Genomic DNA, 60,948 nt, shown 5'->3' on the forward strand with positions numbered 1-60,948 from the left:
GCGTGACGCAGGGCGGAGGGAAGGGACAAAAGGGGCCGGGGCGGCGGGGCGCCGCGCTCCACTTCTCCCTCCCTCCGCCTCCCGCGGCCGGCCCGGCTCTCCCCTCTCCGCTTTCTCCCGCGCCCTCCACCTCTGCTCCCTCGCCTTCTCGCCGCGGCCGCCGCCTCCTGCGCGGTGCATTCTCCTCCTGGTCTCTCGGTCTCTGTGTCTCTCCTCTTCCTCCTCCCGCCGCACCCCCCCCCTCCCGTCCCCAGCCGCAGCGGGGTCTGCTCCCCTCCTCGCTCTCCCCCTTCCTGCCCTCCCAGCCTCCTTCTCCTCCCTCCGCTTCGGTCCCCCCGCCCGCTCCCCGCACTAGGGCCCCAAAGGTGAATCAGACCCATATCTGCCCTTGCAGACGGAGCTCACAGTCTGATGGAGGAGACAGCCCCAGACGCAGACAGTTCCAATCCAGGGCGACCGGGGTATGACAGAGCCAGAGGCCAGCGGCTGCGGGAGCCCAGGGGCGGAAGGAATCCTTTCAGCTGGAGACAGCCGAAGGGACCTCCGAGAACCGGGAGAAGTTAGATCTGGATGGCCGAGAAGGGGGCTGGCCGCAGCAAGGGCGTTGCAGGCAGAGGCTCGAAGGCAGGGAGCCGGGGGCGATTCCGGGAGGACCGCAAAGCCGTCAAGTCGGCCTAGAGCCTTAGAGGACAGGAGCTGAGGAGCTCCGAGGATGCGGCTGAGGTGGTGGGCGGGGCCAGGCTCACGAGCGTTCTGAAGGCCAGGCTGGGAACTTTCTCCTGGGGGTGACCGGGAGCCATGGAGGGTTATGGTCAGATCTGGGCGTCCGAGAGTCCCCTCTGGGGCCCTGTGGGGGATGGATGCGGGGGGGCGGGGGGGATGCCCGAGCTGGGGCTGGGACCCTGCCGACATAAAGGACGGGGCGGGGCAGAGAATGTGAGGAGGCAGGAAGGACTGGGCACGGACAGACTGTGGGGGTGACGGGGAGGGAAGAGGTGAAGAAGATACACCAACCAGGAGTCTGGCCCAGGAACTGAGGGGACAGAAGTTGTGCCCAACTGGGAATCAGTAGGAAGAGGGGACAGGAGAGGATAGGTGATATGCGCAACTTGGAACTTCATGGACCTTTGGGCCAGGGGACATTTAGGGAAGACATTCAGACAGTGGTGGGTATACGGTTCTGGGGCTCCAACAGTGAAAAATGCATTTCCCTTCCACCCTGTCCCCCAGCCACCCGGCACTCGCTGGAGACAGCTTATGCTTACCAATTTCCTGTGTATCTTTTCAAACGAGTTCTGTACAGGTCTGCACATATATTATGCCACCCCCTTCTTTCTTTGGCCCCAGCTGGGATCACATTATCCCACACTTTGCTTTTTTAACACTCTATCTTGAAGATCCTTCTCTACCCACGCTTATCGAGCTAACTTTCGTTTTAGGGGCTGTATAGTATTCCATTGCATAAATTTATTTATCCATACTTACCCAATCAGTCAATTGGGAGATTTTTTTTTCTTGCATACAAAAACTAATACTGATGCATATGTAAATTACTTTTTTTTTTTTTTACTGACTTCTTCCAATGCTCTTAAGCCTCTGAACTCAGAGATTTGATAAATACTCATTTCAAGGTCTTCTAAATTTTGTTACTAATTATTAATGATAGGAACAATAATGATGACAACACATAATCTTTATTGAATGTCTAGTTTGGGACCCGCAGTGGGCTGGGTATTTGTTACACATTGGATCATTCAATCATCGCAGCGGTCTTACTATTGGAATTGTTTTATCTCCGTGTAAGGAGAAGGGAACTGAGGTCCTGCATAGTGAGTTAGCCAGACTCACAAAGTCAGGATTTGAACCCAGGCCTCTCTGACTCCAAGTTCCATGCCTTTTCTTTGGAGGTGAGCTGCCTCTGCAAAAATATGTACCTTACTTGAGATTAGTTACTTGGCTCATGTTAGGCTTACCATGCACACAAACTCACATAGGATAAAAAAGACCTTTTGTCAGACCCTGCACCTTGATTTAGTATCCAGAATTACTGTCACTCTACATTTACCACAGATGCCCTGTAGTCGGGACAGGACGGTAACTGCGCTACCCTGCTGTCTCCTTGTCCTGGCTCTGATCCTGTCATGTTGTGACTTTCGGTGTCTGGGTCTGGCTCTGGGAATTCACTGAGGGCACAATCTAGGTCTGAGTCATCTCTGTGTCCTCACTGTCACCCAGCAAAGGGTGTGGCTAAGAGCGGGGGCCTAGGAAAATGTTCGGTAATGAATGGAGGGATGGATGAATAACAAATGGCTTTATGGGTTAGGTTGGGACTTGCTTAAGCCTCTGGGATAAAAGAACCTAATTCCCATTAGTTCCCGAACCATAAGGCCCCCATTCCCATTGGTTAGTGAGTCACAGGAACCACTGTTTCCATCATTCTCTGATATACAGAGTTCACAAATCCCTTGGCACCTAAGACTCAGCTGATGCAATTCCCACCAATCGCTGAGACTCGGGACCCACTGTTGCCCTCAGCCCCCCCACCCCGGACTTGGGACCCATCAACCCTGGAGGCACAAGGGCCCCATTCTCATCAGACATCGGCACAGAAGTACCGTCATTCTTATTAATCCCTGATACCCAACATCCATAATTCCTATACCCCTAAAATACCGGGACCACCATTCCCATCAACTCCTGAGATACAAGTTTTGCCATTCTTATTATCCCTTGGAACAGTGCGCCAGTGGAAAATAGAAACATCCCACCCATCATCACAAAGTCCATCCCCAAGTTCCCAGAACAGGAACTGTTAGCCAGGAAGATACCTGCCTTGAAGTAGGTCTGAGTCAAGGACTCACTGATTATTACTATAGAAAAGAAGGCCTCGGGTCATGAAGAACATCAAAGTAGCAGAGAATCCTTCCACATGAAGGATCAATCCCAAACCGGAGATAATCCTGCAGTACCACCAGAAAATCCTTCCACATGGGGGTTAAACTCCAAACTCAAGATAATCCTAGAGTGCCACTTAATCTCCACAGGTGCAATAATCCTCAGACTGGCAGAACATCCAAAATACCAGATGATCCAAATGTAACACATGTTCCCGTTGCACCAGTAAATAATCCTAGATGGGCACTTGCCCCTTGTAGGAATTGGGGACAGGGGACCTTTTCTGTGTGTGTGTGTGTGTGTGTGTGTGTGTGTGTGTGTGTGGTGGGTGTGGAGAAGACAAAGCTTGGTCCCTTTATTAACCCTTTCCTGGACAGGGGGGTAGAAAAAATGGGTGTGAATTTTGGGGAGAGTTTCATCTGAATAGTGAAGGGCTTTCAGCTGCTCTGCTCTTTGCATTTCTGCAAAAGGTAGGGAAGGTGGTTCTGAGGCTCAAGGAGACAAGTGGATGGGTAGTTTTTTCAAGCCCCTCAGCTGCCATCCACTTCCCCTTCCTCAGGCAATAGAGCCTCTTTCCTGTGAGAAATCCATTCTACATGACTCTAATAAGAATGTTCGAGCACTAGGGGCGCCTGGGTGGCTCAGTCCTTGAGAGTCTGCCTTCAGCTCAGGTCATGATCCCAGGGTCCTGGGATCGAGCCCCGCATCGGGCTCCCTGCTCAATGGGAAGCCTGCTTCTCCCTCTCCCACTCCCCCTGCTTGTGTTCCCTCTCTTGCTGTGTCTCTTTCTGTCAAATAAATAAAATCTTAAAAAAAAAAGAAAAAGAATGTTCTAGCACTAATGCTTCCTCCCTCAAAACATGTGGTCTGGGCATGTGACCCAACACGGGCCAATCAGAACATTCATTCATTTGTGACCCCCACCCCCCCCAACAGAACTGATTAAAATCCAAGATTTTACGTTTTTATCCTTTTTAAGATTTTATTTTTAAGTAATCCCTACACCCAACGTGGAGCTCAAACTCACAACCCTGAGATCAAGTCTCACGCCCCACTGACTGAGCCAGCCAGGCGCTCCTTTACTTTTTTATCTTGACACCTTATTTTATGTCTTCTAAAATATACAAGCATTTGTACACACATATAGTGTTTTTGTTTTCCAAGAACAGAATTATATTGTGTATAGCAAGGTGTTTAAGAGCAGATTCTGAAGCCAGGCTGCCTGGGCTTGAATCCTGGCTCAGCCATTTTTCTAGCTGTGTCTCTTTATGCCTCAATTTTGTCAAAACCCTGAAATGGGTATGATAATTAATAGTACCTACATCACAAGGTATATGAAGATTAAAGGAGTTAATATATACAGAGTGCTTAAAACAATGTCTGGCACATAGTAAGCCCATAGAAGAATTATCTGTTATTCCTACAAAAAAATAGCTAGCTCTGTAATTTCTGCATACACATGCACAGCATTTTACATTAACAGAACAATTTATACTAATGGAAATATTTTTACTACATTCTTCCTCCTCCTCCCCTCCCCTTTCTTCTTTCTTTGCTTGCCTTTTCTTGACTTTTCCCTTCTTGTCCACTCCCCAGGTGCCTCTCCACTCTGAATCCCGTATGGTATGGTATCTGTTGTACATTGAATTATGCCCCCACCCACATATGTTGAAGTCCTAATGCCCAGTACCTGTGAATGTGACCTTATTTGGGAGTTTTTATAGATGCAATCAAATTAAGATGTGATCATATGGAATAGGGTGGGCCTTAAATCCAATGGCTGGTATCCTTATAAGGAGAAGAAGATTTGAAGATACAAAGGAGATACAGGGAAGAAAGCCATATGATGGGGGATGCAGAGATCAGGATGATGCATCTGCAAGCCAAGGAATGCCAAGGATTGCTGGCAACCACTGGAAGCTGGAAGAGGTCAGGAAGGAGCCTTCAGGGGCACCTGGGTGGCTCAGTCAGTTAAGCATCTGCCTTTGGCTCAGGTCATGATCTCAGGGTCCTGGGATTGAGCCCCACATTGGGCTCCCCGCTCCGCGGGGATTCTGTTTCTCCCTCTCCCTCTAACCCCCACTTGTGCTCTGCCTCTCTCTCAAATAAATAAATAAAATCTCTAAAAATAAATAAATAAAATAAAATTCTACCTCATTTATTAAAAAAAAAAAAAAGGACAGAGCCTTCAGAGGTAGCTGACACCTGATATCCAACTTCTGACCTCCGTAACCATGAGAGAATAAATTTCTCTTGTTTTAAGCCACCCAGTTTGAGGTAATTAGTTATGGAAATCCTAGGAAAGCAAATCATATCCATGTTAATCTGTCTTTCCACACCAGGTGTTCAAGTAAACACACACATGCCCATGCATGTGCGTATATGTGTATGTATATATTTGGTTTGTGTTAAAATTCCACTTTGGCCTCTGCATTTGTTCAAGTTTTTCTATTTGACTTCAGCCTTCCTTCAGTCTTTTGAAGGTTGAAGCACTGAATGCCAGATCGAAGGTTATGCCTCGTGTCTCTGAACTTGTGTGGATTCCATGAGTGTGTGATCCGCTGGGTTTACCATCACATCTAACCAGCGTAATAGCGTGAGGGATATTGAACAAGCCAGGTGGTTCCTGTCTAATTTAAGATTGTAAGAGTCACTTTCAAATTTGAGCCTCCTGGTGTAACGTGGAGTGAAAATCTTGTGTGTGCATTCAAGGTTAAAATTTTACCAGTCAGCTGAAGTGTGTGTGTGTTTGTGTGTGTGAGTAATTACATAATTACAGGAATAAGACGCTGAAATAATTAATGATGATTGTGAAAGCCTGTAGGCTGTAGGTTGGGTTTTCAGGAAAAGGACTCTGAAAAAGAAATTAGGGTTTAGGATATTAACTGGGACTGCTCTCAGGTTCAACAGCCTGAAGGGGGTGGGGGAGGGAGAAGCTGAACTATACTTCAGCGGGTCCCACAGGCAGTGCTAGAGCTGAATGCCCCCAGGCACGTGTCTCAAATGTGGGGCAAGGGGACCAGGCCTTTATATTACACACGGACCAGGTGATGGATGTGGGCTGCCTCCAGGAAGGGGCTGTGACTGTGGGTGAGGCAGCTCCTTTTCCCTGAGGACAATCTCCTGGGGAGCAGGGGTGGGGGAGGGGGGGAGAGGGGCAGGAAGACACACTCCGCTTCAAGACCTCAACACCCCCAGCAGCATCCTGAAATGGGAAATCTGTCCATTACACCATGCCTTTTACATGCCCAAAACAAATCTTGAGAACTTCCGTGTAATTATACAAATCAGGAAATAGAGTGAGTGTGAATATTAAAGGTGTTTTATTTAGATACCATTAGGAAGACAATTTTCTCCTCTTGGGACTGACAAATCTAAAATGTAAATAATAATAGAGGCAAAACAGCAAAGATCAGATTGGAAATTCAGAGACTTTTTTTTTTATCGCAGGCAGCCTTCTTTGTAGAATTGTTTTGTATTCTACCATTCATACTATTAAAAAAATCTTAACTATAGGGGCGCCTGGGTGGCTCAGATGGTTAAGCATCTGCTTTCGGCTCAGGTCATGATCCCAGGGTCCTGGGATCGAGCCCCACATCGGGCTCCTGGCTCAGCGGGGAGCCTGCTTCTCCTTCTCCCTCTGCCTCTCTCCCTGCTCATGCTCGCTCTCTCTCTGTATCTCTGTGTCTCAAATGAATAAATAAAATCTTAAAAAAAAAAATCTTAACTATAGTTGATTTTTTAAGTTATTTAATTGTATTTTAAAAAGTATACTTCACATTTGTGAAGATGAATTTTAAAGATTTTATTTATTTATTTATTTGACAGAGAGAGCTCGAGTGGAGGGAGGAACAGAGGAGGAGGGAGACAGACAGACAAGCGGACTCCATGCTGGGCCTGTCACAGGGGCTCCATCTCAGGACCCTGAGATATTGACCCTGAGATCTTGACCTGAGCTGAAACCAAGAGCAGAGGCTTAACCGACTGAGCCACCCAGGCACCCCATGAAGATGAATTTTAAAGTTTGAAACTTTGCTGAGTTAAATTTCTTGAGGTAGAAATAAAACTCCAAAATCATGTATAACAACTTTTATGATAAAACATCTTTGATCCAGACATAATAATGAATGCAAAGAGCACCGGAAAAATAGGAAAGTGTTAGAAATAAGATGCCTGAAATACATGTTGTTCTCACTAATCAAACTTCAAAACAACATATTTTATAAGAATACTTTTGAAAGATTTTGTATACGTATATTCCAAGCTGCTTTTGACCAATGAGCATTTGCTTACTCTAATTATGAAAACAGGCTCCTGGAATGAAGGGAACATAAACAAAGTGGTACCACATTAGTACCAGGGCAAATGGAAAAGCAAACTTAGACCCCCTCTGGAGGAAGGTACTTAAATCGCTAAAGGAAAATGATCCCAGAGCAAGAACACGGTAAAGGTATAGATGTACCAGTCAGAATCTCAGTAGGAAACTGATGCACTGTTAGGGGCCCAATTACACATAAACTAATAAAGGTATAACTAGTTACAGAGGTGTGGCAGGATTAAGAGGTCCAGTAAGGAATGGTGAGAGATCCAGTACAAGCAATATGGGGAGCTATTACCACCCCCAGACCATTCTAAATGAATTAACACATAAATATTTTGAAATTTTCTCCATTTTAATTTCTATTTATTTATTTACTTATTTTCTGAGAGAGAGAGAATGCAAGTGGGGGTGGGGAGGGGCAGAGGGAGAGGGAGAGAGAGAATGCTAAGCAGGCTTCACACGCAGCGTGGAGCCAGCCACAGGGCTCAATCTCATGACTCTGAGATCATGATGTGAGCCAAAATCAGGAGTGGGACACTGAACTGACTGAGCCACCTCTAGTAAGGCAAGTATTCATAGATACAACCTGCGTAAGCAAAAGCTCTTGGGGCTCGCGACACTTCTTTTTTCATAGTGTAAAGGAGTCCTGAAACTAAAAACTCTGGGAACTGCTTCCCTATAGATACTTTGCACAGTTACACCAGATGTACATGTAAGAATGTTCACAGCAACTTCATTTGTCATGGTACCAATCTGGAAGCAATCCAAATGTCCACTTAGAATCAGATGGATAAGCAAATGCAGCTAGGAAAAGAAATGAACTCCGTAGACAACTCTCACACACAAAATGTTGGAGAAAATAAGATAAAAAATATATATATAGTCTTGTTTCATGCAAATAAATATCTATACTTGAAAACGAGCAAAAGAAACCTACATAAGGGATAGCATTAAAAAGAAGAGTGAGGTGAAGATTATAAAAAAGAATGTTGTCAACTTCTGGAGGGATGGAGGAGTTATCATTGAGGAAAACACATGGAGGAGATTCTGAAATATTGTGTATATTTCATTTCTTGACCTATGTGAGAATAGGAATGTTTATTTTAAAATTACTCATGATATGTGTATGAATACATTTGTTTCATGCATTTTTAGGTTATACTTCACAAAAAATATAGCTGAGAGCAACAATCTTAAGTCTGCATCTGAAACTGTTGAGAAAGCAGCAAAGACTCAGTTTGTGGTTCACCTTTAATGAAATTACATCATCGCTTTTGACCAAATTTTCCTGAACAGGAAGTAATCCTTTATTTTAATCACTTTCTCTTAGTGAGGAAGGAAAGCTTAATAACTTGGTGGGGAGATCACTATCACGGGGATCTGTTACTGGCAAAGTGAGCATTTATTTAGTATCAGAACTGTGCAGTATAGTGAACAGAGAAAAAGAAATAACAGCTAAAAATGCTGAGAAATCATTGTTCCCATGCTCTAATGTTAAAATGTTAAAGTCAGGCCACCATGCAGTTTTAATTTTAACTCTTTATGTTGAACTAATTTTAGTGTTTTGAAAAGTTGTAAAAATAGTACCGAGAATTCCCACATACTCTTCTAACTTTCCCTAAAGTTGACTTCTTATATAACTGGCGCCAAGAATGCACAATGGAGAAAGAATAATCCCTTTAAAAATGGTGTTGGGAAAATTGAATATCCACATGCAAAATAATGAAATTGGACCCTTATCTCATGCCCCACACAAAAATCAATTCAAAATGGGTTGAAGACTTAAGCATAAGACCTGAAACTATAAAGCTCCTAGAAGAAAACATAGGGAAAAGCTTCATGACATTGGCCTTGGCAATCATTTCATGGATATGATCCCAAAAGCACAGGCAACAGGAACAAAAACAAACAAGTGGGACTACATCAAACTCAAAACTTCTGCATAGCAAAGGAAACAATCAACAGGGTGAAAGGACAACCTATGGAATGGGAGAAAATATTTACAAACCATATATCTGATAAGGAGTTAATCTCTAGAAAATATAAGGAACTCCTACAATTCAAGAGTAAAAAAACCGAAACAAACAAAAAACCCCCAAAAAACCACCTTAATAACTCAATTTTATTTGTTTATTTATTTACTTAGATTGTATTTATTTATTTGAGAGAGAGAGAACAAGCACGGAGAGGGGCAGAGGGAGAGGGAGAAGCAGACTCCTCACTGAGCAGGGAGCCTGATGCAGGGCTCAATCCCAGGACCCTGGGATCATGACCCAAGCCAAAGGCAGACGCTTAACCGACTGAGCCACCCAGGTGCCCCAATAACTCAATTTTAAAATAAGCTAAAGATTGAATAGACATTTCTCCAAAGAAGAAATACCAATGGCCAACAGATACATGAAAAAATGCTTAACATCACTAATCATCACAGAAATGCAAATCAAAACCACAGTGAGCTATTACTTCACACCTGTCAGGATGGCTATTATAAAAAAAAACAAAAAACCCAACAAGCGTTAACGAGGTTGTAGAGAAATTAGAACCTTTGCACACTGTTGGTAGGAATGCAAAATGGCACAGGTGTTATTAAAAACAGTATGGAGGGACACGTGTGGCTCAGACTCTTGATTTCAGCTCAAGTCATAATCCCAGGGTCCTGGGATTGAGCCCGATGTCACGCTCCATGCTCAGCGGGGAGTCTGCTTGAGATTCTCTCCCTCTGACCCTCCTCCTGCTTGGGCTCTCTCGCTCTCTCTCAAATAAAAAAATTTTTTTTAAAAAGGAAAACAGTATGGAGCTTTCTTGAAAATTTAAAAGTAGAATTATCTATTATCCAGCAATCTCACTTCTAGATATTTATCTAAAAATACTGAATTGGGATCTTGAAGAGTTACTCTCATGTTCACTGCAGCATTATTAACAATAGCCAAAACGTGGAAACAACCTAAATGTTCATTGACAGGTGGATAGATAAAGAAAAAACCTGTGGTATAGACATATGATGTGATATTATTCGGCTTTAAAGAAAGGAAATCCTGCAATATGCAACTAAATGGATGAACCTTGAGGACACGATGCTAACTGAAATAAGCCAGTCACAGAAAGACAAATACTGGATGATTCCACTTATGTGAGGTATCTGAAATAGTCAAATTCATAAAATCAAAGAATGGAATGATGGTTGCCAGGAGATGAGGAAGGAGGAAATAGAAAGCTATCAACGGACATAAAGTTCAGTTAAGCAAGATGAATGAGTTTTAGAGATCTGTGGTACAACCCTTAAAAATTCATTAAGAGGGTAGATCTCATGTTCAGTTTATTGCAATAAAATAAAAAAATTTCAAAACTCAGGAAATTAACATTGGTTCAGTACTATCAACATTACTATATATTTTTAAATAATAAATTTATTTATTTTTTTTAAAGATTTAGTTATTTATTTGAGAGAGAGTGTGCAAGCGGGGGGGGGAGGGGCTGAGGGAGAAGGAGAGAGAATCTCAAGCAGACTCCCCACTGAGGTGCGGAGCTGAGGCAGTTTCATATATCACAACTGTGAGGTCACAACGTGAGCCAAAACCAAGTCAGACGCATAACCAAGTGCACCGTCCAGGCGCCTCTCTAATTCTTTTTATTTTTAATTAAAATAAATGTTTTATGGGGCGCCTGGGTGGCTCAGTCGTTAAGCGTCTGCCTTCAGCTCAGGTCATGATCCCAGGGTCCTGGGATCCAGCCCCACATCGGGATCCCTGATCAGCGGGGAGCCTGCTTCTCCCTCTCCCACTCCCCCTGCTTGTGTTCCCTCTCTCGCTGTGTCTCTTTCTGTCAAATAAATAAATAAAATCTTTAAAAATTTTAAATTAAATTAAAAAATGTTTTATTCTCTTTTAGAGGGGGGAGGGGCAGATGGAGAGGGAGAATGTTAAGCAGGCCCCATGGGGCTCAATCTCAGGATCCTGAGATCATGACCTGAGCTGAAATCAAGCTTCCGATGCTCAACCGCTCAACTGACTGAGCCACCCAGGTGCCCCTCTAATTCTTTTTCTAATTAGGTTTGTAGTTTCTTTATAATCCTCATCCAATGAGAATCGTTGTCAAAACATTAATTTATTTAAAATAACAACGATAAATCCATACATGTTAGAACAGTTAATATATTTAATGAAAAACACTTACATTTTCAAAAACAAAAATCAATGTAAAGGGATATTGTTTTACATTTTTGCGAGTCTCTTTAATACCTGACTTAATGGGAGATAACTGAATTCTCATACCTGCTTCTTTACTCAGTTTGTTGTGATATGTTTTTTTATTTGCCTTGTATTCAGTGGTGTTAGTGTACCAGAATTTATTCAGCCATTATTCAGTTGATGAACATTCAGTTTGTTTCCAGTTTTGTGGGTTTGGTTTTGTTTTGTTTGCTACCGTAAATAATCCTTATGTGTTCCTACTTCTGTCTCTGTGGGATTGATTCTCTGGAATGGGATGGTTGAGATTAAGTGAAGGTGTAGATATAATGCTAATGGATGATTCTGTATTGTTTCCACATGTAAGGATAGTTTTTCCTTACATTCACACCAGCTGAGGGTGTTCAAATTGCTTGTATTTTGCCATCTAAAGTGACATCTTGTTTTTACTCAGATATGCACTTTTCAAACTCCTGGTTAATTTGAGCATTGTTTCATATTTAGCTTTTTGGATTTGCTTTTCTATGAATTCTCTATTCTCATTCTTTGCCCATTTTCTATTGGCTTGTCTTTTTTTTTTTTTTTTCATCTTGTAGGCATATAGATCTTGATTTTTTATCAGCCATCAGTATTGAAAAATTTACTATCCATGACCCTTAATACACTGATTATGGTTTTGGTACATTTTACCATTCAAAAGGTTTTATTTTTTTTTAAGTCTTAAGTTTTATTTCATTTCATTTTTTTAAAGTTTTTATTTAAATGCCAGTTAGTTAACATACAGTGTAATATTAGTTTCAGGTGTAGAATTTAGGATTCAACACTTCCATACAACACCTGGGGCTCATCACAAGTGCACTCCTTAATCCCCATCACTTATTTAACCCATCCCCCCAACCCCTCCCCCATGGTAACCATCAGTTTGTTGTCTATAGTTAAGAGTCTGTTTCTTGGGGCGCCTGGGTGGCTCAGTCGTTAAGCATCTGCCTTCAGCTCAGGTCGTGATCCCAGGGTCCTGGGATCGAGCCCCGCATCGAGCCCCGCATCGAGCCCCGCATCGAGCCCCGCATCGAGCCCCGCATCGAGCTGCCTGCTCAGTGGGAAGCCTGCTTCTCCCTCTCCCACTCCCCCTGCTTGTGTTCCCTCTCTCACTGTGTCTCTGTCAAATAAATAAATAAAATCTAAAAAAAAAAAAGAGCCTGTTTCTTGGCAAAAGTTTTTATATCCATATAGCCACATGATTATCCCTATTCCCCCCCACACACACAAGAGCTTTTGGGTTTCCTGCTTAAGAAAGTTACCTCCACAGCTCCATAATTGCCTTGATTTTCTTCTAATACTTTCACGACTTTTAAAAAATGTTTAATTCTGGCATGCCTCTTTGTATATGGTATGAGCTAAGATGGGAGTCCAGCTTTATTATATTTTCAGATAGGTCTGTTTAGCCGAGGCGTGTTTGTTAAATAAACTATTCTTTCTCATTTGAATAGGACTATCATAATTGTCATAGTTAAAATTCTCATGCAGACTTGAATCTACTGTGGATTCTTTTTTTTTTTTAAGATTTTATTTATCTATTTGACAGAGACACAGCGAGAGAGGGAACACAAGCAGGGGGAGAGGGAGAAGCAGGCTTGCGCCGAGCAGGGAGCCCGATGCGGGGCTCGATCCCAGAACCCTGGGATCATGACCTGAGCCGAAGGCAGACGCTTAACGACTGAGCCACCCAGGCGCCCCTAATCTACTGTGGATTCTTTACTGTCTTTGATCAATTTTTCTATTCTTATTCCAATATTATACTAATTTGATAACATTAGACTTATATTCTTATGCCATGTGAAAACAAACAAGCAAACACCCTTCATTACTTTTCTAAGAGATTTGATAAATGAATGACAGGAAAGAGAAAGGATCTTACTTGCTCTGTCATCGTAGACTGTAGGAACCATATACGCCTGGACCAGCCTGTGTCCACCTTCCTGAGCTTCAGCGGAGGAAACTGTCTCTAAACAGTAAATTGAAGATCATTTAAATAAATGTGGAGAACTACCTTCTTGCTAGGTGTGAACAGTTAAGGGGGCAGAGAACAGCTGGCAACCAGCCAAGTACCAGCCCCACTATAAAATAATGAACTTCAACCCAGTAAACATTAATCTACTTACCTGTTGGAGTAAGACAACGATGGGGATTGTTGTCACAGAACAAAAGTATTATAAGTCATTTGCCTTTAAGAATAATATACTGACAAAAATTGGGAAGAATGAAAGACGAAAAGTGGTAGAAGAACATAGATCTCCTAAGTTTTCACAGGTGGAGTAAAATAAAACATTAAAGTAGATCAAACAATAGGAGGATGAATATTTGAAGATATAAAAGTAAAACCCAGAAGAACTAAGAAAAACAGCAAAATCAAATAAAATTGGGTATGGAGGGGATAAGAGGAAGTGGAAAGATTCTAATTTTGTCATTGCTCACAGTGAAGAAAGACCACACACACACACACACACACCCCCCAATGCAAACAAAACACAGACCATATTGTGAAATATAATTTCAAAAGAAGCAATAAAAACAGAAAGCATAACATTAAAATGCTGATAAACTAAGGTCAAGGGGCGCCTGGGTGGCTCAGTCGTTAAGCGTCTGCCTTCGGCTCAGGTCATGATCCCAGGGTCCTGGGATCGAGCCCCACATTGGGCTCCCTGCTCGGCGGGAAGCCTGCTTCTCCCTCTCCCACTCCCCCTGCTTGTAATCCCTCTCTCGCTGTGTCTCTCTCTGTCAAATAAATAATAAAATCTTAAAAAAAAAAAACAACTAAGGTCAAATATATCTGTCATAGGAATTAATTTAAATGTACTTATTCTACATATTAAAAAAAAGCAATTATCACATCAGATCACACAGTAAAACCCAACTATTTTCTGGGAATATAAGAGACATGTTAAAACGAATTGACTCAGGGCGCCTGGGTGGCTCAGATGGTTAAGCGTCTGCCTTCAGCTCAGTGTTCTGGGATCGAGTCCCGCATCGGGCTCCCTGCTAGGCGGGGAGCCTGCTTCTCCCTCTGCCTCTTCCTCTCTCTCTCTGACTCTCATGAATAAATAAATAAAACATTTAAAAAACAAACAAACAAACAAAAAAACGAATTGACTCAGAAAGTTTGCAAATGAAAAGATGGGCCAAGGCGAATGAGACCAATGGAAAGAAAAAGCAGGGCTTCAATTTTAATATACAACCAAGTTGAATTTAGGACAAAAAGCCATAAACGGGTTAAAGAGAGATACTTTATAAGGATAAAAAAATGTATTACACAAGAATAATCTAAGAGCCACAATATTCTACATATCATATAATATCGCATCACAATTTAAACAGCAAAAACCACAGAACATGACGAGAAATACACAAATACTGACCTATACTAAGAGATTTTAATTCACCTCTCTCGGCCAGGGTAGAGTCAATGCATAAAAATATGTAAAATTTTAGAGCTGTCCTGTCTAATGTGGTAGCCAGTAGCCACATTCGGCTATGTACATTTAAAATAATTAAAGTGAGGGGCACCTGACAGGCTCAGTCGGGAGAGCATGAAACTCTTGATTTCGGGGTTGTAAGTTTAAGCCCCATGTTGGGTGTAGGGATTACTTAAAAATAAAAAAAATTTTTAATTAATTTTAAAGCGAAGTAAAATTGAATATTCAGTGAGTCACAACTAGCCATATTTCAAGTGCTGGATAGCCACATAGAGGATCTATTTCATATAATTAATGAGTCACTGTATCCATCACAAAATGGTAAAAATCACACATACACGCAGCAAAAATGGAAGAAAAACATTCTCTGACAGTAGGCCAAAGAGAAAAGTCAAAATCGCTATTACAGAATATCTAGAAAAGAATTATATCAAATCCAACAGAGTACAGCCATCCCAACTGCTAAGGAAACTTAAGAGTCATTAATGATAATGGTGAAATTCTAAAGTCTTCCCATTTATGCCAGGAACAAAGGCAGTCTCACTATTAACACAATCATAATTGCTTCTGAAGTGCTAGGAAAGGCAGCTAGACAGGAAATTGAAATAAACAGTGTAAACATGAGAAATGAAAAGACAAGATGGTTATCTTTTGCAAACGATATGATCCTTTACCTAGAAAACCCAAGAGAATTTACAGAGAAACAGAACTCATTATCAAGTTCTTTGACTTGGCAAGATATAAGATAAATATACTAATCAAGATCTTATGAAGAATCAACAAGTAAAATTAGGTCTATATCTCACACGATACACAATGTCATTCCAGCTGGATTTAATATGATTTTAAGGTAATTTATGTATGAACAAAAAGTATTTTCCCATTATAATTTTTGATTGGTTGTTTTTTAATGTAGGAAAGTTACTGATTTTTATAAATTAATTGTACAACCCGATCCAAGTGGGGACAATTTTGCTCTCCCACCTGGGGACATCTGGCAAGGTCTGGAGACATTTGTTTGTCCTGAGTGGGGGGAGAGGTATGCTACTGGCATCTAGTGAGTGGAAGACAGAGATCTGCTAAGCATGCTGCAGGGTGTCTTGTCTCTCCCCACAACAAGGGATTATCCAGTTCCAAATATAAATAATGCTGAAATTGAAAAACTGTGGTGTAACTTGACACCTTGATTGAGTTATCATATTGGTTCTAATAGTTCCTCCAGTTAATTTTGGATTTCCCAGGTACACAACCACACTAATTGCAAGAAATAAGGATATATCCTTTCCAGTTCTTATAGCTGTTGTTTGGTTCTGTTCTGTAACTACATTTGGCTGGCACCGTCAGACCCATGTTTGCACTGAGCAGCTGAACTCTATCTCTCTGTTTGGGAATTGTGAGGTCCCACTTCCTACCATTAAGGACCTGAAGGCCAGATAGTTGCTTTCCCTGAAACCTAGTGGTCAGCATGCAGGTGTTTAGCTGAACTCACACTGAGACTTTATAAAGACATTAAGAATGGGTCAGAGCTCATTTGGATGGCCTTGGCACTGAACCAGTCTGTCCCTAGGCAAACTTGGTGACCATTCTCCTTTCATTGTTTCCTTGGGTTCTGACCCATTTTAACTTGCTACTTTAGCTTTCTCATCCAAACTATCAGCTGCCCCATGTCCTATGAATGAATTCCTTTTGTTTTCTTTTTAGTTAACCCAAATTGGTTTCCTTTGCAACCAAGAACCCAACTATTAGAATGTTAAATAATAATTTTTTAAAAAAAATTTTATTTATTTGACAGAGAGAGAGAGACAGCAAGAGAGGGAACACAAGCAGGGGGAGTGGGAGAGGGAGAAGCAGGCTTCCCGCCAAGCAGGGAGCCCGATGCAGGACTCGATCCCAGCACCCTGGAATCATGACCTAAGCCAAAGGCAGACGCCTAACAACTGAGCCACCCAGGCGCCCCTAGAATGTTAAATAATAATTGTGATAGCAGGTGCCACTGTCTTTTTCTTGACTTCGTTGGAAATAGCCTTTTGTCTGCACACATTCATTAATTCATTTACAAAATAAATATTGAAATCCATGTGTTCAGTCCTTTACCTCCAGTTCCAATCCAATACCACATGGGTCATTCTAGTTTCTGCTTTCCTGTATGTGTAAATCCCTTCTCTGAAAATGAGAAACCTGTTTCCCATTATTCAAAACATATTTACTTATTTCATCAGACCCCCTGAGTGTATCTAGCTCTTCCTCTCAGCCACCATTCCTCCCCAGTGTGGTTGCCCTCCTTATCCCTCTTGGCTCTGCTTTCCCTGCTGGGATGTTCCCACCTACTCTACCTAGGACTCCCTCATCATCCTGCTGAGTCATTTCAGAGAGCAAACACATGTAAATGCCCTCCTCATCTTGCTCAGGTTCTGACATTCCTCTATGACATTCTTGAGTAGACCCCCTCCTCATTGTATTTGAGACACTCCATTCCCGGCCACCTCTCTGCACAGGTATCCGTCTAGCTCTGTCATACCTGAGCCCTACTGCTCAGGAGGGAAAGAGAAAAGAAGAGAAGGGAAGGAGAGGAGAAAAAAGGAGAAGATGAATTCTGCATATATTTTGAATGCAGAGCTGAGGGTATTTCCGACGGGATGTAGGGCGAATGAGAAGGAGGGGAGACAGGGATGACTCTGCGGTCTTTGACCTGTGCACCTGCAAAGTAGAGTTACCTTCTTCTGAGATGGGGAAGACTGTGGGAAGAGCAGGCATGGAGCAGAAATCTAGAGTAAGTCTTGGGCATGGTGAGTTAAAGGTGCATATTAGATACCCAAGCAGGCAATTAAATTGATGAATCTGGAGCTTTGGGGAGAGGACCAGAAGGAGGATACACATTTGGGAGTTATCAATATTTGATAGTGTTTAAAGACTTCGGACTGGAAGAAATTGCTTTGGGAATGAGTAAAGATGGCAGAGAGAAGTGGTCCAAGTGATGTGATTTTATGTGGTATCTGGGAGTGAATGGTCAAGAAAGAACTCTCGAGACATTTTGGTACAAAAAAGGTGGTTTTATTAAAGCACAGGGACAGGACCCGTGGGCAGATAAAGCTGCACCAAGGTTGTGAGGAGTGACTGATTATATACTTTTTTTTAAGATTTTATTTTTATTTTATTTTGAGAGAGAGAGAGAAAGAGAGCACGTGAGCGGGGCAGGGGCAGAGGGAGCGAGAATCTCAAGCAGGCTCCACACCCAGCGCGGGGCCTTATGCAGGGCTCGATTTCACAACTTTGAGATCATGACCTGAGCTGAAATCCAGCTGCCCAACCAGCTGAGCCACCCAGGTGCCCCTGATTATACACTTTTAAGTTGGAAGGGGCAGAGATAAAGCAAGTTTCCAAAAGGATTTTCATATGTTAAAGACTTACAGGATCCCGGAGGCCTAGCTATTGTCAAGCCAAGGTGGTTTTGTCTCTAGCAAAGTATTAACATTAAGACGGTTGGGAGTTCCTGGAGGGATGTCCTACTCTGCCTGCCTCAAGTGTTTGTCAATGGGCTGCAGGTTATTTATTTTTTTTAAGATTTTATTTATTTATTTTAGAGAGAGAGAGAGAGTGAGCATGAGTGGGAGGGGCAGAGAGAGAGAGAGAATCTCAAGCAGACTCCATGCTGAGCATGGAGTCCGACACAGGGCTCCATCCCAAGACCCTGAGATCATGACCTGAGCAGAAGGCAAACGCTTAACTGACTGAGCCACGCAGGTGCCCCTCTACATTTCCTTTTGCCTTTGTTCTCCTCACCTACAGGAGTAAGCCTTGGGATAGGCCAATGCAGTGTTTTGTAAGAAAGCAATTAACTTGTTTTTCTTTAATGTGACCTGACAGATAGGTAGGTAAATAGAATTCTAAAGATTTTTTTTAAGTTTACTTGTTATTTTTAGTAATCTCTATGCCCAATGTGGGGCTTGAACTCATGACCCTGAGATTAAGTCATGTGATCTTCCTTCTGAGCCAGCCAAGCCCCCCAAGTAGATTTCTAAATTAAGGAAATAATCTCATATAAGGGGATTTTTGTTGGGAAATGTACCTGAATTTTAGGAGATCCCTTTGGCCATGGTGTGTACATATATATATATTTTAAATGTACTGGAGGTTTCTACACTAGTTATCTATTTGGAATTTTTCCATCAATATTCATTAGGGAGATTTGTCTGTAGTTTTCCCTTTTTGTCTTACCATATTAGATTTATAGTGTTGGCTCTATACATACAATTGGGAAGTTTTAATTTTTATCTTTAGTTTACATCGAGTCAGAATCGCCTGTCTGTTGGTAGTTTAAAATAATTTAGTATGGGGCACCTGGCTGGCTCAGTTGGAAGAGTGAGCGACTCTTGATCTTGGGGTCGTGGGTTCGAGCCCCATGTTGGGTGTAGAGATTACTTAAAAATAAAATCTTTAAAAATAAAATAAAATTAATTAATCTGATTCTGTCAGTTTATTTCATAGTTACCAATCTATTTAACAAGTTCATCTCTTCCTAAGAAGAGTTTTTGCAACTTATGTTTCTGAAAAATCATTCATTTATCCCAACTTTTTTAGTTATTAGCAAGGAGTTGAATGAAGAATTCTCTAAGTAAAGTGGTTCTTCCAGAACTGTCACTTTCCCTTTCATTATTTTCACCTTTTGGTTCTTTCCTCGGCATCCTGTGTGATTTTCCTGAACTTAGAATCTATGCCACTAGTTTTTACTTCCTGTGTGCCAAGTATTGTACTTCTGCTTCTAAGTCCCATTTTAATTTTTCATTGTCATTGTTTTCCATTTAATAATTTCCCCTTGATTTACTAGCTCCATTTATATTGTTTTCTTATCATTGCTTATATAAGTTTTCTTTAATTTCCTTATAAGTGGGAAGCTGCTATAGCCTACGATTTTTTTTTTTGCTTCATGCAGTTAATAAATTAAAATACTCTTTTTTTTTTTTTTAAAGATTTTATTTATTTATTTGACAGAGAGAGAGACAGCAAGAGCAGGAACACAAGCAGGGGGAGTGGGAGAGGGAGAAGCAGGCTTCCCGCTGAGCAGGGAGCCCAATGTGGGACTCGATCCCAGGACCCTGGGATCATGACCTGAGCCGAAGGCAGACGCTTAACGACTGAGCCACCCAGGCGCCCTAAAATACTCTTTTTAAAAAAAAATATTTTAAGTAATTTCTACACCCAACGAGAGGCTCAAACTCACAACTCCAAGATCAAGAGTCGCATGCTCCACCGACTGAGCCAGCTGGTCACCTCTCTATAATTTTTTCATGCTCTTTTCTTTTTCTCCTTTATTATTTGTCAAAACTGTGTTGGAAGAGAGAGCTGGAGCATTATTAGGCATCTAAATTGGGAATCCTGTTCACCCCGTGATTTACCGGCCAAGCGTGCTGAGCGCACTTTTTCCAGCAGGGGGCGCACTTGGACTTTGATTGCCTCCCTGCCTCCGGTTGAACAGGATCCATTCCCCGGTTGAGAAATGAAGAGTAAACCTCTGGCTAGAGGAATTTTTTGCTTGATGGGAAAGTGCATCTATTTTCCCAGCAGATGCAAAATCAAACCCCTACAACAGAAAGGCAGGTATAGAAAATGAGCTAGGAGACGTGGGGTAAAGGACAATAATGGGGCAAGTATACTGAAAACCGGTACATGGCTTTGGCCTGAATTCCGGAGAGACCACAGCACTCGCTGGGAGAATGCCCCACAATAAAGCCGCGCAGATCCTGCTCAGCCCAACCTGGTTTCTGTCACATGGGCATGCCAGATCATCAACATTTTCAAGAGACGGTGGACATTCTGATTATTGTGAGAGATCTCCAAATGTTAAACTGTGACCAATGAGGTAAAACTGTTTTAGAAACCTGTGTGTAGGGGCGCCTGGGTGGCTCAGGTCATGATCACAGCGTCCTGGGATCGAGCCCCGCATCGGGCTCCCTGCTCAGTGGGAAGCCTGCTTCTGCCTCTCCCACTCCCCCTGCTTCTCCCTCTCTCACTCCCCCTGCTTGTGTTCCCTCTCTCGCTGTGTCTCTCTCTGTCAAATAAATAAATTAAATCTTTAAAAAAAAAAAAAAAAGAAAGAAAGAAAAAAAGAAACCTGTGTGTGAACTAAATGCAAACTATCATCTAGAATGTTGGTGGGTGGCACAGGATTCACTGTACTTATGCAGAATTGGCTTCAGTTGCGCTGAACAGTGAAATACTGAATTCTGTTCCCCTAAGGTCAAGAAAGAGACAAGGATATCTATTTTCACCACTTCTTCCTCTTCTCCCCCTCTTCCTTCTTCTTCTTTAAAATATATTTTTAAAAAAATTAAAAGTAATCTCCACACCCAACATGGGGCTTGAACTCACATCCCCAAGATCAAGAGTTGCACGTTCTTCTGACTGAGTCAGCCAGGGGTCTCTATTTTCACTACTTCTATTCAGTGTTGTGATGAAATGACTGGAGGCTTCAATGAAGCAGGGGGAAAAGGCAATGTAACTGGAAAGGACGCAGTAACATCATTGTTTCCAATGACAAGATCATTTACACAGAAAATCCAAAACAGACAAGCAAACTACTGGAATCAATATGTAATTCGGTAGAGTTACTGTATCCAAAGCCGACATATAGAAATGATTTCTATATCTGTATTAGCAAATATCAGAAAATTAAATAAAAAATACAATATCGTTTTATTTTTTAAAATTTTTTCCAATATCATTTTAAAAAGCACCCCAAATCACAATATTCTTAAAAGTAGAACTAACAGGGGCGCCTGGGTGGCTCAGTTGGTTAAGCGACTGCCTTCGGCTCAGGTCATGATCCTGGAGTCTCTGGATCGAGTCCCGCATCGGGCTCCCTGCTCGGTGGGGAGTCTGCTTCTCTCTCTGACCCTAACCCCTCTCATGTGCTCTCTCTCATTCTCTCTCTCTCAAATAAATAAATAAAAATCTTTAAAAAAAAAAAAAAGTAGAACTAACAAAATCGTTTCAAGACCTCTACACCCAAAACTGAAAATGTTGCTGAGAGAAATTAAAGAAGTCCTCAGTAAGAGATATGTCATGCTCATGAATTTGAATATTCAATATTTTAAGGATATCAGTACTTCCTCAAACCAGGACCACAGATGCTGAGGGCTTTTCTCCAAAATCAAATCCCTACACAGACAAGGCAGTATGGTAAATGAGTGGAGCAGACTAGCGTAAGCAAAGTACCTGACAAATGGTACCTGGAGTTGGCAAGTGTCTGATAAACGGTACCTGGATTTGGCTTTAGTGGAGGGATGCAATGGCGCATGGTGGGGAGTGCAATGGTATAAAGGCAGTCAATTCCTGTGCAGTCTCAGCTGATTGCTACCATGTGAGAATACCAGATCTTTTAATTTTTCAAGAAATATCTTGAGGGGCACCTGGGTGGCTCAGGTGGTTAAGTGGCTCTTTGATCTTGGCTCAGGTCTCCATCTCAGGGTCATGCGTTCAAGCCCCACGTTGGAAACCGTGCTGGGCATGGAGCCTACTTAAAAAAAAAAAAAATCTTGAAATATCTCCCAATATTTAAATGTTGTAAGTTTATTTGTTAAAATATTTCCAAACCAGTCCAACCAAACAAAATACAAATACGACTTAGACCTGGCCTGTTTGTTGGAAACCAAGTCAAGGGGAGAGAGGCTCTTCCCAGGTGCGTGGTTTTACCTTTAGTCCTGGAACCACTGCTGGTCAAATGTGGACTCTGTCCTTCCTGTGTTTGACACCTGTGCTAGGTGGAACCTCACAAAATTTCCTTCTTGTACCTCAACTTCATTGCATCAGACCACGTCCTAATGCAGGGGTTATACCTTTGTTCTCAGCTCCTTCTGTCACCTTCAATTATGTCCAAATTTTGTACACCAGATTGATATCTTCAGGGATTTTAGCCATCATGCATCCCCTGAATCCTGCAGCCCCCCAGGATTTTAACATCTAGAGAATATAACTGGAGCCCCCATGCCACAAAAGTACAGTATATACAAAATTGCACACTCTGCATATTATTTAGGAGGATTACCGGGAATGATGCCATTCTCCTAATTGTCACACACATTGTGATGTCCTTTCCGCCAATATGGGAACAAAACAAAACAAAACAAAACAAAACTTCTTTCTTGCATTCTCCAGCACTTTAATCCAATGGTATTATGCGTAACATACGAAACGTTCAGGGACAGCAGTGGGGAACAGCCCCACAGAAAAGGAAGCACCCTAAATGGGACATTAATCCGCACTGTCCATCTCTACCCCATGGGGCCTCATAGCAGCTGCATCTCCTATCACATCTCTCATAAGAAGTCCAGCTTCCGTCCCCACCACCTCCACTGCCACTGAGACCCAAGCCGCCCTCAGTCTTTCTCTCAGCCAGTCTTGGGATTCATATGATTTTATCAGGCGGAGACATACTAGCCTACTCTTTAGCCCAAGCTCCAGGCTAATCCTGGGCTTTCTGTTTAGACACCCAAAAAAGGTCATTGATTTGTTTTGAAAAGTAAGTATGTAGGTCTTCTCCCTGAGAAGAATTTTGTGGTCCTCTGTGAACGTGGACATTGCTTCACTATAGGGTGAGAGACTGAATATGCAAATGGAGGAAACTCAGACCATATGTAAAAATAGAACTCTGACCCACAATCTGCAGCCACCAGCCCAGGAAGCCAGCCTACTATCCACAAATCAGACTTGTGCGAAGTCAGACGGTATCTCTGATAACGGATTCAGGACGCCAAACATTAAACCCTGTAGCAAGCAGCCCCAAGTGTCCAGGACTCGATTAATAACTGATGGCTTCCCTGGTTTTTGTCCCAGTTTCCAATCTAGGACCAAACAGAGAAAGCCAGTGTGTACCCCTAACCAGTCACTTAGGGTGCCTCACTTCAGTTAACCCTCCTCCAGCTTCCCCAGGTCAACAGCCTCCAACCAGGACACACCTGAAGCCTTCTCTTTTCTCCTCAATGAAGCTTTCCCAATCTTCTGCCTGCCTTTGAGGCTCTGCCCCAAGTGCAAGTGATGGTGGCCGACTCCCTTACCATAGCAAGCTCTGAATAAATAGCTTCTTTTTAAAAATTTTTATTGTTATGTTAATCACCATACATTACATCATTAGTTTTTGATGTAGTGTTCCATGATTCATTGTTTGTGCATAACACCCAGTGCTCCATGCAGAACGTGCCCTCCTCAATACCCATCACCAGGCTAACCCATCCTCCCACCCCCCTCCCCTCTAGAACCCTCAGTTTGTTTTTCAGAGTCCATCGTCTCTCATGGTTCGTCTCGCCCTCCGATTTCCCCCCCTTCTGAATAAATAGCTTCTACCTGCTCTCATTTGGTTGGTTATTATGGACTAAATGTTTGTGCCCCCCCACCCCCATCCTAAATTCATATGTTGAAGCCCTAACCCCCCAATGTGATCAAATTTGGAGGTGGAGCCTCTGGGAGGTGATTAAGTTTAGATGAGGTCATGAGGGTGGAGCCCCCATGATGGGATAGATGTTCTTATAAGAGGAAAAACAGAGAGTGGCGTGCATGCTCACTCGGGGCTTGCTCGCTGGCTGCCTGTCTCTCCCTCCCCCCTCCCCCTTCCCTCCTTCCATTTTGTTGAAGTGGCCAGTCTGTGGTATTTTGTTATGGAAGCGCAAGCTAAGATTGGTCTTTATTTCTACGACTGGTTTTGGTCATGTTCTTCTTATACTGATGGGCATCAGAGATGGGCTTATTAAAAAGCATGACCGTATGTCATTGTCTTTCTCGAAAGTCCATGGAAGGCTTATGAGCTGTGAAATTGAGTTTCACAGGGAGGTTTGGGCAGCTTCAGGGGCTGAGGCAGAGTAGGTAAGGGGGTGTGGGCACGGTGGTTAGGGGGGAGGTTGTGTTAGAACTTTTTCAGGTACGTGTAACATCAGTCCAGTTCAAACTGGCCTAATGGAGGGGAAAAAAGTATTAACTCACCACAATTCTACTCCCAATTTCCAACATGTAGGTCTTCTCTTCACACATTCAGGAAATTCTCTGACACTAGCTAGGTGTCCTGCAATTCAGACACTAGCTACTGGAGACAGCCTCAGATCCCACAGGTTAAGGGCTCAGTCCCACAAGACTGCCCCCTTCCCCTACTTCAGATGCCAATCATAGGTCTCAGGTTGTCACCTGCGCTTCTGAGCCACTGGTTCTAGATCAGAGGCTCCCAGCAGCCTCTCCTTGGGTTTAGTTAATTTGCTAGAGCAGCTCACATATTCAGGAAACCTGTTTACTCACTAGATTACCAATATATTACAAAGGATATTGAAGGATACAAATCGACAGCTGGATCAAAGGTACATAGGGTGAGGTCCTGAACAAAGGAGCTTTTCTGTCCCTGTGGACAGAAAACGTGTCCCACATGGATGTGTTCTGGTTCACTCATCAGAAAGCTCTCTCTGGGGGCGCCTGGGTGGCTCAGATGGTTGAGCCTCTGCCTTCGGCTCAGGTCATGATCCCGGGGTCCTGGGATCGAGCCCCGCATCGGGCTCCCTGCTCCGCGGGAAGCCTGCTTCTCCCCCTCCTTCCTGCTCGAGCTCTCTCTCACTATCTCTGTCTCTCTCAAATAAATAAATAAAATATTTAAAAAAAAAAAAAAAAAGAAAGCTCTCTCTGGACCTTGTCCTTTGGGTTTATATGGAGGCTTCATCATATGGGCTTGAGTGCTTAAATCATTGGCCATTGGCATTTGAACTCAACCTCCAGCTCCTCTCCCCTCCCTGGAAGTCAGGGGTTAGGACTGAAAGTCCCAACATTCTAATTGCATGGTTGTTTCCCCTGGCAACCATCCCCCACCCTTAGGTGCTTTCCAAGTCACCTCGTTAGCAGAGCAAAAGGCACCTTTATCCCCTCTCATTGCTTAGGAAATTCCAAGGGTTTTAGGACGTTGTGCCAGGAACTGGGACAATGACCAAATGTATATTTCTTATTATAAAACCACAGTATCATACTCTGTGAGCTAAAAAGTTTTAAAATATGCTGGCTTCTGGCACAGAGGGTTCTAGAGTTTGGTCAATGTCACCGAAATCCTTTTTAAAAATTTGTTACCCCTGCAGCTCTGCTTTCCTCTGTGGGCTTTGTTCTCAGGCAGGCTCGAGCCCAGTATTTGGCTCTGATAGCTCCAGGCTTGAAACTTCCCCATTCAAAGACCCCAGGGGAAAGAGAACAGCTATTTTTCCCAAAGGTGTAGCAAAAGTCCTGGAAACTCTTTAGACGAACACGGATATAGGCTCATCCAGGTGTTGATGAATTGACTACAGGTGTTATCAGTGATGAAATATGCCAACTGGTCAGTGTTGGTTCACAGATTCACCCCTGGAGTACGGAATGGGCTTGATGGTGGGAGGATGGCCGTCCTCCAAAAGGAAATCAAGATGCTGCTTTTATTTTTATTTTTTAAAGATTTATTTATTTATTTTAGAGAGATGCTCAATGCCATGACCCTGAGATCATGACTGGAGCCAAAACCAAGAATCGGATGCCCAACCAACTGAGTCATCCAGGCACCCCAAGATACTGCTTCTATTTTTTTAAATTAATTTATTTTTATTTAAATTCAGTTAACGTATAATGTATTACTGGTTTCAGAGGTAGAGGTCAGTGTTCCATCAGTCTTATATAATACCCAGCGCTCATTACATATCACACCCTCCTTAATGTCCATCATCCAGTTACCCCACCCTCTCACCCCCCTCCCCTCCAGCAGCCCTCACTTTGTTTCCTATAGATTAAGAGTCTCTTAGGGTTTGTCTCCCTCTCTGATTTCTTCTTCTTTTATTTTTTCCTCTCTTCCCCTATGATCTTCTGTTTTGTTTCTTAAATTCTACATATCAGCAAGATCATATGATAATTGTCTTTCTCTGATTGACTTATTTCACTTAGCATAACACCCTCTAGTTCTATCCACGTCATTGCAAATGGCAAGATTCCATTTGTTTGATGGCTGAGTAGTATTCCATTGTATACAGATACCACATCTTCTTTATCCATTCATCTGTCGATGGACATCTGGGCTCTTTCCATAGTTGGGCTATTGTGGACATTGCTGCTATAAACATTGGGGTGCAAGTGCCCCTTCAGATCACCACATTTCTATCTCTGGGGTAAATACCCAGTAGTGCAATTGCTGGGTCATAGGGTAGCTCTATTTTCAACTCTTTGAGGATCCTCCGTACTGTTTTCCAGAGTGGCTGTACCAGCTTGCATTCCCACCAACAGTGTAGGAGGGTCCCCCTTTCTTCGCATCCTTGCCAACATCTGTTGTTTCCTGAGTGGTTAATTTTAGCCATTCTGACTGGTGTGAGGTGGTATCTCATTGTGGTTTTGCTTTATATTTCCCTGATGCCGAGTGATGTTGAGCATTTTTTCATGTGGCTGTTGGCCATTTGTATGTCTTCTTTGGAGAAATGTCTGTTCATGTCTGATGCCCATTTCTTGATTGGCTTCTTTGTTCTTTGGGTGTTGAGTTTGATAAGTTCTTTTTTTTTTTTTAAGATTTTATTTATTTATTTATTTGATAGAGATAGACACAGTGAGAGAGGGAACACAAGCAGGGGGAGTGGGAGAGGGAGAAGCAGGCTTCCTGTTGAGCAGGGGCTCGATCCCAGAATCCTGGGGTCATGACCTGAGCTGAAGGCAGACACTTAACGACTGAGCCACCCAGGCACCCAGAGTTTGATAAGTACTTTATAGATTTAGGATACTAGCCCTTTATCTGATACGTCATTTGCAAATATCTTCTCCCATTCTGTCGGTTGTCTTTGGTTTTGTCGACTGTTTCCTTTGCTGTGCAAAAGCTTTTTATCTTGGTTAAGTCCCAATAGTTCATTTTTGCCTTTGTTTCCCTTGCCTTTGGAGACTAGCAAGAAGTTGCTGTGGCCAAGGTCACAGAGGTTGCTGCCTGTGTTTTCCTCTAGGATTTTGATGGATTCCTGTCTCCCATTTAGGTCTTTTATCCATTTTGAGTCTATTTTTGTGTATGGTATAAGGAAATGGTCCAGTTTCATTCTTCTGCATGTGGCTGTTCAATTTTCCCAATACCATTTGTTGAAGAGACTGTCTTTTTTCCATTGGGTATTCTTTCTTGCTTTGTTGAAGATTAGTGGACCATAGAGTTGAGGGTCCATTTCTGGGTTTTCTATTCGGTTCCATTGATCTATGTGTCTGTTTTTATGCCACTGTCTTGATGATGACAGCTTTGTGATAGAGCTTGAAGTCTGGAATTGTGATGCCCCCCAGCTTTGGTTTTCTTTTTCAACATTCCTTGGCTATTTGGGGTCTTTTCCGGTTCCATACAAATTTTTGGATTATTTGTTCCAGCTCTGTGAAAAAAGTTGATGGTATTTTGATAGGGATTTCATTGAATGTGTAGATTGCTCTAGGTAGCATAGACATTTTAACAATATTTGTCCTTCCATTCTATGAGCATGGAACATTTTTCCATTTCTTTGTGTCTTCCTCAATTTCTTTCGTGAGTGTTCTATAGTTTTCTGAGTACAGATCCGTTGCCTCTTTGGTTAGGTTTATTCCTAGGTATCTTATGGTTTTTGGTGCAGTTGTAAATGGGGTTGACTCCTAAATTTCTCTTTCTTCTGTCTCATTGTTAGTGTATAGAATTGCAACTGATTTCTGTGCATTGATTTTATATCCTGCCACTTCGCTAATTTCCTGTATGAATTCTAGCAATTTTGGGGTGAAGTCTTTTGGGTTTTCCACATAGAGTAAGATGCCGCTTTCAGATAGAAACCAGGATCTGGACAGTCAAAAACCAACCAACCAACCAACAATAAAACAACAGCATAGGAAGACAGAGCCATGAGGGAGCCCTAGGGAACCCAGGAATGTAGGGGAGGCAGTGGAGGTGAGGACAGGCTTTCCCAGGGCTATAAGATATATGGGTTGGATTGAGGCTTGGAACTGCAGATCTGACCCTGAGAACTTGTTGTATTAGTGTTTCCACACCCATCCAGGTGCCCTCAGAGGGCTGCTGGACCCTCAGGCTGGGACAGAGTCTTCTCCCTCAGTCCTCCTCCTGTGGGACCAAAGGTTGTCCCATCTGGCTTCTCCCTTCCTTGGAAAAGCTATGGGGAAACTTCCTTTTCTGTTCAAGTAGGGCCCTTATCTCTACATGTTGTGGCTTCTGCAGGTCCTGAGCCTTCCCCACCTGACATACAGTCTGACTTGAATCCTTAGGGATGGTCCAGTCCCAAATCCACATTCAAAATTCCCTCAGCTAAAGTGTGGCTTTGGTGTCTCCCTTCTCTGTCTGGGTTTCTACCCTGTCCTCGATTTCACGCTGAAAATTCTGTCAGCCCTTCAGTGTTTTTCAGATTTGCCATGATTTTCCCTTTGTGTTTGTGGTTGTTTTCAGCAGGAAGGTGGGTCTGATGCCCACTGGAGATGGTCCTCACCTCCTTTCTGTTTTATCTCGTGCCCTGTGTGATCACACTCAGGCCCACTGTTAAATATAGTCTGTGTGGTGACACTCCAAGTTCATGGGTCCGGCTGGAACTTTTTCTAAACTACAGACCCACAGATCAAGCACCCTCTATTGATTTTTCCACTTGTGTCTGACATGCATCTCTTACCCAACATGTCCGAAATTGAGCTCCCGAATTTCTTCTTTAAAAATCTTAAAAATCTTTCCCTTTTCCAGCAATGGCAACCACTCAGGAGAAACACATTGGTGTTGTTGATTTTTCTCTTTTTCTCTCAATATGCATCTGATGCACCAACAAATACTGCTAGCCATCAGCTTCCCACCAACCCACCATGTCCACCCAGACCTGGGCGCCCCCATCTCACAAGCAGGGCAACATAACAACCCCAGAGGAGTCTGAGCTCAGTCCAGCAAGCAGGGGCTCAGGGGAAAAGCAAAGCACATCCCGTCCCTTTTCTGTTCAAGGCCTGCACTGCCCTTCATACCGGTAATACTGTGATTTATAATCAGAAACATGTACGTTTGGTCTTCCCATCCCGGTTTCTGGCACAGAGCTCCTAAAACCTTTGGAATTTACTAAGTGATGAAAGCAATTAAGGTGTCTTTTGTTATATTAATGAGGTGACTTTTGGATAGCAGCTAAGGATGTGGGCTGGTTGCTAAGGGAAACTTTGAGTGAAGGGTTGGGACTTTGACCTCCAGGGAGGGGAGAGGGGCTGGAAGTTGAATAAATCACCAATGGCCAATGATTTAAATCCGTGGATTGAGTAAAGCAGATTGTCCTTCCCAGTGTGGGTGGGCCCGGTCCAATTAGGGGCCTGCATAGAAGGAAAGGGTTGACCCTTCCATAAGTAAGTGGAACTCTCTCTCCTTCACTGCCTTCGAGCTAGGACATCATTTTTTCTGTGCCTTTGGACTTGAGCTGAAACATCGGCTTTTCCTGGATCTTAAACCAGCTGGTCTCTGGACTGGAACTCACCATCAGATGTCCTGGGTCTCCAACTTGCCAACTGCACATCTTGGGACTTCTGAACCTCCATAATCACAGGAGCCAAATCCTTACAATAGATCTCTTTATATATGCATAGAATGTGATCCTATGGGTTCTGTTTGGAGAACCCTGGCTAATACACCCTGAGTACAAGTCAAGTTCTCTCAGCAGCCTCCAGAGCTCTTCAGAAGCTGACCTAGGGTACCTCCCAGACCTCCTCTCCTCCCACGTTCCCCATGGCTCACTCTGCTACGCTGTTATCCAGCTGTCTGCCAACACACCTCTTCCCACTTAGGACTTCTGAGTGCACTAGTCCTTCACAATGGGTTCCTTTTGTGTGGGTGCCCACAGGATCTCTCACTTTGTCCATGTCTTCACTCAGATGTCAACTTCTCCATGAGGCTTGCCGCAGGCACGGACTTTTTTTTTTTTTTTTTTTTTTTTAATTTCAGCAGTTTTCAAAAATTCCTCGTATGTTTTTCTGTTTTGGGTTTTTTTTCCCTAACATATATCACTCTCTAAGGGATAGCACGTTTTAATTTTTTTATTAACTGTTTGTCTTCTAACTAGAGTTTCTGACTCATCTTTTCCATCCTCAGCTCTTAGGAGCTGACCCTTTGCTGTATCTCCAGCCCTAAAACAGGGCCTGGCACATGGGGGGTGTCCAGGAAACATCATTTGGATGAACAAATGCTCAGTGCCAGGCATAGTCCTAAGTATCTGACATGCATGAACTCATTTAATGTGATGCACACAGCATTAGTAGTAGTGTCCCCATTTTGTAGATGAGCAAACTGAGGCACAGAGAGGTTAACTAATTTTAGTAAAGTTGAGCAGGTGGTAGCTGAGGTGGTAAGTAGGTAGGTATCTGGGTTCCAACCCAGTCACTCCATGCCCTCAACTTCCACATTCCAAATGCCCAGCTCTCAGGTCAGTTCTGCACCAACAGCAAGACCAGAGTCTGAGGTGGCCTGGGATGAGGACTGTGGTGGGACTGGGGACCCAAATCCAAGGGGTCAGGAGGCCCCAGGGTCACTGATGGGAGCCACATCTCTTGTGACTACTGTGGACCAAGTCATGTCTACTTGACGTATTTGTCCCTGACAACTTCTCTCCTGACAGAGGGACAGACCCTGCCACCTGGCCCCTCAGCCTCGGAGCCTCTCCTTAGAGCTCCATCATGTGCTAATGCATTTGCTCCGGATCTCTTCTAGCGCCCAGAGGCACTGTTCTCAGGAAACTGGCAAGGTGGTGTTCTCTTCCCTGTGCAAACATGGTGCATGAGGAGGGACGCCTGGGTGGCTCAATCAGTGAAGTGTCTGATCTTGGGGTCCTGGGATGGAGCCCCGTGTGGAACCCCATGTCGGGCTCCATACTCACCAGGGAGTCTGCTTCTCCTTCTCCCTCTGCCCCTCCCCCTGCTCATGCTGTCTCTCTCAAAAAAAAATAAAAAATAAAAAATAAAAACCATGTTGCCCTAGGAAAGGGCCATAGTTCTGGGGCCTTGTCCCCCTAGACAAGCCTCTCACCATCTGCAAATGGCAGGGAGGCAAGACGGGATGATTTCTCAGCCCCCACTTCACCTCCCATGGCCCGTGCTGACTAAGTTCCCCTTCTGTGGTGACCACAGCTCGGTGACACACGGCTTCCTGTTGGGGCTTCCTTGGCCTCACCCTCCATTCGGGCCATTTCCTTCCCTGACAGAGGGACCCGAACCCAGGCTCCTGCCCTGGCCGGTGCAGACATGGTGCCCCTGCTGCTACTGCCCCTGCTGTGGGGGGGTAAGTGGGCCAAGGGAGGGGGGCTGGCTGGGCACAGGTGGGAGTGGGCTGGAGCCGCAGCTGAGCCTCCGTGTCCCCCCAGGGTCCCTGCAGGAGGATCCAGGGTTTGAGCTCCGAGTGCAGGAATTGGTGACGGTGCAGGAGGGTCTGTGTGTCCACGTGCCCTGCTCCTTCTCCTACCCCCGGAGCTCGTGGTCTTCCCGTGAGAAGCCCTACATGTACTGGTTCCGGAGTGAGGACAACCGTTATCCTGTGGCTACAAATGACCGAATGAAAGTGAAGATAGAGGCCCAGGGCCGATTCCACCTCATCGGGAACCCCTGGGACAACAACTGCTCCCTGAGAATCACAGAGGCCAGGAAGAGTGACCAGGGAGTCTACAAGTTCCAAATGGAGAGAGACTACGTGAAATATAGTTACAGAGATAAGAAGTTGACGGTGCAGGTGGCAGGTCCGGCAGGGGCCCCAGAAGAGGGCTCTGGGACGTGGAGACCCCCCTCATAGAACAGGAACCGGACACTGGAACATTCCTTGCTCCAGGTCTTGGGGCTGGGCTGGTGGGAAGAGGTATGGGGGCCCGGGGTCAGCTTGTGCCCTGAGGCCCTGGTCCCTCTCAGGGTCACACTCTGGGTCCCCACCTCCCTGGGGCCCAAGCACCTCCCTCTCTCCTCCTCAGCCCTGACACAGAAACCCGACATCCACTTTCCGGAGCCCCTGAAGTCTGGCTATCCCACAAACCTGACCTGCAGTTTGCTGGGATCCTGCGAAGAGGGAAGACCTCTCACCTTCTCCTGGGTGGGGGATGCTCTTGACTCGCTGGACCCCCAGACCCTCCACTCCTCAGTGCTGACCCTCACCCCGAGGCTGCAGGACCATGGCAGCAACCTCACCTGTCAGGTGCACCTGCCAGGAGGTCAGGACACCGTGGAAAGAACCATCAGGCTCAATGTCTCCTGTGAGTGCTGGAGGGATGGCTGGGTCYCTCAGGGCAGTGGGGATTGTGTGTGCGCGCACATGCGCGCCCTGGGARTGTAGGTGGGGAGTGGACAAGGACAGCAATCCCCACCTTCCCRGTTCCCCTACCCCTCCTTGGGTGCTGGGTCAACTTCCATCCCAATCTTCACGTCTGAAGCAGGGCCATATCTTTCCATCCCAGACGCTCCCCAGAAACTCAACATCAGCATCTTCTTCAGCGATGTTGCAGGTAGGAAAGAACCTGTCTTCTTGGGGGCTGGGACCTGGCCCTGGGGTGGGGGTAGCGGGTCAGCTCCCAGCAAGGCAGTGGGGATCATAGCCTTAATGGGATCAGATATGGGAAAAGCAAGGATAAAAATCACCACCCTCCCTCCTCTACCTCCCATGGGTGTACGCACCTGCACTCCTACACGCTCACACATGCGCACAAACTGTGCAAAGCCCATTTCACCTCACCAGTTCACTCCTCTGGTTTCCCACCTACCCCTCCATCCCAGCCTCCTCCATCCTATTTCCTGCTGTGTTCACTGAGTGAAGCCACCAAACAGTCCAGGCATGTCCCAGTGGGACACTGAGCCTCCTCTGAAGATATGAGGCCCAGACACTTGAGGTCAACCTCTTTTGGGTGTAAAGCCCAGGCTTTCAACCCTGATGGAACCAAATCAGTGGGTCAAGAAAAGAGAGGGAGATGCCAACCAGCTCCTGGAAAGGAGGGAGGGATGGAGACTGCCAGCCTCCCACAGCTGGTGCCCTCTCTCTGCGTCTCTCTCCCAAAGTCCCGAAGATTCTGCAAAACACCTCATTGGTTCTCATCCTGGAGGGCCAGGCTCTGCGTCTGCTCTGTGCTGCTGACAGCAGCCCCCCTGCCGAGCTGAGCTGGTTCCGGGGGTCCAGCCCCTGGAATGCCACCCCCATCTACGGGAGTGCAAACCTGGACCTGCCTCAAGTAGGGGCTGCAGAGGAAGGAGACCTCACCTGCCAAGCTCAGAACCCGCTGGGCTCCCAGCACATCTCCCTGCATCTCTCTGTGGTCTGTGAGTGTGGGGACCCCTGGGGGCAGGCTGCCGGGGGCCTGGGCAGGAGAGACACCGCTGACCCCTCTCCTCCCTCCCGCAGACCCCCCACGGCTGCTCAGCCCCTCCTGCTCCTGGGAGGGCAAGGGGCTGCACTGCAGCTGTTCCTCCCGAGCCCAGCCGGCCCCCACCCTGCGCTGGCGGCTGGGGGAGGGGCTGCTGGAAGGGAACCACAGCAATGCCTCCTGGACCATCACCTCCAGCTCTGCGGGGCCCTGGGCCAACAGCTCCCTGAGCCTCAGCGGGCCGCTGGGCTCCGGCCTCAGACTCAGCTGCGAGGCCCGGAATGCCCACGGGGAACAGAGCGCCGTCTTCCTGCTGCTGCCAGGTCCGGGGGCTGTCGGGGGCCAAGGTGTAGGGGAAGGGAGTCCTAGAGAAGCCTGCGGCTGGCTGGGGCTGGGGCCTGCACAGAGGGCGATTGGTGGGCTAGGGTGCTGCTCCATCTCTGGCCTAAGCTGGCCCTTCAGCAAGTTCTGCAAGGAGGTAGGAAAGCAAGAGACTGAGTCCTGGAAGTGAGTCTTGACACACCTCTTCTCTGCAGGGAAATCGGTGTTCCTGGCAGGAGCCTTGCCTGCCGCTCTTGGAGGTGCTTGTGCTGTGGCCCTGCTGTCCCTAAGTCTGTGCCTCCTCTTCTTTTGCATGTAAGTCTTTGTCCGGGGAGGTACAGGGAGTGCGGAGAGAGGTCACCCAATCCCAGAAATGCAGAGCGGAGTAGAGTAGATCCAGAGGGCATCTCTTTTGGGCGGTGGGGGGATAACAGCTGTACTAGATATACTTCCCGTACATTTACAGTGTACAATTCAATGGCTTTTAGTGTATTCCGAGTTGTGCATCCATTACCACAATTATAGGACTTTTGCATCAGCCCCCAAATGAAAGAGAAACAAACCAAAGAAACCCTCCACTCCTTAATTTTCATCCTGTCCCCATCCTCCCCCAGCCCTAGGCAACCGCCAATCTGTTTTCTGTCTCCCTACATTTGCCTATTCCGAACATTGTGTGTAAGCGGAATCATACAACACGCGGTCCTTTGTGACTGACCTCATTCACTTAGCATGACATTTTCAAGGTTCATGCGTGTTGTGGCATGCATCAGTCCTTGATCCTTTTTTTAAAAAGATTTTTATTTATTTATTTGAGAGAGAGTGAGCACAAGTGGGGAGGAGAGGCAGAGGCAGAGGGAGAAGCAGGTTCCCTGCTGAGCAGGGAGCCCAAGTGGGGCTCGATCCCAGGACCCCGGGGTCATGACCTGAGCTGAAGGCAGACGCTTAACTGACTGAGCTGCCCAGGCGCCCGATACTGCATCCTTTTTTTATTTCCATATACCGTTCCATTGCATGGGTGGAGCACATTTTGTTTGTCATTCATCTACTGACAGACATTTGGGCTGTTTCTACTTTTTGGCTATCACGAATAACACTGCTATGACCACTCGGGCACAAGTTGTTAATGTGTTAGAGGGATCTTTAGTGATGGAGGTTTGGTCTGGCCGAGCCTCTGCTCATCCAGGGGGATGGAGTGCTTACTTGCAGGTCAGGAAGGTCTGAGGTTACTTCTGGGGTCTGGATGCCCTTTCACCAGAGAACGGGCAGGCTGCCCATGGGTGCCTGAGCCATCCTGGCTGCAGTGTGTTCGTTTCTCCCCTTAGAGTGAAAGCCCGCAGGAAGCAAGCATCCGGGAGTCGAGAGGGCCCGGGTAATGAAGATCCTGTCATGGGTACAGTTGCCTGGGTGAGTGATGCTGGCGTCCTCTCATGCAGTTGCGGGGCCCCGGGCTTGTCCTTTCAGAGTCCAGATGGAGCTCCTAGCATTTCCCCATCCCCTGCTCCACCCTGGTCACCTGGGTGGACACCTGGGAGTTGACGTCCCTTCTGTTCTTCGCCTTCATCTCCCAGACCCAGTGGCCCTCTGGTCACCTCTTGTCCCACCCCTGCTGATCACTCTTTGCTGGACATAGCCTGACAGAACCTCTCCCGAAATCTATTGCTTTCCAGCCATTTGGGAGTTTCAATTATGTTGTTTGCTCCCGTTGTTTAGAGAATCGAGTCACATTTCTTGGTCTGATATTTAAAGTACTTCTAGAAGTCTCCCCTGATGGCCACTCCAGCTCTGGTCTGGCTATGGTCCAGCCACACTGGCCTTCTCATGGTCTCCATACACACCTGCTCCCCTATGACTTGGGGCCTTTGCATGTACAGTTCCTCCCACCTGGAATGCTCTCCTGTCTCGACTTCCACCAGACCACCTTGTGTGATCATACTTCTAGCTCCAGTACCAGCATCTTCTGCTCTGGGAAACCTTTGCCATCTCCCTCCCTGCCAGGGTCCACGCCTCTCTCCCCTATGTGCCCAGAGCTCTGTGTCCATCCCTGTCTTGAGGGGCACCTCACACAACATCACCGCCTTTGCCTTATCTCCGCCCTCTCATATTTGTGATGTCTTTGAGGGCAGGGGGCTGCAATTGTCTCTCACTCTACCTGTATGCAACATGTCCCCTCTCCCCTATAAAATTACATCCATATTACCCTAAATGGTGTTATCCAAAATGCTTTATTTGTGACCAACCTCTTATCGCAGGAACAAGCATTGTTCATTAGTACTTACTCATTTTGTTCACAATATGATAAGCAACTGTGAGCCTACCATCCAACCCGAGACCTCAAACACTGACCCTAACTTCCATCTGCTCAGGTTGCTCTGTGACGCATCCCCAGTAACCATTGCTCTGAATCTTTTGTTGCTAGCATTATCCCATATACGTATGCCTGAAATAGATGCTGATTAGTTTAATTACTTCTGAACCTACAAAGGTTGGTCACATTCTGTGCACTCTTCTTGGACTTGCTTTTGTAGACCCAACACTGTAAGTTATGTCATGGAGATTCATCCATGTTGCATGAAGTTGCAGTTGTCTGTTTCATTTTATGATTTTGTCTATTGCCTAAGCTCCTGTTGCTGGACATTTGAGTTGTTCCAGATGTTCTTGTTCATATCTCATTGCATTCACATGCAAGAGTTTTTCTTCAGCATTATGTAAGAATTTAATTACTAGATCAGAGGGTGTGTGAATATTCCGATTTACAAGGTTTTCCAGAGCAAATGCATCCATTTATACATCCATCTGTGCCTTTCGTATCCTGTTGATCTATAATCTCTGCAGCACTTGGTTTTCTGAAATTTTTTTGTCATCTCACTATCTCACTATGGTATTGATTTGCATTTCATTGGTTGCCAGTGAGGATGAAAATCTCTCTGTCTTACTGGCATATGAACACCTCCTCTCTAAAATGCCCGGTCCCATCTGCAGCCCAATGCCGTATTGGGTGTTTGACTTTCTTATTGAATTTATTGGAGAGCTTTATACATTTTCATACTTTTTTCCCAGTTATATACATTGTAAATATCTTCTCCCAGTGATTAACTTGTCTTCACTTTTTAAAGGTGACCTTGATGAATGTTAGTTCTTAATTGTAATATAACCATATTCACCAATCTCCTCTTCTCTGTTGAGTGACTTTTGGGTCTCATTTAAGAAAATCTTTCTTATCCTAAGATTAGAAGGATATTCAAGTATAATTTCTTTTTTTTTAAGATTTTATTTATTTATTTGAGAGGAAGAGAGTGAGAGAGAGCACAAGCAGGGGGAGTGGCAGGCAGAATGAGAGGGAGAAGCAGACTCCCTGCTGATGTGGGGTTCAATCCCAGGACCCTGAGATCATGACCTGAGCCGAAGGCAGACGCTTAAACCACTGAGCCACCCAGGTGCGCCTTTTCTTCGTTTTTTTTTTTTTAATAGACTCCATGCCTAATATGGAGCTCAAAATCACAACCCCGAGATCAAGAGTCACATATGCTGACTGAGCCATCTAGGTGCCCCCATCATACATCAAAATGTATTCTATTCCAGTGGTCAATTTAACTGTCCCTGAGTCAGCACTGTCTCTAGAGGCAAGGCAATAATTCAAGACCAAGTCCTGATATCTGATAGAGCAGGAGCACCTCCTTAATTTTCTTTAATAGCATCTTGGCTATTCTTGGCCTTTTGCTGTTCTATATAAACATTAGAATCAGTTTGTCTAGTTCCAAAAAACACTCCTGTTGGTTTTTTACTGGAATTACATTGAACCTGTGTATCAACTCGGGAAGAATTTACTTATTTATAAATTCAAGTCTTCTTGTGCACAAGAACAGGTATCTATTAGTTAAAGTTTTTCCAAGAAAGATGTAGAATTCCTTCAGACAGGTCTTGCAAACCTTTTGTTATTTTACTTCCTTAATAACTAGTTTTGTTACTATTATAAATGCTATCTTTTTATTTATTGTTTTTAAAGATTTTATTTATTTGTCAGAGAGAGAGAGAGCACAAGCAAGGGGAGTTACAGGCAGAGGAACCCGACGTGGGGCTCTATCCCAGGCCCCTAGGATCATGACCTGAGCCAAAGGCAGATGCTTAACCAACTGAGCCACCCAAGCATCCCTTAAATGCTATCTTTTTAAAGGTGCATTTTCTGATCACTCATCAATGATATGCAGGATGAAGACATTTGTTAAAAAATTTATGAAGAGTTGGGGTGCCTGGATGGCTCAGTTTGTTGAGCGGCCGGCTCTTGATTTTGGATCAGGTCATGATCTCAGGGTGGTGAGATTGAGCCCTGCACCAAGCTCTGTGCTCAGTGTGAGTCTGCTCATAACTCTGTCTCTCTCTCCCCTTACCCCCCGCCCCTACTCGTGCACACGTGCACACACACTCACTCTCTCTCAAATAAATAAATAAATCTTTAAGAAAAAATTATGAAAGGTTGGGACACCTGGCTGGATCAGTGGGAGGAGCATGCAACTTTTGATCTCAGGGTCATGGGTTCAAGCCCCATGCTGGGTGTAGAGATTACTAAAAATAATAATAATAATAAACTTTAAAAAATGTATAAAGTGTTTTAGAATTTAAAAAAATTACAAATTGGTCTTAGGTGTCATTTAGATTCCTGTTGGTTTGGTAGCTGGAGCATTCTTAGATCTACTCATAAGCCTCCTGCACCATGCTTTTACAGAGAGATACCGTCTGAAAATTTTGTGATAGTCTTGTTTTTAACTGTCATGGCTAGCTGAATCAAAGCAGCTGAATTTGATGCAAATATAATGTCATTTTGTTCAAGAATCAACTCATCCTTTTGGACTTCAGATACTGCACAAGAAATCTGGCCTCATGCATCCTCTGCAGATGTATTTTTCTTCTAAGAGATTTCGTATTTCAATAAATAACTCACTCTCCTGAATCAGTGATGGGGAAATGAGCACATTCAGACTCCATTCTTTGGTCACAGAGGTCTGTGTCACACGGAGTGTTGGTAGTAGGTGGCAAAAGATTGAACAGTAGCCAGTTCCTTAATTTGTCCAAACAGCTTCTCCTTCTACTTTCTACTTTGGTGGGACTGAACACCCCTGCAGAGTTCTTCTGGGGCTCCACTATAAATGTTCATCTCTTCACAGTGACACCCAGCTCTTTGGGGTGCTGGTCTGGATGCTGAGGATTGTCTTCATTCTCTCAGTAGATGCAACAATGTGTGAAAAGCAATTACATATTTATTGATCTTGTATTCTTCCAGCTTGTTAAGCTCTTGTGTTAGTTATTTTTTTTTTTTTTTTTTTAAAGATTTTATTTATTTATTTGACAGAGAGAGACACAGCGAGAGAGGGAACACAAGCAGAGGGAGTGGGAGAGGGAGAAGCAGGCTTCCCGCAGAGCAGGGAGCCCGATGTGGGACTCGATCCCAGGACCCTGGGATCATGACCTGAGCCGAAGGCAGACGCTTAACGACTGAGCCACCCAGGCGCCCGTGTTAGTTATTTTTTAATATTTTATTTTTAAGTAATCTCTACACCCAACGTGGGGCTCAAACTTACCCTGAAATCAAGAGTCGCATGCTCCACTGACTGAGCCAGCCAGGCGCCCCTAAGCTCCCTTGTTAGTTCTAATAATTTGTATATAGACATTGAAGTATTTTAACAGTTTTTTTTTTCATTTTTTAAAAATTAACATATAATGTATTACTGGTTTCATAGATACAGGTCTGTGATTCAACAGTCTTATATAATACCCAGTGCTCATTACATCACGTGCCCTCCTTAATGTCCATCAGCCAGTTACTCCATCCCCATCCACCTCTCCTCCAGCAACCCTCAGTTTGTTTCCTATGATTAAGAGTCTCTTATGGTTTGTCTCCCTCTCTGATTTCTTCTTGTTTTATTTTTTCCTCTCTTCCCCTATGAATCTCTGTTTTGTTTCTTAAATTCCACATATCAGCAAGATCATATGATAATTGTCTTTCTCTGATTGACTTATATCACTTAGCATAACACCCTCTAGTTCCAGGGTGCCTGGGTGGCTCAGTTGGTTAAGCGACTGCCTTCGCCTCAGGTCATGATCCTGGAGTCCCGGGATCGAGTCCTTCATTGAGCTCCCTGCTCAGTGGGGAGTCTGCTTCTCCCTCTGACCCTTCCCCCTCTCATGCTCTCTCTCTCTCAAATAAAATAAATAAAATCTTAAAAAAAAAAAACCACCCTCTAGTTCCATCCACGTTGTTGCAAATAGCAAGATTTCACTTTTTGATGGCTGAATAATATTCCATTGTATATAGATACCACATCTTTATCCATTCATCTGTTGATGGACATCTGGGCTCTTTCCATAGTTGGGCTATTGTGGACATTGCTGCTATAAACATTGGGGTGCACATGCCCCTTCAGGTCACTACATTTGTATCTTTGGGGTAAATACCCAGTAGTGCAATTGCTGGGTCATAGGGTAGCTCTATTTTCAACTTTTTGAGGAACCTCCATACTGTTTTCCAGAGTGGCTGCACCAGCTTGCATTCCCACCAACAGTGTAGGAGGGTTCCCCTTTCTTTGCATCCTCACCAACATCTGTCGTTTCCTGAATGGTTAATTTTAGCCATTCTGACTGGTGTGAGGTGGTATCTCATTGTGGTTTTGCTTTATATTTCCCTGATGCCGAGTGATGTGGAGCATTTTTTCATGTGTCTGTTGGCCATTTTAACAGTTTTTTGTTTGTTTGTTTGTTTGTTTGTTTGTTTGTTTAAAAAATATCACAGGGGCGCCTTCTGGCTCAGTCGGAAGAGCATGTGACTCTTGATCTCAGGGTTGTGAGTTTGATCCCCACATTGGGTATGGAGCCCATTTAAAAAAAATTTTTTTAAAGTATCCCAGTTTGGGGCACCTGGCTGGCTCAGTTGGTGGAGCATGCTACTGTTGATCTCCAGGTTGTGAGTCCATGTATTTTAGAAATGCTGTATCCTCTCAGTGAATTGAACATTTGATCACACATAGTGATCCTCTCTATTGCTATCGATACTTTTTGTTTTAAAGTCTATTTGGTTGGATCTTAATATAGATACACCAATTTGTCATTGGCTAGTAAGATGTCTGATATTTTTACATCCTCTGTTCCTCCAATAACATTTTATTTATACTTCAGAAGTGATTTTTGTAAACAGCATATAACCAGGTTTTTTTTTTAAAGAATTTTTTATTTTATATTTTTTAAGCAGGCTCCGCACCCAACATGGGGCTTGAACTCACAACCCTGGCATTAAGAGTCTCCTGACTGAGCCGGCCAGGTTTTTACAAAACCAATTTGACGTCCTCTATTTGTGTTTTCTGTGGTTGTTAATACATGCGGATTTTGTTCTCCTATTTTAACTTTTCCTTTCACTTGGTTCCATTTTTTTCAGTATTTCATTTTCTCCTTTCTTAAAAAATTAATATCTCTCTTACACCCAACAAAAAAACTTCAGTGTACTTTTATGTATCTCTTATTCTTCTTTCCCTCCACTTTCCACAATGTTGGTGCTTTTTCTAGATCTTCATTTCTCATTCTGGGTTATTATGAACATACTTAACATTTTTCTATATGGTCTTTTGTTTAATACACAGCCACACATTTTACTGGGGTATTTTGTCACCTTTGTACCCCAGATTTATTGCAGCATTTTCAGGTTTTGTTACTTTTATTTGGATTCTTCTTCCCAATGTGTTTTCAATTTGGATTTTCTTGTATTAAGACTTCTGAGGACTTGTGTGTTTGAAATTCTTTTTTAATGTTCCTACATTTGAATTTCACTTGGCAGGATATAAATTCTAGGATCGGGCACATGGGTGGCTCAGTTGTTAAGCGTCTGCCTTCGGCTCAGGTCATGATCCCAGGGTCCTGGGATCGAGTCCCACATCGGGCTCCCTGCTCAGCGGGGAGTCCAGTTCTTCCTCTCCCTCTGCCCCTGCTTGTGTCCCCTCTCTCGCTGTGTCTCTCTCTGTCAAATAAATAAATAAAATCTTAAAAAAAAATTCTAGGATCAAAGTGATTTTCCTTCAATGCTTTATTATTTTATCTTATTTTTCTTTTAAGTAATCTTTACACCCAACTTGGGACTCAAACTTGCAGCCCCAAGATTAAGAGTCACACGCTCTACCCACTGAGCCAGCCAGGCACCCCCTTCCTTCAATGCTTTAAACACTGTACCCTATTGTTTCTTGTACCCAGTGTTGCTGTTAAGAAATGTTATGTCTGGGGGCGCCTCAGTGGCTCAGGTGATTAAGTGTCTGACTCTTGATTTCAGCTCAGGTCATGATCTCAGGATCATGAGATTGTGAGATCGAGCCCCATGTCGGGCTCTGTGCTCACTGGGGAGTCTGCTTGAGATTCTCTCTCTCCCTCTCCGTCTGCCCCTCTCCCTACTTACGTGTGCCAGCTCTCTCTCTCTCTTGCAAAAAAAAAAAAAAAGAGAAAGAAAAGAAAAGAAAAAAAATTTATGTCTGTATGAATCTTGCACATTTGTAAGTGATCCACTCATTGTCCCTGGAAATTTTTACATTTTTCTCTTTTGTTTTGATATTCTTAAGATTTACTATGCTGTATTGGGGTATGTGGTTTCCCTGGTCTTTTTTCTTGAATTTGTGGGGCCCTTTTCAGCTGAGGTGGTTTATCTTTCTTCAATTCTGGGAATTTTATCTTTATTTTTGTTCAAGTATTTCTGCTTCTTTTTATTTCCAATAACACAGCAGGCCTGAGTTTTGTTCCTGGCTCTGCTGGTGACTAGAGGAGTGACTTGGGCAAGTTACTTCACCTTCCCCCACCTCAGTCTCCCTAATCTGTAAAATGGGGAGAATAAGTATCATTCACACTGGTTTTTTGTGAGGATTAAACATGATTAGTAAGCCTTCAATATGGCCAAACAGTCATAGCATTACAGAATTTTATTTTATTATTATTATTATTATTTTTGCATTACAGAATTTTATTTTTATTTTTTTAAAGATTTATTTATTTGAGAGAGAGAGACCACGAGTGGGGTGAGGGGCAGAGGGAGAAGTAGGATCTCCCCTGAGCAAGAAGCCTGATGTGGGACTCAATCCTGGGACCCTGGAATCATGACCTGAGCCGAAGGCAGGTGCTTAACCAACTGAGCCACCCAGGCATCCCAACATTACAGAATTTTAAATGGATGCGTGAATAATTGAATTCGTAGGAAGTATGTATGAATAGGAAGATGAATGAATAAATGCCCCATAAACTTCCCTTGGGGACCACACCTGCCTTATTCCTTCTCTGACTCCCTTGTTTCTTCTTTACTCAGGGTTTCAGGCGAAAGCCCTGGCCAGACAGCCCCCCAGCCCAAGCGACCCCTGTCAGGGATGCCCCTCCCTCGGGGGATGAACAGGAGCTCCATTACGCCTCCTTCAGCTTTCACGAGATGAAGTCGAGGGAACCTGCGGATGAGGAGGCCACCAGCACCAGCGAGTACTCAGAGATCAAGACAAGCGAATGAGGATGGCTTAGAGCCCGGTGCTGGCCTGAGGAGTCGCGGCCCCTGGGGGAGAGGAGAAGTCAGGCACTAATTGGTGAAGCATGTGGAGCCCTGTGGCAATACAAACAGGAAGGACTTGCCGAGTGTCCCCAGGTAGAGCTGACTTGGGCTCCAACGTAGGCTGTCAAGCAAGTCACTTCATCGCTCTGTGCCTCAGTTTCCCGTTCTGTAATCAGAGATCATGCACCCTGCCTCAGAGGTGGCTGTGGCCATTAAAGAAATTAACATGCAGAAATCAACCAACAAATGTCCTGTCTCACCTGTGCTCAGTACCTACTGCTCTCTGAGGCTGGGGGTGACCAGGCCCAGAGCACAGGGTAGCAACCTGCGGGCGTCATTCTCCTTCCCAGAGCTCTTCAAAGCCTCCCCAGGAAAAGACCAGCGCCTTGGCCTGGCGTTTGCTTCATGATACAGCATCTTATCATCTCTGTGGAGTCTTCTCCTCATCCCACTTGTACCTGTCAGTTCTTCCAGCACATTCCTTACCCTCCTGACCGTCAGTCCCTTCCCTGTCTCGTGGATGGGCCCCACAGGGATCTGTCCAACAGCCAGAGAGCTAACCCCGGGTCTCCTGCACAAACCCCTTCAAGGCTCCCTAGCCTTAGACAATACATCACAAGCATCGGCTGCCCCTGGCTTTTAAAGTCATTACGGCCCCCCTGTAGCTACTGTTGGAAAAGAAACAACAGGCCCGAGATGGAGGCACTTGCCCCCGCAACAGCAAACCAAGACTAAAGGCAGTTTCAACCTCTCCCAGAAATGTGACCTTTATTTTTAATTTATCTGACAGAGAGAGACACAGCAAGAGAGGGAACACAAGCAGGGGTGGGAGAGGGAGAAGCAGGCTTCCCGCGGAGCAGGGAGCCCGACGCGGGGCTGGATCCCAGGACCCTAGGATCATGACCTGAGCCGAAGGCAGACGCTTAACGACTGAGCCACCCAGGCGCCCTGAGTCAATTCGTTTTTTTTTTTTTTTTTTAAGATTTTATTTATTTATTTGACAGAGAGAGACAAAGCGAGAGAACACAAGCAGGGGGAGTGGGAGAGGGAGAAGCAGTCTTCCTGCCCAGCAGGGAGCCCGATGCGGGGCTCGATCCCAGAACCCTGGGATCATGACCCGAGCCGAAGGCAGACGCTCAACGACCGAGCCACCCAGGTGCCCCAGAGGATCTGAAATTTCCTGATCAGCACTGCTGAGGTCACCTGCAGGGTAAGATCTTCCCCCGAAAAGATGGCCCAATCTGAAAAAATCTTTTCTTTTGATAACAACTCCCTTGCCCCACCCTTCTGCCTATAAAAACTTCCCACTACGCGCAACCTGTCTCTTTACCGGAAGTCAGGAGTCATTGAATAAAGCCAGTTACATCCTCAGATTTACTCTGTGGAATTTTTGGTCTTTAGCACCACTCATCTGCACTTCTCTCCGCTTTCTTCCTTACAACCTCCATGTTATTCTAACCCACGGCTGTGCAATTTGAGATCCCTCCCTTGGAGGCTCTGCCTCTGCTTCCCCTGGCAGACGCTGGCTGGGCCTTCACACCCGAAGTCCTTGCACACACCCCGGCTGAGAGCCTGGGCGGAAGAGCTTATCCTCTCCCCTCCTCTAAAGTTGGACTAATTTATTTATTTTTCTCAAGAAAGCACTAAGACGAAAACAGCCGAAACTTCCCTAGCAGCCCTGCAGTACCAGTGCGCAACGAGCTTTTCTGATTGTAAGCGCCTGACATTAGGCTTTTAATTGAGGTACAAAACGGAAATTTTTCTAGAAGGAGGTGGGGCAAGAAAGTTATTAGCAAGAGAAAAGGATCAGTCCAAGCTAGGCTGCTTTCCCTTCTGTGGGGAGGTGAAGGTTAAGGGGTCTTTTCCTGCAGATGACCTCCTCTTCCTTTGGGGGATGGAGGGGCCCTTGTGGCAGACTCATTGGCACTGATCAATAAATTCCTGACTGACCGGTTAGGACTACATTTCTGGTGGAATGACAGAGGATGTCAACCACCTCCACTTTGACTTCAGTCTGTACTTTTTTTTTTTTTAAGTAGGCTCCATGCCCAGCGTGGAGCCCAACATGGGGCATGAACTCACCACCCTGAGATCAAAACCTGAGCTGAGATCAAGAACTGGACCTTTCGTGACTGAGCCACCCAGGCATCCCCTCAGTCTGTACTTTCTAATTGATTAAGATCTTCATTCCACCTTATCTCTTAACTCAGGCAAAAGACCCTGGAGGGTGGGGGGGATCATCCCGTGATGGAAAGTGAAACTACCCCCTTAAGCAATAAAAACTGCCCTGAGCCAGCGAGACCCAGCATGACTGACCCCAAGACAATGATCGACTTCACCTTTACTGCCTAGCAGCACGTTCCCACTGCCCTTCGTCCAACATCTTCTTTTCTTTCTTTTTTAGAGAAAGAGCAGAATTGTGTGCGCAGGGTGGGGGTGGGGAGGGAGGGGCAGAGAAAGACAATCTCAAGCAGACTCTGTGCTGAGCGCGGAGCCCGGTGCAGCATTCCATCTGATGACCCTGAGATCGTGACCTGAGCCGAAATCAAGAGTCAGACCCTTAACTGACTGAGCCACCCAGGCGCCCCCACATTTTCCTACTATAAACCTAGGAAGATATTTCAGCTCTCTGAAGACAGTCTTGGCGACACTAGTCCGTGGTCGTCCCGGTGTTGGCCTTCCTGGAGTAAATTCCTGTCTTGTTTCTGTTTGGGACACCTGGAACCAGCTGCTCCTGCACCCCTGAGCCCTGGTTATAGGAGAGTAAAACTGCAGTTAGATTATGCATTAAGTCCCGGTTTGGGGATTTGGCCTAAATGATGCTATTTTGTGCCTGTGGGTTTTTTTTTTTTTTAATTCCAGTATAGTTAACATACAATGTTTTATTAATTTCAGCTGTACAGTATAGTGATTCAACAATTCTCTACATTACTCAGTGCTCATCATGGTAAGTGTACTCTTAATCACCTTCACTCCCTAGTTAAGAGTCTGTTTTTTGGTTTGTCTCTTTTTTCTTTGTTAATTTGTCTTGTTTCTCAAATTTCACATATGAGTGAAATCATAGGGCATTTGTCTTTCTCTGACTTATTTCACTTATCATTATATCCTCTAGCTCCATCCATGTTGTTGCAAATGGCAAGATTTCATTCTTGTTTATGGCTAATATTCCACTGTATACATATACCACATCTTCTTTATCCATTCATATACCAATGGACACATGGGCTGCTTCCATAATTTGGCTGTTGTAAATAATGGTGTAAATGTAGGGGTGCATATATCTTGGAATTTAGCGTTTTTGTATTCTTTGGGTAAATACTCAGTAGTGCAATTACTGGATACTAGGGTAGTTCTATTTTTAACTTTTTGAGGAACCTCCACACTGTTCTGCATAGTGGCTTTACGAGTTTGCATTCCCACCTACAGTGCATGAGGGTTCCTTTTTCTCCACAGCCTCTCCAATGCTTGTTTCTTGTTTTTGGTTTGGTTTTGTTTTAGTTTATTTTGTTTTAGGGGTGCCTGGATGTCTCAGTCGATGAAGCATCTGCCTTTGGCTCAGGTTGGATCCCGGGGTCCTGGGATCGAGCCCCACGTTGGGCTCCCTGCTCATCGGGGAGCCTGCTTCTCCCTCTCTTCCCCGCTCGTGCTCTCTGTCGCTGTCTCTCAAACAAATAAAATCTTCGGGGGGAAAAGTTTATTTTGTTTTAGCCATCTCTACACCCAACATGGGGCTTGAACTCAGGACCTCGGGAATCAAAAGTAGCATGTTCTTCTGACTGAGCCAGCCAGGTGTCCCGGAGTTTTGTTTTTTATTTTTAAACAAATTTCTGCACATTCTACCCCCTCATGCTCAGCTTCTTCCCCAGTCCCCTGCTTCTCCGTAGCTGGCCTCACATTCTCAAAAACTACCCTCTCTGTAGGTCACACTGAGATCTTAACTCTTAGTGGTGGCCTGACAAGCTTGGTAGCTTCCCTAAGATAGAAGTTCACTGGGGAACTTCCTCTTCTAGGGACATTCTGGTGGCAAATGCTAAGTGAAATGCACTCTGTCACTACTAGTGAGCATGTTACATGTCCATTAGCAGCAGAGTCTCCTGAACTGGTTGGAAGATGGCATAGGGGCTGGTCCTTGGAGACATGATCTTGATTCCTTTAGACTCTCCCTATGGAGGTCTCTCCTGCTGTCTGCAACCACCATCAGTCCTGGACTATCGTCTGATGGTTCTCTATCCCTTATAAATAAAACACCTCCCCAGTGTGCATCATCTGCTTTTCTGGGACCAGAGTGCAGTGGATTCAGGAATCACTCTCTATGGCATCAAGCATGTGTGGGTCACAATCCCAGCTTCCAAATGTGCATCAACGATGTGAGACCCTGTGAAGGTTGCTTACCACATTGAGTCTCAGTTTCCCACTCTGCCAAATGAGAATTGTTAGCCAGTCCTCTCTAGGGGTGGTTCTGAGGGTTCATTGGGTCAAGGTGTATAAAGGCACAGTCCTGAGTCTGGCACAGGAGGAGCTCCAATGAACGTCCACCTCTTTCCTATCCTCCACTCAAGGGGAGATCCAGGCACAGACTTGCTACTTAAAGAGTGGTCTAGGGCGCCTGGGTGGCTCAGTCGGTTAAGCATCTGCCTTTGGCTCAGGTCATGATCTTCGGGTCCTCGGATTGAGTCCCACGTCGTCGGGCTCGCTGCTCAGCGGGGAGTCTGCTCCTCCTCCTGCCTGCTGCTCCCCATCATGTGTGCGCGCTCTAATATAAATAAAAAAATCTTAAAAAAAAAAAAAATAAAGTGTGGGCCAAGGGCCAGCAGCATGAGCATAATCTGAAACCTCAGAGAAGACCTTGTTCCTCCCTGTCCCTTCGCCAGGCTGGCTCCACAAGGTCAAAAGAATGTTACGGCAACAAAAGGGCTGAGGGGAAAAGCACAGAGATGAGCCCAGCCCACTCCCACCCCTTCTTCTGGATCCTCCTTCCCAGGAGGGACCCAGCCTTTCTGAAACCGCTCCGACTTAGATGCCCTGCTGGCCTAGGGCTCAGGACCTTGTGCCTGTGGATTGGGGTCCTTAGCAGAACTGGGGTTTCCTGAACTCACCCAGCTATGCTCCAGAACCACGGACAGCGCCAACCCTTGGGCTGGGAGGTCCCCAGGTCTGGCATGATGGGTGGAGCGCCCCCTGGAGGCAGATCCTTGACCTGCCTCAGATGCAGAGGGAGGAGGGCCGGGGAATGGGACTGGCGTGATCCTCTGTCCTAGGGGACAGAGGTACTGGCCAGAGGACGTCCAAGCTTCTCTTTAATCTCCCTCTGAAAACTTCTTCATCCTGGGAGCTTATTAACTTCAAAGACACAATGCACTTCTCACACAACACGGGGTGACTTGCCCTCCAGAGTTGATTCTGCCTTCACCCCCTCCAGAAAACCTTCTGTGTCCCATTCCTCCTCTTCCTCCCCTCACTTTCCAGTGTGTTGATATTTGCTTGTGCCTTTTTTTTTTTCTAAAGATTTTATTTGTCAGCACAAGCAGGGGGAGCTGCAGGCAGAGGCAGAGGGAGAAGCAGGCTCCCCACTGAGCAGGGAGCCCAAAGCAGGACTTGATCCCAGGACCCTGGGATCATGACCTGAGCCGAAGGCAGACGCTTAATGACTGAGCCACCCAGGTGTACCTGCTCTGCTTTTATCCCTTCCTTGTGCTGCTAAGGAACTCGACGACAGCACGTGATTTGTGATCCTGCTCTGTGCCTGGTGCTATGGTGAGCTTTGATTCAGCTCTGTTGAAGGAATGAAGCATCAGAAGTCTGGTTGAGGTGTTATATTGGGAGCCGGTGGGTCACAGAGATAATTCTAAGTTTTCCTTCATTGTATATGAAAGGTAAATATTCAGATGAGGGGAAGGACTCAGGCCTCAAGGTCAGGGGAAACAGTGATGGGTAAGGAGGAAAGATCCAATAGGTACCATAGGGGAGGCCTCATGGAGCTAACGGAACCGTTGAGACATTAGGACTCATTCTGAAGATGAGGGACTTGCCAGGGCCCGGGGAAACCTGAGAATGAGCCACATACAGGTCCTGAGTTCAAATTGACACCAGAAACCTGCAAACATCACAGCCAAGTCTGGGGCGGGAGCCAGGGCCCCAGCTCTTAGTTCTAGTAGTGGGCGGGCCCTAGGGATCCCCGCAGATGAGTCCGGGTTCAGCCTTGCTTTCTGGAGGCTTCGTGTCTGACCAGGTCTGGGCTAAGAGCCAGAATGGAGAGAAGATTCAGTTTCAGGTAAGTCCTGGCCCCCAGACGCTCCTGCTCCAAGAGGGTGGTCCAAGAATTCTGAGTGGATGGGAACCCCCCCTCCATCCATATTCTGAGGGGGTAGAAATGCACTTGCGATGAGACAACATGAGTGGGCATGAGACAACATGGGAAGGGAGGGGCCCCCGTGACAGGTTACGCCAGTTCTGCAGTGAGAAGAGCTCAGCCTTCACCTCCCTGGTCATCACTGGGGAGAAGGGTTCCGGAGGGGGCAGCTGGGAAGAGAGAGCATCATCCCTCCGCAGCGCACCTGAAGCACAGGTGTAGCAAGGGAGGGACATGACAGAGTTTGCAGAGAATGTCCAGCTGCCAACATGGGAGCCCAAAGGGGGAGCTCCCAGGTAGTTCTCTGAGCAGCTGTTGCCTCTGTGGGGCCCATGGCCAGGTGGGTAGTCGTGGGCTTGAGGCTGGTGTTGGTCATCAGGGAAGACAACCTGCATGGGGAGCAAGACAGTGAAGCACCCCACACGTTCTGTACAGTTTTATACTTGTTTGCATCGGGAGGGTAAGTCTTGTATTGGTTATTCGATCCTGCCTGGTGCTTTTTATTTTTTTATTTTTTTATTTTATTTTATTTTTTTAAAGATTTTATTTATTTATCTGAGAGAGAATGGGAGACAGAAAGCGTGAGAGGGGGAGGATCAGAGGGAGAAGCAGACTCCCCGCCGAGCAGGGAGCCCGATGTGGGACTCGATCCTGGGACTCCAGGATCATGACCTGAGCCGAAGGCAGTTGCTTAACCAACTGAGCCACCCAGGCACCCTGCCTGGTGCTTTTTAAAATGTATTCCAATTCAACAACGACATTTTCCATTTTAGTGTCTATTTTCTTGAGCACGGTGACAACGGTTCAAGTCCATGCCTGAAACTCTTGCATCGGGATCACCTGTGATCGTGTTTGTGCTGTTTTTCTCTCCGTATGCCATCATTTTGTCCTGTCCCCTGGCAGATTTTTAAATTGAAGGTCAGGTATTTTGTATGAAAAATTGTAGGGATTTTCTGAGGCTCGGGTGGAAATTTTGCCCCCCTGGATACTAGAAATCTCTAGAATAGCACTGCACAAAGGAAGGTTCTGTGATGATGAGAAGAGAGCATCTGCACGGTTTGGTATGGCAGCCACCGGCCATGTGTGGCCATAGAGACTTGACATGTGTTTAGTGTGACCGAGGAACCGAGTTTTGAATTAAAGTTTTTTAAAGATTTGTTTATTTTGGAGAGAGAGAGAGAGAGAGACCCTCTCCCAGCCCACATAAGCGGGGAGAGGGTCAGAGGGAGAGAAACGCCCCGCTGAGCACGGAGCCCTGCACTGGGCTCCATCCCAAGACCCTGAGATCATGACCTGAGCTGAAACCGAGAGTCAGATGCTTAACTGACTGAGGCACCCCTAAATTTAATTTTAATCAATGTAAGTGTAAACAGGCTCAGTGGCCAGGGCTACCCTAACTTTTGCTTTCTGACAAGCAGACAGAGTAGGGATCTTCACCTGGTCTGGGATTGAGTGTGTTTGAAGCTAGGTTCTGGTGTTTTTGTGGGTGGGTCTACTTCCAGGTGACCCTTACTTCTAATTTGTGACCTTACTTGGGTCCTAACAGGTGCTTGCTGGGCCTCTATTTTGTACGAGACCCTGAACATCAAACTTTATTTACCCGGTTCCATTACTCCTGTCCAGGGGAAATATGAACACAGTGTCTGGATGACCTCAGTGCTCTTCCCGTCACCCCAGATTCTGGCCCCTCGAGTCCCTGCCTACCTAGTCCTGGACTCCAGTCCTATGACACTGTTGAAAGCTCTGCTCAGATCCCCAACTTCTTAGCCTATGCTTTCTGCCTGTTCCTCAGCTTTCTGACCCCTGCAGCAGAATGAGCCTCTTCAGTGGGATCCTGACTGCCTTGGTAGCTTTTTGAGGTCTTCAAATAGCTTGCTTTGTTATAGATCTATTTTTTCTTTTCCAGTTGATCTCAGTGGCAGTGTTGTTCTGACACGAGATTCTCTGTCATAGCTAGAAACCTCCCTTGCTTTATTTCAGTCTCTGTTCAAGTCACTTTCTCAAAAAGGCCCTGACCTCCCAAACTGAAATAGCACCCTTTCCCCTTAAGCTGCTTTGTTATTCATAGCATGCATCATCAGACGTCACATTACACCCTAATTTGTCTATTGCCCCTCTCCCACAATACTGTAAACTTCATGAGTGAGACGGATTTTTTTTTAAGTTTATTTATTTTTGGTAATCTCTACACCCAATGTGGGGCTCGAACTCACAACCCCAAGATCAAGAGTTGCATGCTCCACCGACCGAGCCAGCCAGGCGCCCTGAGTGAGAGGTTTTTGTCTTTTTTTTTTTTTTTCCAACAATGTTTAGAAATGCCCCTGCACACATTAGGGATTCAGTACATATTGAATAAATGATGTTGGTTATCTGGTGGGGTGGGAGATCTCCCCTCAAACCTCAGTCCAGTTAGGGAGAACAAGAACCAGAGTGTGGATGGCCACACATGAGGGCAGGACCTGGGGGCTGGGACTTGGGCAGAATCCTATGTCCCGGGCTGGGCAGGTGAGAAGAGTCAGGAAGGCTTCTAAAAATACCCGGGAGGATTTGAGAAGGAAGATGGCAAAGGGAGGGCATTCCTAAAAGGGACCAGGGCAGCAAAACTTGGAGGGGGGGACTGAGAATGCCAAGTCTCTCCCCAGGGGTCATGCTGGAAGCTTTTCTGGGCCTCACACCCTCCTGGAAGCGCAGGGTAGCAAATCTGAAACCCAGAGCCCCCTGGTGGCCACAATGTAATATGACCCACAAGGTTGGCTACCATATATTGAGCACCCTATCAAATCCTCACAACAGCGCTTTGATGGGGGGTGGAGGGGTGTAATTCCATTTCAGAGGAGGAAACCGAAGACCAGAGAGGTTAAGTCACTGACCCAGGCTCACCCAGCTCTGCCTCCATAATCTGAGGTCTGGGGAGCCCACCCAGCTGCTCCTCACCCATCACACAGAGACACTAGGAGAGATTTCGGGGGTGGGGGGGTGGGGAGCAAATCCACCGTCTTGAAGAGCTCCAGGTGCAGATCTGGGTGGGAGCGCCCAGTTCTGTCCATCTCCAGCTAGGTGACCTCAGGCCAATGAGCTCGTGTGTGGTTTGGATGAAATGAGACCTTGTGGCGTCTGCAGTAGGCGCAGCACTCAAAGATAAGCAGCACGGTTACTGTAAACGACCAGAGCCCACCAAGTCGAGTGGTTTTGCTAATCTCGCTACAGCCGATCATGACACACAGTAGGTGCTCAAGAAGGCTTGGACTCTCCTGAGCATGCCCAGAACTGGGCAGAGTACTAAGTAAGCAGCCCCTTAATTTCCACTGCTTGGGAATGGGAAGTTGTTCAGTTCTCTTCTCTTTTAGATCCAAGAGTCCACGTCCCAGCCCCTCTTCCCTCAGACCCAGGAGTCCTGGCCCACAGCCCCCCAGGCCCTCCTCCCTCAGACCCTGGAGTCCTGGCCCCAGTTCCTCCTTCTCCAGCCCCCCCAACCCTCCTCCCTCAGTCCCAGGACTCCCGGCCACCAGCCCCTCCTCCCTCAGACCCAGGAGTCCCGGCCTCAGCTTCTGCGGGGTCACCGGTAACCGGTCCCGTCCGCCCCCCTCCCAACCTCACACCGAAGCCCGGGCGGAGGGGGTCTATTCGCAGCGCTCCTTACAGGCCGCCCCGCACTCCCCGCCGGCGGGGCCGGGCGCAGAACCGGCGTCGCTGGGCGGCGGGGGTGGCGGCCCCTCCTCGTCGCGCGCCCCGCCGCCCTTGCCGATGGCCAGGCGGGGCCGGCCGCGCCGCAGGCCGTCCAGGAGGGCGCAGGCCTGGCAGAGCGCGCGGCTGGCCAGCGCCCCGCAGCGGGAGCAGGCGCTGGGGGGCGGCGGCCGCGCGGCCGGGGCCAGGGCCAGGCGCTCGGCCGAGTGCACCAGGTCCAGCGCCGCCGACGGCCGCGCCGCCTCCAGGAGCTTGAGCAGGTGGCGCGCGTGGCCGCGGAAGGCCTCGGGCGCGTAGACGCACTCCTCCGAGAAGTAGTCGAGGCGGCGGAAGTGCGCGTACAGCACCACCTCCTTCTGCGAGGCCAGCTGCAGGGGGCGGCAGCGCGGCAGTGCGCCCCCCTCGCCCCGCGAGCCCAGGCCCCCGCCCCGGGCCAGCCGCCCCGCGTCGCCCCGCAGGAAGTTCATGAGCACGGTCTCCGCCATGTCGTCGGCGTTGTGGCCTGGGGGAGAGAGGGAGAGCAGGTGAGGGGGGGGTGCCACGGGGGGGGGGGCAGCCAGGACCCAGCCAGACGGGGAGGGGCCTGCAGAGTGGCACGCAGTGTGCGACCCGGCCATGGAGACCCCACCCCCAGGACCCAGAGAGAGATGGGGAGGGGATGGACAGTGGCAGAGTAGGTGACCAGGCCTTGGAGACCTCACACCCCAGACCCTGTGGGGCAGCCAGGACCCAGGGAGATGCAGAGGGCGTGTGGGGAACAGCAGGGAGGGCCACACAGGGCCATGGAGACCCCTGGGCACCACGGGACAGCCAGGTGGAGGCTGGAGGTGGTCACAGTGAGAAACAAGAGGGGAACACACACAGGCTCCCGGGAAGCAACTCGGGGTGCCCTCATTTGCCACCCACTTACGGCCAACCAGGCCCTGTGCTAGTTGCCTTTTCCCGAAGGTAGTAACAGTGCTTTACACCACAAGGACCATTTCAGTCTCAGAAGTGCGCTTCCTACTGCACAGAAGTCAAAAGGGCATTTAACGGTTAATGGAGATTCTCAAGCGAGCTCTTGCCTCAGTGCCTCTGGGAATGCAGGTCACCGCGTTTAGAAAGACCAGGGAGGAGGTTAAGGAATATTTACGCAACAATCACCATAAAAACATAAGCTGAATGTCTACTTATCTGCATCTTGTCATCTTATACTCGAATCTGTATAGTCCAGATAGTAAAACACTGGCCTCCTTAGGGCTTCTCCAACTGGCCATACCAACCCTCCTCAGGGCCTTTGTATAAGCTGTTTCCTCTGCTCAGAACCCGACCCTCTGTCCGACCTTCACTGGTTACTTGGGTGGCCTTCAGGTCTTGGCTCACTCTGGAAATGCTTCCTAACCCCACTCTTCTCCCTTCACTGGGTGCTCCTGCTATAAACTGGCAGAGTGTGGTTTTCGTTAGTAGCCTCCTCAGGTTATAACCATGCACGTGAGAGCAGAGCAGGAACAGAGACTGTCTTGTGTGTCCTCACGATGGCAAACATTTCTGTAACGTGTACTGTTGCCGGTCTCCGGTCTAAGTGCCTCACACATAACTCATCTAATTCCCAGCAACCCTGGGACCTCGGTATTATTAATAAGCCCATTTTACAGAAGAGGTAACTGAGGTTAGGTATTGCTCTGGGCTGCGGAGCTTGTATCTGCTACACAGTAAATGGTCAAGAATTATGTGTGGAAGTAATGACCGGGAGAGAGTAAGGGTCAGCAGAGAGGAGAGGCCGACAGAGAAAAGCAGGGCAAAGACAGGTGCGCTGCAGACTACAGGTGGCTTCTGACGGGTGGTACCACTTCACTCGCCTCCTTTCGTGAGGGGAGACACAAAGAGCGTCATTCTTTAAAATGCAGGGAACCGCGGCCCCCAGAGGGTACCCCTCCAGCCCTCTAGCTGCCAGTGTGACGGCAGCGACTCCGGAGCGCGCAGCGCCCGTCCCCGGCGCGCACGCGTTCTGTGCCCGCGCACCTGCAGCCGGCATGCGCGGCCCCTTCTCCTCGTGGGCAGCCTCCACCCGGGGCACACGCAGCGGCGCCTTCCCCACCTCTCGGAGCCGGGCCCAGGCCCTTTAGGTGCCGGCCCCTCGGCCCCCGGCGGCAGTGCCCGCGCTCACCGGTCACGATGTGCGTGGCTCCCACGAGGCGCGCCCCCTCCTCCAGCGCGCGGCGCCGCAGCACCCCGCAGAAGGTGCAGCAGGCGCGGCTGCGGCCGGAGCCGGCCGTGCTGCGGGCCACGGCGTCCATCGTCCAGCCCCCGAAGAGGTCCGCGTAGGCCACGACGGTGAGCGGCAGGTCCCAGCGCGCCGCCTGGCGCCGCACGGCCGCCAGCGCCGCGTCGCGGTAGCCGCCGATGCCCTCGTCCACGGCCACCAGGCGCAGCGAGACGCCCAGGCGCGGCGCCAGTTCGCGCAGCACGTGCGCCAGCACCGTGGAGTCCTTGCCGCCGGACGCGCCCACGGCCACCACCGCGCCGGGCGGCAGCAGGCGGCCCGCCAGCACCGTGTGCAGCACCTCGGCCTCGAAGGCGGTGCAGAAGCAGGCCCCGCACAGCGCTTGGCCGGAGCGCGGGCGGCGGAGGGCAGCGCGCGCCGCGCGGCAGGAGGCGCACTGCGGGGCGGGCATGGCGGGTTCCGGGCGGGCCGGGAGGAGCTGGCTTCTCCTGGACGGGGAGAGAGGGGAGGCAGGTTACATGCGGATTCCGGTTTGCGGGGTCATGGCCTAGGGGAGGCTGCCAGCTACCTCTCCTGCCCAAATTGATCCAGGGCCATGTGCAGGTAGAATATGCTTTTTCTGGACGTTCCGGCTTCAGGAGGCTTCTCGTAATGCACCCCATTGTGCACCAAGTAGAGAAGGAGCCTGAGTTGGTATGGGGGTGGGGTGGGAAAGACAAGCAAGTTACACTCAGAATTAGGTTGTGTCCTGTTTGAAGGGTTGGGGCTGCATATTAAGAAGCAGTGTCACAGTCTCCAGGGAGGCCCGAATCAGAGGGACAGGGTGGAGACCTTTGACCTGGACCTCCAGGGCTGTTTAGAGAGCCTGGGAGGGTCAGCAACTCTAAGGAAAGAGAAGGGGTAGGGGACTGCAGCTCTATTCAGGGGAAGGGGGAGAAACGGGAAAGACTAACTGGATTTCACTTTGGGTGGGGGTGGGATACTGTCTCCTGGAATGAGCCCCGACTGCATCCTCTGCAGGGCGGGGTGATCACCAACTCCAGGGAGACACAGAGGCAGCGTGGATCACGTCTCCAAGGACCCCAACTGGGGCTGCTTCTGTTTCCCAGGCAGGGTGGATGGGCCTCCAGGATTGGCCTCAATTCTGCTCTGGTATCAGAATCTCCCACAAGTTTCTATGGACTTACAAAACATGGATTAGCCCATCCTTGACCCCTTTCTGTTCCCGCCTCCTCCTACCTCGTTCCTCCCCAGCAGAAACTCCAATCCTCCAGCCACACCCTCCTTGGGGCCACATACCTGGTAAACCCATAAAAATCCACCAGGCTCAGTACCCCCTCCCCAAGCCACCATTGCCTCCAGGCTGGCCTAGTCCAGGAGCCTCTGAGCAGGTCACCCTGCTTCTAGGATTTGCCACAATACGTGGAGTCACCTTATGAGACTTTGTTTACTGTCTGTGACTTCCTGAGGCAGGGCCCATGCCATTCAAATGTCTAATAGGCATCTCAAAACCCAGATTCCTGCTTCTTCTTCCCACACCTGCTTCTCCTCCAGTGAAGAGCAGCTCCATCCTTCCAGCTGCTCAGGCCAGAAGCCTTGGGGTCCAGGACCCCAGCCTGCTCTTCCTCCACCACCCTTCTCACTCTCCCCGTGGGTGATTCCAAATTGCAATGTCGAGTCGCAGCCATTCCTCCACATGTCCCACTGAGGATGCCCCAGAGACATTCTCAGACCTCAAACCCCAAATGCCCAAATGGAAGACAGCAAATCCTGTTTGACTATAGCTTCTACGCAGACCCAGAAGCTGACACTTCTCACCATCTGCACGGCTGCCACCCTAGTCTGAGCCACCATCTCTTCTCACTTTAGGAAAAGCCAGTGGTCTCTGAGGCTCTCTGTGACCTGGCTCCCTTTTTCTCTGACCTCGTCAGCCCCCTCCTCGCTCATGCTGGTCTGTACTCTCAAACACTCCAGGACACACACCTACTGCAAGGTATTCGCACCGGCTCTTCCCTCTGCTCAGAGTACTCTTCCCTATCACTGGGCCAGCAAGTAGCCCTTAGGAGCCATCAGCCATGACCATCAGGTGCATCTGTCAAGCTGAGCAACAGCCCCTTGAAATTTTTTCTCTTTTGACTTGATCCTCCCTCTGCTCTTGTGGTTTATCTCCTGCGGAGTCTCCAATCTCTTTTGGAGAGTCCTCTTCATGGTCCTCAGGTTCTGCCCGGCCCATTCTCCTTGTGGGTGACTCTGACCTGTGATGTCCACCCGGCTGGTCCTCCAAATGCCCCAATGAGGATCCTGTCTAGGCCGTCTCTCAGATCCCAAGTGCCCACACTGGCCAGTCTCCAATCCCTGCCCCCCCCCCCCAGCCCGCCCCAGGCAGAAACCTGTTCTTACCCAGCTGTTTCCTGTCTCCTGCGGGCACCACCACCTTCCGCCCAGCTCCTCCACAGGACAGGACATAGTCACCTTGGATTCATCCCTCCTCTTGCCCTAAATCTACAGTCACCCAGTTCTGGGGGTCCGCCTCCTGAAGGAGGAAGACCCTGGCAGGTGTTGAGCCTTGCAGGTTGTCAGAGACTCATAGGCCAGGATATGGAGTTTGAATTTTATTCAGAGAGGGTTTTGAGCAGGAAAGGGCTATGATCTGACTTATGTTTTAAAAGGATCCCACTGACTGCTGTGCGGGGAACATACTTGAGCGGGCAAGAGCAGAGGCAGGGAGCCCAGGAGGAGGCTCTGGGAACAGCCTGTGACAGTCGCAAATGGCCTGGGTGGGGTGGTGGCAGTGGAGTTGGGAAGGAAGGGTGGGACTCGGGAGCTGTTTTGAAGGTAGAGTCCATAGGACTTGCACAAGACTTGGATTGTGGTGGGGGCTCGGCTGATGAGAAAAGATGAATGGAGACTGACTTGGAGGCTTTGGCCAGACCCCCCAGGAGGATGATGGGGCCATTTCATCAGGAAGGCCACAGGAATTCCATTTAGACATATCAGGTTTGAAATGCCTGCTAAGCATCTTCCTGCAGAAGACTTTATGGATCCGGCCCGGGTCAGGCGCCCCCTCCAGGCTCACAGACCCGCTAGTATGCCTCCATCCCCGCACGACTCTACCTGTCAGTGGCAGACTTGTCCCCTCTGGGGTACTAAAGGCAGGGACTGGGTCTGCCTTGTCCACTGCCGTCTCCCCCCAGCCTCGCACAGGACTTGGCACAGTGCCCGCGCTCCGTAAATGAAGTAGAATGTGGGAATAATAAGTGCCCCCCAGAAGAAGAGACGCGGACCTCCGGATTGCAGCCTTGTCAGAGGGATGATAGTGTGTGACATCCTTCTATCAGAGCAGAGGTTCGAGGACACACTAGGGGCCTCCTGGATGTACCCGATGCTGTGGGGGTGGGCAGGGAGATGGTGGAATCCCTACCTGGGGTAAGGGGTGGGTGGGAAAGAGACAGGATGGACCACAGTGTCCAACGTGGGGATCCTGGCCAGAAGGCCTCTGGGACACTGCCGTTAGGGAATCCGGGGGCTCCTGTCACCACTTCCCGAGCCTCTCGACTTCACATGGCATCGCAGTTAAGAACAGGGGCCCACGGGCCCATCCGCTGCAGGAGGAACAACTCACCTGGACAGAACGCGGTACTAGGACGTCCAAAGAGCCCCACACGCGGAAGTCTGGCACGGAAGTGGCTCCGGCGACTACAACTCCCACAAGGCCTTGGGGACCGTCTTGCCTACTGCTCCCAGAACCCCATGCGGCAATTCGAAGCACCTGAGGTCACTGGGCCTGCTGGGCCTACAACTCCCAACAACCCTTGCAGCCCATTCTACCGTGTACTGCCCGGTTTCCTTTATGCGCCTGCGCACGAGCTTGGGACTTGGCCGTGCTGCGAGGTTTTTTGTTTTTTTGCTTTCTTTTTTCCTGTGGCAGTGCACTGTCACCGTCACCGTGCAGGACACTTAAAAGGCGACGCAGCTGTATTCGGATTATCTGCTTTTGTGGGATTATTAATAGGCTTTATTTTTTTTAATTTTTAAATTTTTTTTTTTTTTTTTTAATTATAGGCTTGTAGAGCATTGATTTCTAACCTCAGAGGTGGCCTTGCAGGAGGGAATTGAATGTGGGAGCGCAGTGGCTGCTCTCCAGTGTGAAAGGAGGAGGTTGCGCATGCACAGGGCAGAGAGTCCGAAGGTCGGGGCTGGGAGTGGATCTGTGCGTGCCCTGTGCGGGTGCTCATGAACATGTCGAATGGGGAGAAGGAGCGATGTGTGTGAGCCGAGGTCTCTGTGCGTGCTTCAGCTGTTAGTGATCTGGTGGTGGTCGGTGTGTGTGTTGGGGGGGTGGGTGTCTCTGGACATGGCTCCTGGCTCTGGATAGTGGGTGACATTGAGATCCACTGCGCAGGTTCCAGCCCGTGAACCGGGTAGTACACACTTCCTTTCACGAGGAGGTGGAGCTGGAGGGTGGAGAGCTGGTAAGAAAGGACGTGGTGGGACCAGGAGACCCCAGAGACTCCGACTTCCGATCCAGAGGCTCAGACCCCAGAAATCCAGTAGTCCTTAGGGCCAGGGTCATGGAGACTTAGAGTTCCAGTAACCCAGGGGCCTGAGACCCAGACCCTCTAGATTTATTACTGAGAAATGCCACTCTAAAAAATATACCCAACAAA

The 60,948-nt window shown here is 47.0% G+C and overlaps 2 protein-coding genes across 2 annotated transcripts; one reads left to right on the top strand and one right to left on the bottom strand.

Annotated features, from left to right (window-relative positions):
- Nucleotides 1-32,044: 32,044 nt before the first annotated feature.
- LOC116621940 (sialic acid-binding Ig-like lectin 5) lies at nucleotides 32,045-44,370 on the top strand. The gene is made up of 9 exons (XM_032387976.1): nucleotides 32,045-32,121; nucleotides 32,204-32,572; nucleotides 32,798-33,076; nucleotides 33,278-33,325; nucleotides 33,873-34,130; nucleotides 34,213-34,497; nucleotides 34,711-34,810; nucleotides 35,818-35,899; nucleotides 43,815-44,370. The coding sequence occupies exons 1-9, from the start codon at nucleotides 32,085-32,087 to the stop codon at nucleotides 44,004-44,006; spliced, it is 1,650 nt and encodes a 549-aa protein (XP_032243867.1). The 5' UTR covers nucleotides 32,045-32,084; the 3' UTR covers nucleotides 44,007-44,370.
- Nucleotides 44,371-54,014: 9,644 nt separating this feature from the next.
- On the bottom strand, nucleotides 54,015-59,952 carry LOC116622459 (cytoplasmic tRNA 2-thiolation protein 1). The gene is made up of 3 exons (XM_032388930.1): nucleotides 59,904-59,952; nucleotides 56,225-56,769; nucleotides 54,015-54,580 (listed from the first exon to the last, which is right to left on the bottom strand). Exons 2-3 carry the CDS (start codon nucleotides 56,730-56,732, stop codon nucleotides 54,015-54,017), a joined length of 1,074 nt encoding a protein of 357 aa, XP_032244821.1. The 5' UTR covers nucleotides 56,733-56,769; nucleotides 59,904-59,952.
- Nucleotides 59,953-60,948: the final 996 nt, after the last annotated feature.

The sequence above is a fragment of the Phoca vitulina genome, unplaced genomic scaffold (assembly GCF_004348235.1).
Source record: "Phoca vitulina isolate PV1807 unplaced genomic scaffold, GSC_HSeal_1.0 scaffold52, whole genome shotgun sequence".
In the NCBI taxonomy this organism is placed as follows: domain Eukaryota; kingdom Metazoa; phylum Chordata; class Mammalia; order Carnivora; family Phocidae; genus Phoca; species Phoca vitulina.

Coding starts and splice junctions, on each gene's coding strand:
- LOC116621940 (XM_032387976.1), top strand. CDS start 32,085: ATGGTGCCCCTGCTGCTACTGCCCCTGCTGTGGGGGG. Junction 34,131..34,212: donor CCTGCATCTCTCTGTGGTCT/GTGAGTGTGGGG, acceptor TCCCTCCCGCAG/ACCCCCCACGGCTGCTCAGC. Junction 34,811..35,817: donor TGCCTCCTCTTCTTTTGCAT/GTAAGTCTTTGT, acceptor TTCTCCCCTTAG/AGTGAAAGCCCGCAGGAAGC.
- LOC116622459 (XM_032388930.1), bottom strand. CDS start 56,732: ATGCCCGCCCCGCAGTGCGCCTCCTGCCGCGCGGCGCGCGCTGCCCTC. Junction 54,581..56,224: donor AGCCACGCACATCGTGACCG/GTGAGCGCGGGC, acceptor TCTCTCCCCCAG/GCCACAACGCCGACGACATG.